This window comes from Dreissena polymorpha, chromosome 11 (assembly GCF_020536995.1).
Source record: "Dreissena polymorpha isolate Duluth1 chromosome 11, UMN_Dpol_1.0, whole genome shotgun sequence".
NCBI lineage: Eukaryota > Metazoa > Mollusca > Bivalvia > Myida > Dreissenidae > Dreissena > Dreissena polymorpha.
The window spans coordinates 26870160-26931107 of record NC_068365.1 but is presented as its reverse complement, the minus strand read 5'-3'; the positions used below and the strand labels follow the sequence as shown (position 1 = coordinate 26931107).

At 33.7% G+C, this 60948-nt stretch overlaps 1 protein-coding gene across 1 annotated transcript; it reads right to left on the bottom strand.

Moving 5' to 3' along the window:
• Window positions 1–20839: 20839 nt before the first annotated feature.
• LOC127849711 (glutamate receptor ionotropic, kainate 2-like) lies at window positions 20840–47431 on the bottom strand. The gene is made up of 17 exons (XM_052382458.1): window positions 47323–47431; window positions 44811–44847; window positions 43965–44077; window positions 42330–42488; window positions 41152–41373; window positions 36050–36228; window positions 35782–35835; window positions 33228–33392; window positions 32904–33056; window positions 31456–31557; window positions 28302–28403; window positions 27411–27620; window positions 26499–27059; window positions 24067–24292; window positions 22956–23020; window positions 22290–22484; window positions 20840–21272 (listed from the first exon to the last, which is right to left on the bottom strand). Exons 1-17 carry the CDS (start codon window positions 47429–47431, stop codon window positions 20961–20963), a joined length of 2964 nt encoding a protein of 987 aa, XP_052238418.1. The 3' UTR covers window positions 20840–20960.
• Between the last annotated feature and the right edge of the window lie 13517 nt (window positions 47432–60948).

Sequence of the window (60948 nt, the reverse complement as noted above, 5' to 3'; positions counted from 1 at the left end):
CACCTAATATTATTTTCGTAGAATTCATAATTTGCAAATATATCAAGTTAACGGCTCATGTGTTGAAGCCAAGTCTAGACGTTATTGATGAGACTTTCCGTTTTGGGGGAGATTGATGTACATGTTAAGAGCTTTAAGTATAAATAAGTCAGCACTCAATATTACTATCATGTATTTCAACATATTTTAGCAAACATAGCAACCTTATTTTCAGGAACCTGAACTTAATATATAATACAGCATCATCGTATCTTTTGCACATCTTTATGCAGCTAAATTTACATAAGCGTATTTCTCCAAAAAAACATTATTCGATTGCAAGAAGCGAAAATATATATTGATTATATGTTTCAAATATAATTACATCAAAACTGATTTGTACAGTTCTTATAAGCATTTGATTCCTGGACCAAATGGAACTTGTAACATTCACACTAAGTTAGCTTTATCAAGGCCTGAATATAAACTGGGCATACCTTAAGAAACAAACTACAGACGTGTTCCGCTGTCTTTGGTTCCACTAAATATGGAACAATTACTAGGTGTCTTAACAGGAGCCCATACGAACTCTACAACACAATTATATAAAGAAATAGACGTACAGATTACTAGTCGCAAACCATATGCCCTAATACAACGTCGTTTCAGATGAATTGCATATTTGTAGATGTTCTACAACATAAGTGTATTCCTTTTTATAAACAAAGTCATCGGCAGAAACACAAATTATATAACACGCGAATGCATTAAAAGTTAAGATGCATCAATGTGTTAAGGCGCATGTTAGTAAGCTGTAAAATGACCAAAATCGGTAATACAATCCAAGAGCATATAATTGAATTGTTCAAACGCTGAAATTAAACTAATGTTAGAAATGACAGTGAAGAGATGGCGAAATCATACGTTTTGTCGCTGATGTATACAAAGAAAGGTACCGCCTCTAGTATAGTTACCAAAGTCAGATTCGACTTGTCATTAAGACGCGTGCAAAGTGCATGTGAATAAAGGTATGTTTACCTTCTCATGACAATAGTGTAAGTTATGTTTTAATTTAATTATGGTGTCATGAAGTTAGGTTCTTGATATAAAACAGTAGACTAATAGGTTATTGTTAAGGTAGTGTAAATGAAAAAGTGTGGTGTTCATCGAAGAATTAGTATGCATAGACATAAAGCAGACGGAATAAAACAAAGAGAAGGGTTTTTGTTGCCTTAAATTCTCATAAAAAGTTATAACTCATATTATAAGTTCATATATTATGCAGTTGAGTTATTTGAAAATATTTAGTAGCAAGTGATACGAAGTCGCGGCCACAGTATCTACCTCTCGTTTCTTTCTTTATCTATTGAAACTAGCGAAACAATGTATCGTGTATTAAGCTTTAATTAAAATAATCTGCAACGACAATATGACTACAACGCATTATCATGTGACTAAATATATATATAAAGTCACTAAAGCTATCTGGTATCAAGCATTTAAGTCATACATAAGTAATATCGTTAATATTGGCTTTAGCAAAATCGTTAACAGCGAAACATGTTTTCTAAAATAAGAAGTTCTTTTCCTCGTATGTAGGTACTTCACAAAAAAGGGTAACTCCTAAATGAACGCCAAAATATGGGAAACCGAATTTCATTCATCAAGATTGTAAAGTTAAAAACATTTTACTTCATTGTTAAGTTTTTCTAGCTACGAAAACTAAACATTATTTACTCAAGTATTAGTATACTTATATTATAAAATACTAGACAATATGTTAAACAAATCATCAAATCACATATTATTATAACCTCGGTTTGTAAAAGTCTTTGAATTGTTTCGAAACAATTGATCAAACGTTTATTTAATCTTTTATACAACGACGACCCACAATTGTGGACATTCCAAGAAATATTACAGTATAAGGTACTCGCTTAAATCAGCATGCCCAAACTTTCGACATACACCAAATTATTGGTCTTCTGCATAATCTGAACATGTTTTGTATTAGTTAAGAAATATTAAGGTTATTCCAAAATAAAGGTGTTTGACTGGTTATTATACATTCAAGGTAAATAAGTGCTTTTAGGTGTTCCTTTCAAACAGTATCTCTATGACAACTGTATGTTGTAACTCAGCACCATAGGAGTAATCTTCATATTGATTAACTGTTGTTCATTTCTTTCATTAGTGAGTTGATTTTTTATGAGTTGGTTTTCTTGTTTTGTCGTACTGTTACAGTCTCTCTGATGGATTGTTTTGCTCTCGTAAATCTCAGGATAGTATATTGGTATGTTCTTCAAAATTGTTGCAGCTAAATGTACCAAGTCTTCTCAGGCATTGTATATATTTTTGTTATTCGTACGTATCTTGAGCACTTGCTAGAATTCCACACTGATGCCGAACATTCCAAACTTTGACTGACTTCGCCTTCGTACAATAGGATATCGTTTTCTTAGTTTGTTGTTGCTCTTTTTCTTAGTTAATCAGAGGTGTTAAGGTTCATGTGATTTCTGAACAGCATATTTAATGTGGCTCTAAAGGTCAGTTTTGAATTGAGAATCACACCAAGTATGTTGGTTTAAAAAACTTCGTTTATTTTTTTTTCCATTTAACTTTAGTATAATGCCTCGCATACCTTTACATTATGAACATATTCATTTTTTCTACATTAAGTTTAATACACAAGTAGTCAGTTTAAGAAAGTTGTTTTGTGATACGATTTAAATGTAGATACATAATGTCCTCTTTTGTTTGTAAGTCTATGTCGGCGATTCAAAGTTAAGCATTTTCATGCAATTTAACCATTTGGTTTAGTTATTAAATAATAAGTAAATGATCAAACAACTGACACCCGTCGTGGATGAACGTTGTTAAACCAATATAAGATTTGGTCCCTTATAACCATCGAAAATATTTTGACCATTAGTCATCGTCTGCAATGTTGCTCGAACTCCTTTTCAATATCGAACATCATGTGTTGAATCATTGCAGTTCGGATCAGATGAAAAGTATAGTACTCGGCGCAGCGTCAAATGAGTTGTTATGAAGACTAATGAAGTCACTTTGATTATCCAATAGATATTTATTAATGTAGCCGACGTAATTTTGAATTGTTTTGGTAAATTGACTTCAAAGAAACGCGTGTGTGTATGTTTTTTTTGCGGACAAAAATTGCAGAATAAAGAATAAAATAGTTCTTATATTTTACAAACGATTAAAAACACACTGTAAAATACAAATACTTTACGACTTCGTGTTGCTTATTTTGAAAATAACCAACGGTTTGTCGTTGGTTATACGTGTGGTAGTTACCGTAATTGTGTGTATAGGTGTCGCTTCTCAACTAACGGTTTGATTTTGTGCAATGCAAAGCCAAAACTTACAATATACAGGTGTATGCACTGTGAAGCGGGGCTCCTTGAAGTTTATTTAGCATACATAAATTCAATTTGTTATAAATTTACATACAAATACCAGCGCTCGAACACATCTGTATCGGAAAAACGAATACATAGACTATTCACGAATTATATTATTCTAATCGTCGTTACCAAAGCGCTCCCCACCCCCTAAACCCCCCCCCCCCCCCCAAAACAGGAATGCCTAAATAAGTATTGTATCTGAAGAATGTAGTGATGTCACATCTCTATGATTTATAAATATTCCATAATACATTAATTGTCATTCATAAAATATATTTATTTAAGGAACCTTTTCAAAGATATTGGCATGTATTGGCGTTTGTCATTAAATGCTTTATATTGATAAATGTAAGGAAAGGATCTAAAAAGCTCTAGTAAAAAAAATAACATTCACGAAAGAAAAAAGGTACACTCAACTGGGCTCGAACTACTGACCCCTGGAGTAAAAGTCTAACGCTTAGACCACTCGGTCATCCGTGCCCATAGAGAATAATGTATTTGATACTTTATATAAGCAATCCTTGTACTTCATAAAATATAACGACCACAATAGAATTCTACAAATTATTAAATCGTATCGCGTTGCAACGCTTTATAATTTTCATGTTTTTATCGTCATAAGATGCATACTGTAACAATGGAAATTTATGAGCAAGAGGTACATGTTCAGTAATACTATGTCCTCATTAATATCATAACTGCAACGAACATTTGCGAATCCGAAACATTTTTTCAATTTTCGTCAATTTTTCGAAACGTGAAAAGGTCCCTTTAACAATATTATGAAATGGCACAAACAATGAAATAACTTGTATTAATAAATGATAACACGCTTATAAATAAACTGAACTCACAAGTTTAACATGGGATTCACATTATACAAGTTAAAAACATTTGAACTCGAGATTTAATGCTGATAAATCGCATATTGAAAACATTTAGTGGATAATTATAATCATTGATCTCTGTATCAATGCATATTTTTGAAAACTCCTTGTAAAGTGAAGTGTCCAGTTAAGAAATTGTTAAGATCTCGACAGGCCAGGGTGAGTTTTAAAAGTTAAAAAAACTACCAAAACTACGTAGGTTTCGAAATTTAATTTATTTAAACATATTAATCTACAGAGGAATTAGAATTACAAAAGAAAATTGCAAGTCGGTAGCTGTTGTACTTAATGTTCTCTATGTTTTAAGCATAATTAAGAAGTCCATGTTTCATCAAGCAAAATATTATGTGTCTGGTAATTGATTGTTTTGTGTTATTTTTTTTCATCTTATAAGAAAACGGATAAAAATGGACACGACACCGTACACATCTTTGTTTTCCGTATGCTGTGTCGCGAGGCCTCTAACGTATGTGCAGCGTAACATAGCCTGCCTGCACGAGGCGACTGCCGAATACCATCTTATTTATACACACTTATTTTGCAACTGGATGTTATCGATGGTAAGGCGATGAGAACATTTAATACTTTGTTAACGTTTTGGTAATCGTTTGGTCAGATTATTATATTCTTTTCGGCACTAACTTTTGACTAAATTACCAAAAAAGGTGTTATTCCTTTGTAGCTATATTGGCTAAGCAAAATATGATTTGTGCAGTGCCAAGTAAGTATCTACATTCATGTTGAAACGCTTGATAATTAACGATTTTCTTATCATAAATACACAAGAGAAATCATTCGTCTAGTTTGACCAATATATTTTTCTGGACCATTGACATAAGTGAACAATGTATTGATTTGTAAAACACGAAATCGTATATGTGTAGAACGAGATAAACTGTTTATCTGTAAAACATATTCATAAATAACATTACAAAACGTATATTGGAACAGATAATTCAGGCATTAAAATGTCGAATTTGCACTACTAGTGTGTTCAAAAACAACTTCAGCTGATCACTTAACAATGTATGAATGCATGCGGTAGTTAACATGAAAAGGAAATAATGAACCGGCATAAGGAACTTTTACGGAATTATATTAATTAGACAAATAGCCCAATTACATCATACATGCTTGTTTTATGATGGTCTGTGTTCGCTTAGGTTGTAAATCTGTCTGTGTGTTCCAGGCGTATGTTTAACATGTTTCATACCACATAACTGCTCAACAAGTATTAGGTAAATTCAGTTTCCGAGATCAACAGAGCCAGGAATTAAATGTACCCGTATGTTGAGATATATGCATACATTCAGTACCGAAAACAATTCAGTCTTTACATGCTACGTCTTCAAAGCAACTCCATACATCGTGGTATGTCTCTGTTATTTTTTTTTGATCCCTTTACGCGTGTTTCTGCATGTATGAAATTTGAAAACAATATCACGAGGACCGTGTGCATACAAGTCAGACTCAATTATTGTGTTTTAAGGGTTTTCAAATGTAACAGTTGCCATCTTTTCATCTTTTCAAAATATCAAGCTGATAAAACAGTAACATTCCGCGAGGAGTATTTGTGTTAAGACTAAGGTGGCACAATAGTTTAGGCGTAACTTTTTGAATCGTTAGGCTCAGAAAAGATTTTTTCTATAAGCAAAGTCACGATAGAAATAAATATGAAAGGAACATTATTGGATGAAGTTCTGAGTGTTTATCAAAATGGCTGCGTGCGGTTTTGTTTGATGCTTACAAAATAGGCATCAGACCTAATACATGTTGAGTTATCAGTATTATTCGTCCATACGAAAAATATGCAAAAGAATGTAATACGTTTGTAATTTAACATACGCTATTAATAATTTGAACGTTTGATCATATCTTATGACTATGCACTCCCTCGTCACAATATAGAAGAATAATAACCTCCATATCAAAGAAGAAAAATAATGCTAAACAAAATATTTCGAGGTACTTTGAAATCTGATGTAGCATAATTTGGAAATGCTATATTTTGCATTTGCATCATTAACACTAACTGAATACCTTCAAAGCTGGGATATGAACAATGTATTTCATTAACACGCGTTGTAGCTTTCTTTTACATTTTATCAATTGAAGAAGATACACTTTGCTGTAAGATTAATAGACAAGATAACGGTTAACCACTCGTTGAATGAGTTAATATCTTAACTCATATGTAAACCCTGATTATTATCTAAAGTGCATTGTAACATTCATGCATGTTTTAAGTTTAACCACTATTGGACAAACATGCATATACATTTCAATCCAGATAACATGCTCGAATAACTTTTTAAGGAAGTTTGGTATACTCTTCAAAGCCATATCAATACAAAAAATGTACAATTTAAAAATATATGGAGTTAAATTAACACATAATATCATAAGTAAGAATCGTTTATGAGAAATGCATTTTATTGTGTATACTCATATAAAGTTTGGTGTTTAATAAATTGCAAATTAATATTACATGTACTATTACCTTATGCGTACTCAATAACCCTTATCTTATACAAAATAAATCTATATGAATTACCAATGTAAACTTGAAAATTCAGAGTATGTTATATCATTATTTGAAAAGATATATCCCACAAACATAAAATGTAAAAATAAACACCGAATGGAACCTTTGGAACTTGTTAGAATAAAGTTACGGGTGAACACACAGTAATTAAAAGAATGTTTGTAACCGAGCAATAGTTTCCTGCAAAAGACATTAGTTGCGCCGCCACCATTGTTACTTTTAGCTTTTAGGATCCGTTCGTTTTGATACATTGTTTTTCGGTGCGCAGTAAAACAAATTCATCATAAGCAATATTTATCCATTGGTACATATTATTAAAGACACTTACGTGCTTCGTCAGTTAATTAGCTACATACAATTGTAAATGAATAACAATAATTATTTTAAGTGAATGTGTTGTGTGTAAACTTCATTGTGTAAACAAAGTAATAAAATTCACTGGCAAATATACTTTTGTTTTGCAGCATACAAATATGTACACTTGTCCAAATGTCTTCAGATGTTGTAAGGCAATTTTTGCAATACCTCCATTGCTCAAATAAACACTTTTTAAACAGGACATTTTGTTAAAGCAGTCAGTAATGCATGGGCGATAGCAAACATGATGAACCGATGATACCATGGACAATAAATAATGGATTTCACAGCAAGACGTGCTTTTCAAACGTAGCATGTAAACAAGTCTTTCAGTTGAGTATGTAAACTCTTGTCTCAACATACGGTTCAGTGCCAAGCCGCAATCCTTTGGGATCTGAGAAACTGTTTTAACTTAATAGTTTGTTAGCGGGGGGGGGGCTTCCTAGTAAATAGAATGGTAATTTTCTTCTGTCTGAATTTCTTTTGACCGATTGCACAATAACTACGTAGGGAAAAAGATACTACGTGTATGCTTGTATTTAGCTCCTATGCCGTTTAATTGTTATATCAGTTAGTGATGATGTTGACCATCTCTTCAATAATGACGAATTAACTATATGGTTCGATTTTGAAATTACGTATGCGCGTGTGCATACACACAAATACAAAGAGAAAAAGAAGATCTGTTATTTATTATCAAAGTATACATATTATATCAGTTGTGTGTGGATTTAAATATTTATAAAAATGGTTTCAACCATTGTGTAAAGAGCCGTTTCGTTCTAATCTTACTAACTTAGTATGAGTGATAAGTTCTCGCAGCGTAGGAAGTCTTAGCTTGTTTGTATGTTCACATTTTCTACAAGTAATTTGCCAGTTATAGTGTAACCACGTATATAAAATTACAACAATTCTAACTTTTACGTTAAAATTTCAGCTGTAAATAGTATTATAATACTATGTAACGTTAAGATTTAGTTTAAACCAATGACGTGTAAAGAATATGCAAAATTGATAATTTACACTGCAATGTCTTTTGACATCGAAACTATAAGTGTTACCAAAAGCAGCAAAACAATTTCTGGCTAAATATTGTTGGTTTGCTATTAACATTAACTTAGATCGGCATTATGAATATTGTATGTATGTACCAATAGATGTATTAGTTATTAAGCACCTTCACATTTAGGGAGGACAACAATCTTACAAAAATCATTTTATGTGTTTTAAGGGTAAACTTTTGTTGTTGTTTTTTGTTTATACTCACACATAGAGGTGTTTATTGACAACACTCAAAATGTAGGTTTGAAAAGTAAGTCTTTGGTTTAAAGATGGTTGATATAATTATACACCGTTAAATATAACTATAATATATATTACTATGATATTGTATAGTAAAATAACTATATTCATATTATTTGAGGAAAGCGTACGCGCTAGAATGCGTGTTTTGCCAAACAAATCCCTACTGACTTCATTATACTTTTAGTAAAACTGTGATAATATTACCGACCATAGGTAAAATGCAAATTCCATCAAAATACCACTTTGAACAATTAAAGTTAAGGATTACCAATGCGTTTATTCTATCTTTGATCAGTGTTTTTGAAGTAGTGGGATAAATTATAATCCTGCATTGTGTAAGCAATTGATCATATGTCTTAAAAGGCATCGCGGATGGTTACAAGAATATGTCTTGCGATGTTTGGGCAGTTTCATAATTCATATATATTTTTTTGAAAACGTATATTGTAGGGTGGTTATTATTTCTTATTATAATATTGTATATGTGCAGCTCGTTTCTGAAACATTCATTCAAGATAATTGACCGAGGGTCACATTGACGACTAGACTGGCAAAGCACCCACAAGATAATTAGTGTCCCTGATGTCAAATTGTTTTATACCACTAAGTGCTCTTAGTACAAAACACCCATACATTTGAATAGTCCGACATATTCCAATTGTTTCGCAATGCATTATTTAACAATTCTGTAACTGTGGCTTAGGAATATATACACGTATAGTATAAAACGATTTTGTTCAGAATATAACAATTTAAGCTTTTTGGGTTTTAAGATGATAACATGTACCCGCGAACATTTTGATATTACAAACGCTGTGCACATGCAGATTTAAATCGTTAGAAAATGTGAAAAAAAATTTGATGTGTATACAACATATTTATTTCCAGATTGCACACAATTGACTTCTAAACGGCGTAAAAATTTTATCAGTTTCATGCTTACGAATGCCATGTGCATGCCTAGCTAAAGAAACTTCAGCGTACAGTTTATATAGTATTGACAGACCTGTACGCTGAAGCTAACCCCGTATCGAAAGTCAACCAGAGTCGTAACATATTTATGTCACGCTATAAATCAAAGAAAGCTCATTTTCTTGGATACATTTCTACATATATTCGTGAATGAATATAAATTACTGCATCGAGGAATATTTTAAGGTTCAAATGTTTCAAATGCATCTTACAATAGATGAAAATAACTCTTATCAGTCTGAAATTCACAATTTTGACGCCATTGTCGCTTTGCCACGTGACGAGTTTTCATTTGGATACTTTCGGATAAACCTTGACATGTTATGCTGAAATTGTAAACATTACTTTCGTTTTCTGAAATCTATTATTTGTCCTTAACAACTTTCGTCTGGTGGATTATAAGACTGATTTTATTGTGAATCAGGTAGTTTTATATAATATTTACTTTGACTTTGTATTGACACTACAATTTGTTAACAAAATAAGCCAGAATAATTAAAATACCGGGAAATGTCATTCTGAATTTGAAAACACCTGAGCACATGGTTTGTTACTAAAAATAGAAATAACGTCATATGACCGTGAAATCTGGGGAGATTCGCATTTCAAGAAAGTCTGTCAGATCGCTGTTTTTCTCGATATGTAAGAGCAGAATAGATACATTTTAAATGTTTAAGATAGTATTTTGTGAAAGAATATATCAGTTAAATGTGAAAAATGTCAATCTTTCCAATCAAGTGGTTGATTTGGGCCAACAACTCCATTTAAAAGCTGTTTTGGACCGGTCATTGTTAATTGTCAACTTTTCGGGAATTTCTGGTTGACTTTCCTAATGGGGTTGGTCCATAACTATAAAGTCGCGCCAGTCAAAAATCATAAAAAGCGACATTTAAAGTTATGGAAGCCAGAACTTGTGCATGCCATGTATCAATGTATGCACATGTTGATATAAAGAATGCATTAAACATTAAATGCAAAAATCTTATTAATGCTTAGGTTATTATTTCGCGGAATATGTATCATCTGAAGAAAGTTTACCATACACAGCGATACTTGTATTGATGCTACCAATTGGTTATCTATATCATTTTCGTCTCTTGTATGTTATCCATTGGGCAAGTAAACCAATTTTTCTAAATACTCTTGCAGCACGTGATGACAGGTCTAAAGTAGGAGCTAAGGTGGGTGGTGGTAGTGTCGACGATGATGGTGGTAGTAGAAGTAGCAGCTGGAGAAGATGCACAGCTGCAAAGCAGTAGTAGTTGTCGATTTGGTAAACATAATGAGTAGTTGTTGATATGGTATACATGGCTGTTGTTATGGTTCTTGATGTTGTCGCGGAAGAAGAAGTTGATTGTTTGTGTTGTGGTTGTTTTATTATTATTTGCTAACACGCATAATCTATTTAACAACATGTCGGAAAACATCGTCTTTAAAGCAGTTTTCTGAAAGCATATACGACAGCTTTCCAATATCCAAATGATTTCCAATATACGATATGAATTTATAGTGCCAAATAATTGATAACGTATTCTTCTCCATCGGGAAGAAAATATGATTCGCAAGTTGAATCAAGGTAGATCATTGTTAATGGTTTGGTACAAAGGCTTTCCCAATGCGATGGCTCATCCGAAAAATATGTAAAAATTTGAAAAAATAAAATAAAATTTGTATAGCAGCTGTAATTATGTATCCAATGACGAACATTACAGATATTGATAGTGAAGGTTAAAGAAGTGATAGTGTTTCTTTAGGTTTAGTTAAAGTATAATCCATCAATAACATAGCTACATAATTATGCATGCCAAACCGTTTGTAATTTAAGACAGATCATTCAATTATGTAGTAACTATATAGTAAAGTCATGATTAATATACAAAGATCAAAGATGGTAATTAAATCCATGTTTCTGTCGAAAATTTGCTGCTAAGTTTCTAGCATTTTCTCCTCGTACAAGACAATCAAATCTGCAAGGAGTCTATTTATATGTCTTGTAAGGAGATGTTTCACATTCATTTCAGCTATTCGTCCATGTTGTATTGTGCATTTCTTTACAATAGAATTATATTAGAAACTAATTTATGTATTTTATATAATGCAATTTAATATGTTTGACTGTATTACAAATACCATGGTTGTAACACATAATATGGTTTATTTTTTTTACAAAGACATATGCATCTGTCGATTCCGATTCTTATCACTAACCATACAAGAGCAGTGACAACATCTTCACTCTTTTGTTTCGTTTAAAATTGTGTCGAATGTATTGTCATGTTTTGAATTGGCGATGGGTCTAAACAGACTAGCGCATTGAACACAAAAATTATCTCATGAGTAATTTGTGTTCTTTATACATATTTAGGTTTGTAAAGTAGCTGACTAATTTATAATATTTGAGAAAACATAACTTATTTATTAAATCATTTATAATTATTTAGTAAAGTCAATGAAAATATGATTAGTCGATGAGTTTTGTTAGTGAATTAATTCAACAACTTTTGTCGTTGTAATGTTATTATATTTTTCATTTTTCTATTATTTTATGATTGATTGTGACTACACTGAATGTCTGAATGTATGTTGTATATATATATATATATATATATAGCCACCCATGTCTGTCTGCAACTCAAAATCATGAACGCATGATCCGCCTTTATATCACTAAATGTCCTTTATGCATGTTGTTTCTTGATCGACGTACAGATTTTCAACTATTCGAGGAGATATTATGTTTTTATATGGTAGAGGACATGATGATGATGATGATGATGATGATGATAGTGATGATGATGGTGATGATGATGATGATGATGATGATGATAATGATGATGATGATGATGATGATGATGATGATGATGATGATGATGATGATGATGATGATGATGATGATGATGATGGTGATGATGATGATGATGGTGATGATGATGATGATGATGATGATGATGATGATGATGATGATGATGATGATGATGATGATGATGATGATGATGATGATGATGATGATGATGATGATGATGATGATGATGATGATGATGATGATGATGATGATGATGATGATGATGATGATGGTGATGATGATGATGATGATGATGATGATGATGATGATGATGATGATGATGATGACGATGACGATGAGGATGAGGATGAGGATGAGGATGAGGATGATGATGATGATGATGATGATGATGATGATGATGATGATGATGATGATGATGATGATGATGGTGATGATGATGATGATTGCATAAAATCGACATTTTTAAGATTCAGGAAGCGACAATAGAGCATACTGTTTTACATTTGACAGTGTGATATTAAACAAGAAAAGTGTATTTAAGAAAAGATCCTCGTGACATTCATGCCGCAATAAGGAAACAAGCATAACCTAAGAGAATACCCGATTCAAATTATGTATGTCTCTGGTTTGTATTTCGGCATATCATTTATGATATACAACCTGCCCGAGCGACCGCCTGTGAATAGCGACCAGTTGTCAATAACGACCACATTGATTTCCCCCGGAACGATTTCACTATATTCTGTACCTGCGAATAACGCCCACCTGCCAACAACGACCAGCGACCGCAATTTTACATTCCCAAAGTCGAATTTGATAGCTAACAACGACCACGTCAATGACCAGCGACCACCATTTTACATTCCCAAAAGTCGAGTGACTAACAAAATCGTTTTAATTATCATAATATAACGTTTCATAACGAATAATTTAGATTTGACAAAACAGCATACACTAACTTATTAATACAATGACAATAAATTTATGAAGGATTTTCTAGTAAACTTTGTACGTTGTCATCGGTTTGCAAAAAAATAATCTTGTATTTCTTGAAAGAGGCTTACAACGACCACTTCAATCATAACAATTTTACAACTGTCAATAAAACAATGACCGCCATAATGCCATAATGCTGTGATAGTCACGTGATAAACATCTTACCAGTGCACTGGTCGGTCGCTATGGAGATATTGGCAAGTGACAGTTTACTCGATAGCTGTTTCTTTTGTTTATTTAACACACATTGCTAATTGGTAGCCACCTGCTTCTTTTATGCATTTGGCAGTTTGACGAAGGTGTAAGAAGTTGCCTTTTTTATTTTATTGACTCGCGATTATTTATATACTAATTGTCGAAAATACCAAACGTTTGGGGCTTATATCAACTTATAAAGGAAATTTACGGTTTCTTTACAATTACGATGCAAATTGTACACATACAATTTAAATTCATTCCTTTCTTAAATTTCTCCGTGATACGACGCGCATAGATGATAGATAAGTAAATTGTCAGTTAAAGTTAACCATTATGGCATCCAAGCGTTAGTTCGTTTGTTAGTTTATGTTTGGAAATTGAAATAATACATGTAAATATAAAACACAACTGTGATTTCAATCCTTTTTTACATTACACATGCTTTAGAATTCACAAATTTAAACAATAGAGCACATACATCATACGGTACCTGTTAAAAGCCTACTAGCATATTTTGCAAAGTTTCAATCGACCCTGCGAATAAAGACCACCTGTGAACAAAGACCACAACGACCAAATCCCTCGAGTGGTCGTTATTGGCAGGTTGGACTGTATTCGTTTAACACCTGCTTCTTGAACCAATGTCATCGCAGACCAAGAAGCACCATGAATCATATTATATGGTTTTGATAGCTCAACGTACCTTCATAGATATATAGAACATTTGTGTAACTTGTTATTATTATAACCGTCTGCTCTTAGCAAGCGTTTAACAAGGTGATACTATTGAATTATTGAATTAAATAAGGCACTGTTCATGTTTTTAGTGATTATTGCGAACCAGTTTAGCCTTTATGGATATTTTTTGCAGGGATGATTATAACATAATATTCAAACATGCATACATATAAGTGTCACTGCAAGATATCTAAAATACTAAGTATAATACTTTGTTCGTTTCAAAGAGTTCGATGCTTACTACAAAATAATAACTAAAATTCGGTTCCTAGTATTATAGTCGAGCGTAACGTCTTGGTAGTCATGTTTTCATGTTTTGTCTGCAAACGTGTACTCTTATTAAGATCTTTTTAGCGGCGTGTTTGGTGTGTGATCATAGATTATTACTTCGATCGTTTTTATCGAAGTTTATACTATGATGATATATTTTATGGCTTCCTTCAACGTTGAAACGTCGTAAATATTCGCCGTACCAGCTTGCTGAGTAGTGTAGCATAGCGATTTAACATCAAACAGTTGATACATGTATTATATAATAAATATTCAGTGAAAGTGTTTAAGTAGATTGCATTTAATATTTGTATAGCTATTAAAATAATCATTAACAAGATTTGAATGCATTTGAATCCAAGTGTGAACATACCAGGCAGTTGCCTGATCTAAACTATAACAATCATTTCTTTACATTGCAGGCACTCTGTGTATATGAAGCACTTGAGTTTCATATTGTTTATATTTTACAACGTTCTTAGACAAAAATAATAACGTTCCTATTTGCTTTCAGTTGTAGTCTGAGAAATACATCCAACATAATTGCATGGTCCATTCAAGACAGATTTTCAATATCTAAATTGTTTTCGTATAAAGATATAAATTTATTACTCCAAATATGTTGTTCACATACGGCTTTATCTCAGAGGGAATATTAAATTAACATTTCAATTATGTCATGCCAGAGATGAAGTAACACACGCGTTATTGCCATCAAACAAAATACTTATAATGATGTTTATAAAATAACCGTTATGTTGCTGTTTAATATAAAATAAAATTGCTTTGACGAATTTTTATTTACTAGTAAAGAAACGAGCGATTTTGAAGTTTGTGCCCTGCACGCAATCGTGTATTTGCCTAATTAAAAAATTATTTGTCTGTTTTCAGAAAGTAACCCTTTGTTTCTCGAGTTGTGAATGTATTGTTGTCGATAATTTAACATATCATAAATATGGAAGAGAACAAAACTTTATTAACTAAATCAAAAGCTATGCAAAAAAAAACTGCAAAAAGCTGTGTAAATGATAAATAATCGATGCATTAAAAAACAAAACAACAATATTTAAGAAATATTGAACCGTTTGAATTGCTTATTTTTGTAACCGTTTCTATATACCATGATTAATGGGTTTTGTACGTGTTAATACGATGGTAGTATTTATATAGTTTTATAAATGCACACGATTGAAATTGTGTTATCCATGCTGATACCCCGTACATTTTCCTTATTCGCAAGAAACCATAATTAGAGTAACTATCAATCAATATCATCTATATTAACACATATTTAAATTAAAAATGCAACAAACAGAGGACATAGTCAATCAAATAGTAAAGTACTACTTAAAATAAAAGTTTTTACACTGTTTTTCAGAGATTTGTGAATATGCCGTTTAATGCGAAATTGGGAATTTATCTTATTGAACTTTTGCAGTATGTGCTTTGGAACTGGAAAGCTGGTGTTTCACGTCCAGACGGTCCTTGGCTTCCGGAAAGCTGAAAAGTGTATTTGATCTCCCCACTCATTCCATCCCGCGAAACCATTAAGGTGTCGCAACTCTAGTATTTATATCATCTTAGCAGATAATGGGCTCATGTTATGTGACGGCTAATTGTATTTCGAGAATAAATGATGAACTATTATAGTAATAATAAATGTGTACGTCAGCTACTGTAAAATGTGTTCAGGAATGTGCTAATTGTGTCACAGTTTATTTAAAAAATAGTAACTGAATCGACCGGTTTATCAATGTGAAATTTGATTTAAAAGTTATATACTGATATTGATATTACACAACACTGCGGAAAATAATATGGGTGTTAATAAGTTGGTTAGGTTTTCAGCCCAAAACTGGTCGGTCAATCAGTCAGTCAGTAAATTGTATAAACCATCATGAAGCTGAGTTTTAAGAGAGAGAAGCTCTTCTCATGCACGACGCTTAAGGTTTTGAGTACGAGAGAAACCATCCAGAGTCTTGCAGGAGTTATGTGTTGTATTGTGTAAAAGAACGTGAATGCCATGATGTATATAATATCGCAACAATAGTGTTTCTATGCTATGTACTTTTTTCATTATAAGAAATAGTCAACACATTTGGCCAGTTTGCAGTTAATATCTTTATTGCATATAATGATTGTTTAATAATCAATGTTGTTTACAGCTTGAAATACACATAAATCGTGAATGACTTCAATACACAAAATATCGTACATGTCAAAATCGAAGACCTAAATATGTCATTAAATATAAATGGGCCATGCTCTGTGAAATGGAGGTTTAATGCATGTGCGTAAAGTATCGTCCCGTATTAGTCCACACAGGCTAATCAGGAACAACACCTTCCGCATAAGCAAGATTTGTGCTAAGAAGACACTTTCTGGAAATGAACAATATCATCAAAGCGGATATTGTGGTTCTTAATAAGCCTATGCGGACTGCACAGGCTTATTTGGGACGACACTTTACGCACATGCATTAAACCCCTTTCTCTCAGAGCGCGGCTCAAAATACAAAATTCCCAGTCACAAAATGTAACGTATTATGTACAGATGCCTTCTGCAAAGATAACCGTATGAATATCACAACCTTTCTATGGGTAACTATTTAGTTAGTCGTGGTAATAACTCTTGCGATCGAAAACTAGCTCGTGGTAACGACATAATCAACCCGATCAGAATTGTGTCAGCCATTTTTTTAGCAGTGCGTTTGAAAATACGTGTGTTCTGATTGGCTTGTAAGACCATAACCTCTGCTTACTTATCTCATACGGCTTTCCAAGTCTCTTTTACGAGTAAGAGTTCTCGTCCCCATGAGTTAGTTATCTCGACTAAGTGAGTCGTTTTAACGGCTTACTAGTTTATTCTGACGAGTAGTATGTGTCATTTCCATGGTTTATTTTTCGTAGGAACTAGTTACAAAGTCGTTTTATAGGTCTATATACAAATATGAATATGTCACATCTGTGCTACCGTAGAGATATGACGACTATACACAATCTTAAAGACTAAACGATCGAATTTCAATTGTGACCTTGAACAGTTACTCATGCTTTCTGCACATTATCTCAAGAACATTAATATTAAAACCAAGTTATAAAAAACATAATTCAAAGGAAAACAATATATAGCACGGAAAGGAACATGAAGGTGCAAATCATCACCTAAAAGTATGAACTATATCTTGGGTTGGCGTAACGGACTATGCCTTCTGCACATCGTCTATATAGCTTAAAGATTTCGATTTTTATATAAATATTGAAATTGGATTGGAACAAATGGAGTGGACCTACAAATAAGGTATGTCTGACACATGGCGGATATAGGATGTATGAAGCGGACACGACAACGGAGATTCAAACCTTTGGCTGTGTAATACAATATTGACCTTTAGCTGGTAGTACTGTATCATACCCTCTGCATAATTCTCAATTCCCGAAACAGTTGCGGCCAGTTCCATGAAAACATTTTAGGGTTTAGGAAATATGGGGCGGAAATTGCAATGGAAACTTAAACCTTAGACCTTGAAGAACGACCTTGACCTTTAGCCATCATGTCTGACTAAAACCTTCGGCATATGGTATCAATGCCTCTAACATTGAATGCAAGTTTCACGAAAATCCTTCAAAGGGTATAAGACATGTTGTGTGAGCATGATAATTAAGGCTCAAAACGTTGGCCTAAAGTGCAACCTTGACCTTGAGTCAGCATAACTGATCGATGCCTTCTGCACATCGTCTTAATGCCCTTACGATATTAAGTACGTTTCATGAACACCCGCCTTAGGGATGCGGAGTGGACACGAAAGCGTTATTTACAGAATGAATGACGAGCGTGCATTCATACCATCCCCGCCCCGAATCCCATAAGCCGGGGCATTAAATGTTTGTTGATAAAACACTCTATATAAAGACTGGGCATTACACGTAGTCACATGATTTCATATGGTGGTGTCAAGCTGTCAATGCACCCGCAATGTTCATATGGATTAGCATTTCAATTGTGATAGGAGCAACATTGTGTATTAAATCAAATTAATATCCCATGCCAAAATATGCCTATCGTATGCAAGAAACCAAACCAAACTTGTCACTGTCAGTGATGGCTTCTGAACATTGTAGTGTATCCATATTCATTAGGCATGAATCAAATCATATCAACACGTATGGATCTACGCGTATAGAAGAGTGATGCCTTATAACGTCACCAACATAATGTACTGGAAGGCGTAGTTTTCATCTAATTAGATAGTTATGTCTCAAGGTTACCGTTAATACAGTTTTTATCACGAAGCAAAGCACTTTTCAGAAACAAGTAAAAGGCGTTTACAACATTTAAACGGTAGTGATTGGAATGGAAACAAATACAACAACATCTAATCAGTAAACGAAGTAAATATCACCATGACAGTAATATAAATGAGATCAGAAAACACAAATTGCTTATTGGTAAATTTGATAATGAAAGAAAACACATATAAGTGGTTTCATGTAAGTAAGCTGCGCAAGAATTAAGTCAATCAATTAGTTTGCTTATAAAATAATTTGAAATTATGTAAAACTGAAACATATACATAATTAGGTTTTTTTCAATGACATGGTATATAATTATTTCGCAAATGCGTAACAACGCTATACGATACTCTATCATACACCTTTCATACAAAAGGAAATCATCTTTAAAGTTTCTTAAAATGTTCGAAGCAGGTTGCGAATTGCACTTTGATCGTCAAATAGGTAAGTGTCACCAGAAGAAAAGTATACAGACAAACAATGAATGTAGCGAGAACGCTAATTTCATTTACTGTTTATATGCCACAGCGATGTTGAAAGTGTGTGTTTTTTTAATACGTGATAAGGCGTTCTGATTCTAGAACTCGAGCTCAGCGCCAGACAGACCAATAGTGTCGGACATTCAAGGAATTACATGCTGCTACCACAAAAATAAAAGACGCCTGTTGGACGGCTGATTTATGCTAGATCGTCCTGGTGTTTCAGCCAATGTGAAGGGCGCGAGTACGACACTTCGTAAGAACGATACATATACGCATCGAAACGACAATAACAGTATTTTCGTTCTTCAGAGTTCGCGTTTTGACAGTTTTGAAATGTGCCAAAAACAACAATACGCCAGAGTGAAAATTATGACACTCGTCTTTTCTTCTTGTCGAATTAGTGGGGGTTAAACGGGCACATAAACACAACACTTTATGGTCGCGCTCGCATTATGCCCTTCAATATGCCAACACACAAGAATGATATGGTAGGAATCAGCCTCCAAACTGCGCTTGGCTTAAAAAGTGTTTTGACAACGTGCGCCTTAGTGTTTGAGAACACGCTAGCACAGGTGATTTACAATAATCAAATAATAAAGGATCAGGTCAATAGCAAACTAGTGCAATAACGTTAAAGTACATGCAATCTGTTAAAACGTATAAATGGATTATATAACGTAAATGTACTTTAAATCTGTTAAAACATATAAATGGATCATTTAATGTTAAGGTTTTTAAAAGATGCATTTTGTTATAATACAGAACGGCAACTGGGTCACAAATCAAACAGCTAAATACCATTGAGTGTTCATTCAAATGGCACTTAAAACCAAACTTTTATCAATTCAACCAAGCAAATATTTATCGTGTGACTATATTCTTATTTTGATCTTTACATGCTGATTGTATGTTGAGTTTCATTTCAAAAGTATAATATTAGAATCACAGAAGTTTGTGTTAATCTGATTCTAAATTTTATGGTTTTATAAAGACAACATTGTGAAAAAATTAAACACGTATTTTGTAATGTTTTCTCTTCACACTGTTATGAAATTACTTCCATTATCAAAAATAAACCAAAGTATTTAATCATGAATAAAGGATTATATACATTTAGTCCTTATTCAAATTATGATACTTGCATCATTAACCATCATTCATGTAAAATATTGTGAAATGTGGTTTGAAAACAAAACGTAAACCTAAGTGGCATGGATTAAGTGTAAAATAAATATATTAATAAATTAATAAACATTAATTATACCGAATCACAATAAATCACGAATGTTTAACGTATATACATATACAAATCGGTAACTTGATTTTTAATGACGACATGCACATGGTTTAACCCAATAAATACAATAAAATTAATGTATTGGGTATATACAGGTACAAGTACATTAATGCAATTGTACACATTTTTGATAAATAAAAAAGTAACAACACGAAAAACAAACATATAGTTTAATTATTTCAAAAGTGGAATAACATAAATGATGAACACAAGAAGCAAACAAAGTTAAATAACTGAATTCGTAATGGAGATGAAATATGATAAAGTAGACTTTTTGTGTTGCGGTTAGAAACAGAAGAATATACACGAATCTAGTAATTAAAGTATGGAATAAATTTTAAGTAAACATTAAATGAATAAATGGACAGAATGAAACAAAAAACTTGATATAAACTTTGCAATGTATCACATTTAGCTCTCCGTGTCGCTGTATTCGACGTGCAGGTACCCGCCCGCACCAAAATCGCACTTGTCATGCAAATAGTCCAGCTCAAAGTCCCCGGATGTGCGCTGCACATAGTCACGTGGCGGCTTGATCTCATTCGTGTGGATACCGCCATTGGCTGATGATTCGGGGCGCATGCGTGACAATGGACAATCTTTCTTGTGCTTGACAGATTTGCATTTGGAGCACATGCGTTGTCGAACTTTAGGCCGTTTCGAGGGGCCGTGACACTTGACGGCGAATCGTAATTCTTCCGCCATCTCTGAACAGAGTGATTGCTACAAGGGACACACTTGTAATTGGTAACACTGAAGATCTTATTTCCACATTTAGAAAATATTTAACGTACCACTGATGCAAATAACAACCGAAACGACAATTGAAAAGGCTTGTTACAGGATGTGACATATTCCTCAAACCATGATGATATTTCTGCCAGAGCGAAAGCAAAAGTTCATAGACTTTAACTGTACATGTTGACCTTTACCTTTTATCGAGGGGCCTCACCACATAGTTGTTTTATTGGAGATTATACCCAAGTGATACTTAACTCTCATGGGTCTACAATCACAGAGCGGCGGCACAATCTGGTAAGACAACCCTATAAACCCACCACTCCAAGCACATATAAATACTTTATAAACCGTCGAATGGTCCGACAACTTTATGCACCGCTCTCCGGCGGAACATATCATGAAGAGCATAGGAACAAACCAGTTTATTACATGTCACTATATATAAATGTTTCTACGCTACATTGCTAAAGAAACACACAACTGGATTGGTCGTTGAGTTACTAGCCTAGCAATACAATCGAATGGTATTTCCTTCATAACTTGTTCTGAGGATAGACAACACGATGTTAAATAGACACATGTAATCATGTTGCATAACAATTATGTTTTCAATTCATCATTTGGAAAGAAAATGAAATTAAAAATGGATTTAAAATCATAAGTTGTCAGATAAATACATTTTAAATTGTATTTATCTATACTTATTTTTCTCTGACGGTCAACATTCAAATTAAATCGGTAATTGTTTACCGTATAATTTCTATAAACGCGATAGCTAACGATGTCTGTGGAGTAAATCAAGTCAGTGAGCTACATTCGTACCAAGCAAACGATATAGTATGCATTTTATTCGCACTAAGCGATTTCGATTGAACACAGTTTTTTATGTAAACGTGATAGTTTTCGGCGTATAAAAAGTCATTTTTGTTTATAAGAACTGATGCCACTTTAGCAAGCATTTTATCATTTTTGGTGTTAATACACTTTAACCAAACGTACCCTATCTTCCCTGGCGTTGGTCTTGGAGTTCCATACGAACTCGATGAAAGCTACGACGACAGCAAGCGCAAGGCCGCCAATGAGAAAGACAAAGATTCCGCCGACGTTTTCCACCCCCAGAGCGCTCGCTTTAGAATCTTTCTTGTCGTCGCGTACGCATGCGCCGGAACTCTTCCACCACTTGTTGTAAAGCATCTATAGGTCAGAAAACAGTATCTCAAAATTCGAAAAGAGTTTTTTTTAATCTAATAATTTGATAAACACACTGCTCATACCGCGGTATTACTCACTTTTTTCACTGACCATTTCCAAGCATCTTGCCGTCTTCGCCAAATACCTTCCTTTGTCCCTGCCTCATTTCCTATTATGTATTGGTGCTAAACTGTGTCTTGCCATCCTTTTTAATACTTAATACTGCACTACCCCAACTTTTCCGACATTAAAGTATTATATTTCTTTTAAAATTCCATCGTTCCGACTTCACGAACTATATGTTTTGTATACAGCCGCGGTATTGCCGATGATTTACTGGCATACAACGTAGGCATTGTTATCCTTTACAGCTTTATAAGATATAACCGAATATTATCGACTATTTACTGTATATTACCTTACACATTTCTAGAATATTACCGAGTAATTTCAGACCATTGGAGGAATTCTTACCTGTATCTTTCCATCCTCTTGTAGGCTTAGTATTGCCATTGAGAGCTTTTCTTTTAGTGGCGAATCTGTAAATAAATCATAATTATAAACATTTTACTTTTACATATCATGTTAATTATATATTGATATACATACGCAGTAAACAACTATTAATGTATTAGCACAGACATTCTGATGTCTTTTAATATTGGCAAATACATCGAATATATTACTACTACTAGACTGTAAATTATATTTCTTACCTAAGCATTGATATTCCGAATTACACAGTTTTCATATAAAATAGTTCAATATTGCAAACGTATGTTTAAGTATGCGAACAAGTTCTAATAATAATTAATAATCAACGCATATAGTAACAAACTATATGTTTACATGGTACCTACACACTGTAACCATGGAATTTAAAAAACGTTGTCTATAATGTATAAGACAGGGTCCATTCTGACTTAATGTGGGAAATAAATTGTCATTTTTTACAGCATTTGTTGTATTTATTAACAACACAAAATTAATTGGAATTGTCTTAACAAAATATAGCAGTAAATGCGTTGTGACAAACGTTTGTCTGGAACGGAAATCGAACCCGAGATGAATGAGCATATGCTTTACCTGTCATGATGCTTTTAAACTTCATTGATGTTTATAAGAACATGTATCTTTTATTTTATTTTATGTGACTACCTTGGACGGCTCGGGGTGATGGAAACGTGTGCAATAAAGCGATATTACGCAACGTACATAATTTAAATCCTTAATTAACCATAATTAACCATCAGATTTTAAATGAATTCGTGGAAAACGGAATGCTTTCTACACTTCTGATACGAAAACGATACCTTTATGAACCCATTAAATCTTAATGTCTTACCCTTTGCCACTGCTTCGTTTTAAACCGTGAATAGTTAATTAATTACTAACCAATGACGACCCATTGTCAAAAGCCTCGTTTAATTATGTCACTTCGTACCGATTGGCGTAGCACAAACCTGGTATCATGACGTAACGACTCAACCTTGTGCGTAGAATTGTCTTAAACCTTATTTAGTGACGTCATGACTAAGAAAATGCGAACATTATCGTAAAGCTTGTTTATGACGTAACGACTTACCCTTGGGAGTAGCAATGCCGTACCCCTTGGAGTCCAGGAGACCGCCCACCTGCATGAGATTGCAATTGCGCTGCGTGATGTACTCGATGGAGGTGGACTCCATGAGGAAGGCGTAGTCGCCGGCGGCCACGCGCTCGATGCCCTCCTGGTAGCTCTTCGTGAACGGGCTCGGGTCCTTGCTCTCCATGAAGTTCCACATCCGCTGATATGTCTCGATGTTCGAGTCCTGAGAAACGGTAAGCGATGCAATTATGTCTATGTTTCCCGTAATGGAGACAAAACGTATTTATATAATGTACTAAATGTGAAGTTACAACTGGACTAAATTTGTTCATGCCGAAAGGAGCGCTTATTAGGGTCATGTTCATTTTTGTAAACAATATATATAATTCTATTAATTTGTGTCATTAGTTCCTGCGCATTAGAGCAATTCCACGAAACGGGTGCACGGATGTCTGGTAGTGTAGATATACTTGGCAGGATATTGCGAGCCTTTAACCAATAAGATCCAAAGTCGTATGAAATTAATAGTTTGTCTAGTGATCAATTTAGGTGGTGAAATATATTGTATCTACAAATACATGTATTAAGTCATTTCGCCAATAAATGATTTTGATTTTGTTTGTGCGGTAAACTTAGTATAAAGTCATCAACACAATCCGATTAATTTTCAGAAATACTGGAACAGACCGGCCGTTTGAGGGCATATTTAACTAAATCCAATTTTCATAGGTTCTTTTAATTAAACGGCCTACCGTGTTTCTTTTTTTTCACAGCCGAATGTTTCATTTCTTAACGAATAAACCATTTAAATTAACACATCTTGCATATGATGATAAACATTTAAAAATGTCTGTACATTATACACAATTTAGCAATGTGGCATTTCACCCGGTATTTCATACAATCTGCATCGACATTTTGATAATCGAACCACCAGTTTTACGGATACTGTCGACAATTTATAACAATTATACTATGCCAGTTGAAAAAGTAAGTAGAAAGGGGGGAAATAAAATAGACATCATTGACATGGATATAATCGAAATTAATTGTTCTTTGTTAGGTTTAATTTATTTCAGATTGTGGAAAGCATGGTATCCATTTGCAATTGAATTGAGTCTCTTGCGAAAATTACTATGAAAATGCATGTCATTACCGTTTAGAAAATGCATTTCTTTAGAATGCAGCCAATGGTTTCAGCAGTGATTTTTTGGAATAAAGCCTTCTACCATATTAAACGAACCCACACACTTTATCTTTAAACCAGGCCTCTATTTAAAAAAACAAACATAATTCTTCTAAGAATATTTCCCATTGGTTTGCGATTATTAAAGAAAATGGACGCGCGACTGCAATTTACCAGTAGCCATATACTTGTAGCCGCGACAGTTGCCGCTGTCACGTTTGATATTTGTCCGCAGTCGTGAACAATAAACCAGCCCTGGACTGTAAGGAAGCCTTGCAGAGATCTAAAGCATCACATTATGCTCGATGTGACAACAAAAGCAATCACTGAAGCCAAAAACGATGTCACAGTATGATCTAAATAATATACAGTAACTGTTTGTCAAATACATTCTGTAAAGAAAAAGGCGCGCAAAGTTCTAATCATTCTTTGATTGAACGGTCTTACAAAAAATACTGTGGTCCAAAGAATCCCGATGATAGAACTGAAAAATGGATATGATAACATTCCCAAGTTTTGAATTAACTTTTGCATGCAGTTGCTTTATTCTTTCATTCCTAAATTTAAACGGATGTTCCGAATCTACGTCGAAATTATGAACGTGTTGAGTGATGATTTGGAATCGACAATCCAGATCAGTTGTAATTATAAATTGACTGATCCCGTCGAAAGCAGAAACCTCTCCGATCCTTTTCATGAGATTCTTACGTGCCTTAATCGGCATTTACATTTTGTAAACAATTGTTCCTGAATGACATTTGAATTGACACGAGGGACAGAATGAGCTTAACGTTATCACAATAGTTCAAGAAGTACGATAATTATTAAATTGGATTGGACCTTGTGGCCTGGTTTTTTACTTCAGGGTATCCTGTTTTAAACTTAGCATAGATATGGTCAAGAAAAACACTCAGATAAAACATATTTTGTTTTCTCTACGTTTTTTGATAAGATTAAACCATATGACCTATGTTTTAATTACCGTTGATCCCGATAAAAACATAATATTGTCAAGGTAAACAACATCTTTACCGCCTCTCATCAAGATTGAGCAATTTGTGTGAATTATGGTACATTAAGACAAAATGTCATGAAGATTGGAAAATAAATGTGGCCTCTTGAGTAGAAACAGCTCAAATTTTGACGATTAACGACAATTGACGCTACGATATAGATTAATGACGAAACACAAACTTACTTAAAGTAGACAAAATGAATAAAGGTACATCAGGCATCAACTTACTCTGAAGAAAGACATGGTAGATCCACCGGCTAGCGTCCCATATGATATGTCCGTCTGGTCGGCGAGGTCCTCGGCGCTCTCGATCGGCGACACCATGCGTTCCACTGTGAGGAATGCCGCCAGATTCGCCGTGTACGACGATATGATGATGAGTGTAAACAGCCACCACGTGCTTCCGACGATCCGCGTGGAGACCGCGCGCGGGTTGATGTCCGAGCCCTGCTGCATCAGGGTTCCCACACAGAACCAGAAACTGTTCGAGAGGCTGAATATGTTCTCTACTGTATCAGTTTCCGGATTGCAAGGGTGCGGGTTGTACCACTCGTAGGGACTGAACCGCGCGATGATAAAGATTGTCAGGCTTACCACAAAGTATGCCGCGAAAATATACACCCATATCTCTAGCGCGAGAGGGTTCATGAAGCTGAAAAGTCCCGGCTTTTCACGTAAAGGCATTTTAAATAGAATACTGATACCCAGATTAAGGAATGGTTTTGTAAAGTCAACGAATTGTTCCCTTTCGTAACTAATGGTCAATGCGGCTACCGCCATATCAACTTTCTGGAATTAAAACAGAAAAAAATATTTGTTCATTACCATGTCATTAATACAAAAAATCGCAGATATTTGTACACAACCGCACGCAAACAAACGAGTGTTATCTACACTTTCATCGATGTAATGTTCACGTGTATGTAATATTTATCTAATTGAAAGCCCCGACTAATAGGACATAACTCGTTATAATGATTTATACAAACATTTGAATTTGCATTAGAAGAAAATACGTGCGAGATCGGAAGCACCCATTAAACTGCTAGCGATACCGTCTAACAATGGAAGGACATAACCATCATATAAACAATATTATAATTAAAGTCGGATTACTCAAAAAGCCGAAGCACCACATACCCTGTCGATAAGCTCCCTGACGATGCCGTCCCACTTGCCGTCCTGCAGCACCCCGTAGCGGGCGTCGGGCACGGGCACGATCTTGTATTCGAAGCCCACAATGCGCGCCATCTCGCTGAGCAGGTCGATACAGAACCCCTCGTAGCGCGCGTTCCCCTCCAGCGGCTTGCTCTTTAGCATGTCCGTCCGCAGCATCGCGTACGGAGGTTCCTGTGGATGATGAAAGAGTAAAATGTTTCAAAAAATACCAGTGCTATTTTGTGCTGAATAGAATTAACGTACAAATGACGTAATAAATTGTAAATAATTGTAAAAAATGTATGTGTATATTTTATAACAGTTCTCATTGTATAATTTTCCATTAGGAAATAAGAGATCACAATCATGCTTTATTATGCAATTAAGTTGCTTTTACATCCCTTAACATTTTGCAAATTCATTATGACCAGAACATAAAAACACCATATTGAACCTTTGAACAAAAGAATGCGTAACACAATCTTAGAATAATGAAGTTTGAATTAAGGAAATGTTTGATAAGTCGCCTTTAATAATTATGACGTTTTCTTTTACAATGACAATTCCTTTCATATGCATGCGGCCTGATTTTGTAGTGATAACAACCGTAACATTTTTAAAACCTGCTTAAATTATATCAAATACATGCTACAGTTAAGGCGCAACTAAACCATTCATATTAACACTACATAACTATTTAAATTTTGCATTATATTTCAAATTGTCATATATGTAACACGTTCTTATGTAATCAATCAATCGCCAGATTAATACAGGGGAATTCATAAGCATTTAGCATAAATTAATACAGTATTTGTCGACGCCTTGAACATGTACATTAATATTCAGTGGGCAACAAGTAAATCCCAATACCAGCATCGTGGACACCAGTAATGTTTTGTTGCCGAAAATTCCTTGGCCCAAGAACCTGTTCATTGTGATATTTGCTCCATACCCAGGCGCCCATGTGCCCGTCTGAAAAGACATCACGTGATATTTAAAATCCGGTCGTGGAACGCATGCGCGACGAAACCTGTTGGCATACAGCAATAGTCATAACAAAACAAGAAATATCGTTTACAAGATTGCGCGACATTAATGTGATCGGCGTTAGTGAGTTTCAAAGATAAAGAGTTATGTCAATGAGATCAAAGATTGCGAAGGCATTTTTTTGCGCAGTTCTTAGAGGCATCAAACGCAAATCGATTACAGGGTTTTGCGACATATTTTTTGGCTCAATTTGCATTTTTAGATATAATTATTGATCTTATAATTTGATTACATTATTAATTGTTTTAGGAATCATGCATTAAGTATACATCAAGGATGTACTATTGATATACCATAATTAGATCGCCGACTATCTTCATCTAAAAAAAATCTGGTAAAAATAAAATTCAAGTTCAACTAGTTAATGCGAAAGCGTTTATATAACAATCTTGTACTGGCTTGATTTATATTACTGGCTGGTTTTAAACTTAATACGTTTATATGTGTAATGGTAAATCTCGAAAACAATTTAAAATATTTTGATCAAAACGGATTTTAGAATAGGGAAAAACAATACACATATGATATAAAATATACTAGTACACAGGGCGAAATATGGTAGTTATTACTAAATATGAGAAAATAGCCTTTAAGTACAATCTTCTTAATATAAAGGGAACATACACACTGTATTGATGTCGAGAGTTGAGTGTTAAACTCGATCCATCAATCCTTTTCATTAGAGATGTTTTATGCTGAACACGCAGTTAACATCGTTGCAAAGCGAACAGTGTTATCCCTTTTCATAGCATACTTCAAACAATAGAAATTCAATTGAATAAACTATTAATGTAAATTTGATAATTATTTGTAGCTTCCACGTTTTCAATTTTAAAATGTTTCTGGTCTACGGGCGGAACATTTTAATCAAATTTCATTTGCCGCTTACGAAGATCAGTTTATGTAAAAAGCTATGTTAAACAGCTACGCTAAAAAAATCCATACCTAGGTGCAAACGTTCACTTCTAAGATTATATATAATGCATTTAGCATGTTTAGTAAGCGTTCGACATATTGCTTTACACATGCGCACATTTGAGTAATATCACTTTATTTTGCTTCCAAATATGTGCAATTAGATAAAAACAAAAGAAGCTTATACTCCCACACGCGTGTCTGCGCATTTTAAAGGGACTTTTTCGCAGATAATCGTAGTGGCCATTATCCAACGTTTCGTCACATAAAAAAATACCACTGTAAACCAGACATCGAAATAATACTAATGGCGAAGAATCAAAATGAGAATGTAATGTCGAATATTCGTCAGAAATTGATCACAATATAAAGCGTAACAAACCCTAAGCGATGAAATAATTTGATGGAGTCAATTGTGTTTGTCGTTTTTTTTCTGTAGCATGCGTATATGAAGTATAAAAATGTTACACATACTAAGCTGGGACGATGGGCTTCAGCTTTTAAATCATAACCTCATTAGTTGGACCCAAGGTAGGCAGATGTTCATATGTCCGTATTTTTTTACTTGAGCTCTCAAGTTCCGATATATTTGACCGTGTCAATCTAACACATTTAATGACAATCTTCAAACATTTCAAACAAACTGTTAATTTTCCATACAGGAAATTGCATCTGCAAGCTTAATGTTTTTTTCTGCACATTCACGCAACCTACATGTACATATACTAGACTGCATTTTGAGGACTGTATTGATCCGTGGGCATCTGCGCTTTGTTCTCACCACTTGGGAGTCATCATCATGTCAACGTATATCTTTATCATCAAAAAAATGGCACACGCTAACATGAATTATTGACAACTGTATGCCATTATGTCATATTATTTTAAAAGTATAGTATGTTATTCCATGCACTGTTAGGGTATTGCACTCGTTGTTATTGAAGAACAAATCCTTGGCATAATTGCACTCGCAATTTTATGTTCCTAGCATGTCGGAAGCAAATCATATTAAAAAATATTTAGGTATTCTCTTGGAGAATAGAGAATTTCATCTTAAATAGCGTTTCCATGTGGTAAATAAAGTTTCGTCGTTTACTTTTCAGTAAATATGCCGTGCTCTGTTACAAAAGGGGTTTATTGCACGTGCGTTAAGTGTCGTCTCAGATTAGCCTGTGCAGTCCGCCTTAACTGGACATTTGTTAAGAAGAGATTTCTGTTAACGAAAAATACCATAAAAGAGGTAAGTGTCGTCCCTTTTTAGCCTGTAAGGACTGCACAGGCTAATCTGGGACGACACTTTACGCATATGCATAAAACACATATATTTTTCATAGAGCACAGCCCATTTAGATTGCACATACACATTATAAGCAGCTGTTATACTTTCAAAGGTAAGAATGCGGATAGCTCTTGTTCAAATAAGAGTTTACAATAAGTGGGCAATTAAGCCAACAAACTTAACCACTTAGTTGTGCATCTTACTGTAAACATACTTTTAAAGAAGCAGGTGAAAATAGCATTACATATGTAAGAAACGCTGTAGATGGACACCAAACACTTAGCAGTATTACACTGAAGAAGTATGTGATTATCATCATATAATTGTACAATCGTTGCGGTTTTCTTTAAAAATAAATTGTTGATGATGTCTTACAGGACAGATTCATTAACAGTAAAGGAATTCTTGTAAATGCCCACTTGTCATTTCTAGGTGAGTTACCCATTGCCGATATGATACAGGGCTGTACATATAAAACGACATTAAACTTAAACAAATTATTTAAGCTGGGACCAGCACCTTATAATGAAGGGACAACCTGGCTTGATGCATGTGCGTAAAGTATCGTTCTACAATTCCGCCTAGACTGATTTTACTTTAACTAACATTTCCATAACTAAAATTTCCGTGTGTCGAAACTGAAATTTCTATCCGAACAAGCTAATCTTGGATAAAATTTAACGCACCTGTTTAAGCCAAGTTTTACCAGAACAATGCTCGTGTTCAAGTGATTAAAAAAAAAACCAACGACATCAACGTTAAAATGTTCGCTGCATCTCCTACCCTTTGAAGGCCTTTCTCGCCCAGTTCCATAATATCGAGCTGGAAGTTGAGCCTTTTGCCGTTATAAAGGTAGATGGGACCCGTCAGGCCGACCACCCGCATCTTGGCCATGGAATGGATAAAATAGTGGGATAGAATGATAATTAACCCATTTATGCCTAGCGTCTAGAAAAAAAGCCTTGGCAAACAGCGTAGACCCTGATAAGACGCCGCATAATGCGGCGTCTTATCGGGGTCTGCGCTGTTTGCTTAAAGGAATTTCTGTAAGAAAAATTCTAAATAAAGAAATAAATATACTAGACATCCCTAATTTTGGATATAAATTGATCCAATGTAGAAGGATGGGAGAGTCCACTAGGCATAAATGGGTGAAATCAAACGCGTTCCAGCTTCATTAGCAGTAGGAAAATCTCACTGATAACATAAGAAATAAAATTATACAGGTCATGTATTATATTCGAGTTGCAAAAGACCGAATAATAATAATTGAAGTATTGCTATTTCGCCACTAGTATGCAGAAAAACAAATGACAAACACCTAAATATATAAAGCAGAAATATATATTTATTACATGCTATACCCTGTTTTCCATGTAATACAACCATTACATATTTTTGTATATTACACATGTGTAATACAACATTTTTAAGCGTTTTCATTGGCTTAGTTTTCGTTTATTGACCAATATATATATATATATATATATATATATATATATATATATATATATATATATATATAAAATTAGAAAATTGTGTATTCGGATAGTTGTTGAGAGCCCTTACTTGCTTGGGGATGAGAATCTTAAATTTTGTTCAAAACGGACATCGTATTTTACTGCACAATCGCAATTTACTATAAAATTGTAACCTTGTGTGAAGAAACAGATGCGATTAAAAGAAGTGCGATGGCAACTTAGTTTTCGACATTTTTTTTTAGGTATCGACATGCGTATTAGCCCATGTATAATTAAACATGTCATTATAACATTGACAATAATGTTTTTCATATATTCAAATATCTTTGCAACACTGTGGATACATATAATAATGATTTCAATTTTACGCGTATAATTTTAAATCTATTCGCTCTTTTGTACTTTCATATCAAAATCGAATTCTGCTTTTTTTCGCAATTTTTAACGAATGTCACCTACATCCAAACATTTTAATGCCATTAAAATCCGTTATTCCTATTATTTCCGATTATGTTTTGGAGAGCTTAATGAAACATGTCAACTAGGTCCCTCAAAGCTTTCATTACATTCCCAAAAGACACAAACAAACCAACTACACGTCATTACAGATCATTGTCATTATGTTATACGTAATTATAGCTGCCATTTTGCGACGTATACAGTCAACTTTAATCACGAACAAAACAACAACATAATTCTGAGCTTATATATGAATGCGAATAACCTACGACAGGCGTTTTAAATACTGACATTGTTTATGAAGTTATATAAATTGCGGCCGTCTCTCCAAATGTTTAGTTCGTCACAGCTCGTGTTCGGTAGTGTCAAGAAGCCGGCACGTTTCATCTCCATGAGCGCATGCGACAACAAGTAGACGGCGTCAAAAGTGAGTGCTCCCTGATGCTGAAATGAAGCTAAATTTGAGCCGTTCTCTGGAAAAACAGGGCTAAATGCATTTGCGTTAAATGTCGTTCCAGATTGATATGTTCAGACGAAACAAGACAATCAGCTACAGCACTTCCCGCATAGACTACATGTTTGTTAGAGGAGATTAGAAGAAATGCGGGAACATACCGATAAAGTCGAGCCGTTCAATATGGGCAGTTGTGTGTTCTCTTGAAAAAGTTCCATGTCAAACAGCGTGTTTTTGGTAAAGTCGCTGAGCATGTTGACGATGCGGAATCCAGTCATATTGACGTAGTTGTGTCGGTAGTCCTCCAATTCCAATATCTCTATGTCCTACGGGGTTTGGGAAAAGCAAAGGTGTATAATTACTAGTGCACAATAGAACGATATCATTGGTTGCTCATTTGTCATTTAAAGAAAAATAACCATAAATATGTTCAGGATGAATTACTGATTCCATATATCATCTGATGCGGAAACGATTTTTATAACAACATAGCGAGCAATCCAACGATCTTCTTTGAAGAAAGTTCTGTTTTTATTATGGCTACCGTAACGTTACACAATAATGACTACGTATGAGGGACGTTTTGATGTGCAGTACCTAGAGAGATGTAAATAGTAAATACGGAGACGGACTAGATGAAATCAACCTCGATAGACACTTTCGTTTTTATAGAAGATACTCATAATGTTATATACAATGTACCACGACAGTTTTGCAGCTATTCGATACGTCAATTTCTGATAACTTACTCATATTGTCGTGGCTGATACAATAATTCCAGTCTTTAAGGTTTAATTGAATTTATTTACACATGTCCAAATATGCATTCGCTCGATATTCATCACAATAGCCAAGTAATTCAGCTTATAGCTTACAAGTATTCATGAAGATACATCGCACACAAATAAAACCCTTAATATCTCAAAACAACTCCCCGCTGACAGATTGACAGATAACTCTTGACAAAACATTAAATTAACATAGGTAGGGTCTTAAGTCGCTAAAATACAACGGACGCTGGCTTTGAGTGACAGGATCAATCATCAAGTGAAATGCATTTCCATTGATCTCTCTGATCAAATGCACGTCACATATTAACAAAGAGTGAACAGACGAGACTGCGCCATTACTTCTTGTGTTAAAACTTAATGTTTCGCGATTATTCATTATCCAAAATCTAAATCAAGCAACAGTTCAATGTAAAAAAAAGTTACACCGTTGTATACTTTCAAAGAAATCAATTAATTAAATGATTCATGTATTTATTCCACTGTGATGTCCCATTGTATAAAGTAACAGATTGAATTTACATATTCAAGTATGGTAAGGTACCGTAGGGTACACTTGATTAATTATTATATTTCAAGATTAAAATAATAAATCCGTTTCCTTAATTATAGGCATTCATCCTCACCATGTTTTAAGCGGATGGTGTCATACCAAACAAGTCTATTAGTAAAAAAAGTACAAAATTGTTTTAGTCTTAGAATTTAGATTAAGACAATAAACTGTAACACTCATATGTCAATCGTGAACACATACAATTGGTATTCTGCATAAATGCTGAAATTCACGTGAAGCGCAAAGCATCAAACTGTACATGATAGTGTTTATTCAGATTTGGTCGCGTTGTTATTATTAGTATGTGTTTTTGTCGAACTGGTATTGTTTCTACAACTACCGTCGTTTTCGTCAACACTATATCGTTGTAAACCCTGTTTACATTTAAATGGAGTCTAATACTATACTAAAAATGAATATTTAAACAAAGTTGATTATATTTTAAAATAACTTACAAGTGTATAGTTTGTTCTGGGCGAAATAATGTAATTCACAAGCACTACTTGTGCTGACATAAATGTATTCGGAAATACAATTTTATTTAATTAATTTATATAATTAATTTACTCATAATTAACCAATTTATTGGATAAGCAATGAAAAGTCGTTTCCTTTTTTTCTTAAAGTAAACAAAACTATTCCTAGTTTGTTTTGTATGAAGATTACTCGAAGATTACACGATTTATCAAAATGTCGCCTTATATTATCGCAAGAGACAAAGCGCACTAATGCCACGAACTTCATCTATAGCCGACTAGATCTCAACGAAAGTACACAAGATAATGAAGTCTTAACTAAAATCCGTAGCGAGGTGTTTACATATGACGCTTAGCGATTGTAAATAATTAAAGTTAAGATTCGTCACTCAGCAAAGTGCATGTTTTGCTATGTTACGCACGCCCGTTGTATAAAAACACATTTAGTAGAGCTTTTTAAGATGACTTGTTAAATATTTAACCAAAAGTTTGACATGTTTCTCAGTAATGTTCTTTTGGCTTACACTTCATAATGTACAGTAGGAAAATTATTTGTCGACAAGTTAATATTATCCTATAACATCGACTAACCGTATTTTAAGGACATACGGGTACGCTAATAATGTTTAATAATACATTCATTGAATAATAATACAATTTATGACAAATCTAACATAACTTAAAATGTGCTAATTATAGATGTATTAACCGTTATGATAAGCTATCAAAATGTAAAACCGACATGAACCAACATTTGACAAGTAATACATTGCACTTACATAGTCATATTGCTTGTTTTCACGCCTATCAGAATATACTATATTTATTTCAAAAGAACATATTAACACTTTCATTATACATCAGAATTGTACACAATACATAATGCAAAGTTACTTACAAGGTTATTTATGATATAATGGTGATACGAGTCTATCATCCCCTCTTGCAATGCCTAAAAATACAGCATTTAAAATACTTGACAGATCATTTCAACATTGCATCTTTGTTTAAACGGTTTCTTTCCATGTACATAAAAGGAACGATACACTACACAGAATTTACGTTTAAGGTTTTTTCTAGAATAAATTATTTCTAGATGTACACTTTTGAAATTGAATCTTAGCTGTACGTTTGCTAAGTTAGCAGATAGGCTTATTACATCATACCATTTTCAGGAATAAAGCTGTCTCGGAAAGGTTGAGCTCCACAACAATATGCCTCCACCCCTTTTTCTTCGCCTCTTTGAGTATACCCCGCATGTTGTAGGCGTCCGCCTGTCGTACCACCACTCCCATATTGACTGTCTCGTTACTGGCTCGAATCAATGATTGGACTTTCAATAGACCTGTATAAGTTTGTTAATGTTTTACCAGACATGTGTGAGAATCTTGTCGTTTTAAGTACGACAATGTAGAGGTAGAACGAACGATATGAGATGAGTTTAACTTAACAACGACAATGTTTGAATGTGTTTAAAGATAGGGCCGTTGCCGTTTTTGCTTTCAATATAAGTTAATTGCCAATAAAATCTCGCCTTATAAAATGTATTTCCGTTTCAAATGTATACATTGGGAAAATAAAAGTTAAAGTTATACGCCACATCTGCACTACTGGAAATCTTATCTGATCTTAAAAAATCTGCACCAATTAGGCATTAATGTTGTTGCTGTTTTTTTTTCATTAAAAAGTCAAAATTAGATACTATTTGTTGTTGTGAACATATTTTAACTGATTCAACTTGGTTTGTACCCTCAGTTAAGTAGGTTCTACAAAATAAAGATTTTGACAGTAACACCATTTAAAGTCGTTACTTTTAGCTATGCGTCTAGGGTTGTCTCTATAACGAAATACTTTCGAGATATGTTTATCCTATGACATTGTAACATATTAAAAAATAACATGTTTATGCAAAAGTTATAATAATAATAATAATAATAATAATAATAATAATAATAATATTATTATTATTATTAATAATATTAATAATATTAATTATGTAAACCAAATTAGGCCAATCGACGATTTTTTTTATCATATACAACAAGTTTAAAATTGCATTGTTTACTGAAACGCATATGTATTAAGAAGACATAGTGACATACACATATAAATAAAAGAGCATGCGTACATGAACACAAATGTTTTCTTGAAAGCATTTGTAAAAAGCTATAGCGTTTTTCTGAACGTGTAATTTGTTCAATAATGCACATGCCTTTATTCAAGAAATACATACATAGACGGCATAACTTTTAACTTAACAATATACTTCCCTCATGAACTGGCCAATACTTTCCAGTGGATGGGAGAAAATTATGGCAAACGGTTCGCTTGAAGCGATATACAATAACACCGAGACATACATTACGAAGGTAATAACGTCAGCCACAAGGGATCTCGAAGCTGTCAACATACACATCTGTGCCTCATAGGATATACAAGAATACTCATTTCCTCTTGACATTATTGCAAAATGGATGGTTTTAAAGATCTATGCGGCTTGTCTCGGGGGTATGTACAAATAGGTTTAAATCCATCTGAACATCATTATTTTCTACAGACAACAAGTTGGTGAAGAAAATGAGACGGAACTTCCTCATGAAGAAACTGGTAAGTTTCGAGTTTCAATGGTTATTCGAAATTGAATCCATGAATTAGGACATCCTAGTATTTATATCAGATTAAAATAACTCGATTTATTTTAATCTCCTTATTTTGATGAGTTTTGTTCCGGCATCCTTTTTTATATTCAAGACACTATCCATATTGGTACGAATGGTACGACAATAACTCCGTTGGCAGTACTTTAGTTTGTAAAGAAACAACAACAACATTGAATTGTGCCGTTAACACAATTGATGTCTGTTATATCCGTAATGAAAAACTTCATGTTTGCTGCCACAATTCTTGCGTTACCGTCGCCCGTTGGAGAACGATAACGTCATTGTTTTATTTGGTAAGATAAGGATCAATCAATACAAACAGATTAATGAGATAAGACGCGTTGTGCAATCTCTCCGAATGATTAAATTTCCCTTTTGCAAATCATGATTTTGTGGGAACGAACTGATCATTCTTGGGTAATACACATTTCTTTGAACACCACGTCACACAATTTCATGCAATCACAGCACAATATTTCGTCCTTCAAATACACTGGTTATATTTTCTTAAAAGCACTATACTACATGAAGATAAAAAGTTATAGTTCTTTCTTATTGGCGAAATATGAATACTTAAAAATGGTTGATATTGTTTTAAACAATGGTTATTTAGTTTCTCTTTTACACAAGTATTAAGCAGGACAAAGCAAAATATAATTTTACTTTGACAAAAAATGTCAAACTGGTAGATACAAAAACATTTAAAGAAATGAGAAAAAACACTGGATCCCTTTACTATTTTATATCTTGAAATGAAAATAGAAAAAATAGTAATACATAAATTAAGTAAAGGACTGGAAAGATTATATAAGATAAACAACGGAGAAAGATACTGCATTTCCTTTTATCAACATATATATTAATAAATTAAAATATATAAATAAATACATCAATACATAAGTTCATTACAATATATATATATATATATATATATATATATATATATATATATATATATATATATATATATATATATATATATATATATATCATGCGCAGTATATTGTCTGTTCATATATTATTGTATAATATAGCTTGTTGTTCATGATGAATATTAACAGTTACGTTCGGGAATCTCGGGGGAATTCGTAAAACCTGAGACGCAGAAACTTACGCATGTTTATCTCTGAATTGTGGGCACTCTGTTAATTAAAGAATTAGCTGATAATGTCAACGTTCACCAAGGAATAGCAATTGTAACACATATGTTTCCCATGATGTTGATTAATGTTTAAAAATGGCGTTCCGCTTGGAAATGACTTAAACCATTCATGTATGAACAATTGTATAGTTATAACTAGTATTCATTAGGGCAATATATAAATATGTGAAATAAATTACTCAAGTGTTCATACTAGTCTCAAATAATTTTTCCATAACAATCATCAATTAATAAATAATGTTTTATTAGAACAAGAGTGTTGAGGAAGCATAATCTTAGTCGCTACCTACAAACGATTAAGGCTTTATATACTGACAGCATATTGTAAACGAACAAATAACCCATTTATGTCTAGCGTTTAGAAAAAAGGCCTTGGAAAAGAGCGCAGACCAAGATATGCGGCGTCTCATCAGGGTATGCGCTATTTGCTTAAAGGAATTTCTATAAAAAATATTCTAAATATAGAAATAAATATACTAGACATCCCTATTTTGGAGATAAATTGTTCCAATTTAGAAGTATGGTAGAGTCCACTCGGCTTAAATGGGTTAATAATACGCGTGTTCACCAAATTATCAATGCCATCATATTAATCAATCTAGGCACTATTATTCAAATGCACACAATTGAGAAATGTCCATACACTGATCTTTTTAACTTTTTTGTTAACTTTAATCAGTGGTTTTAGTTTCCTAGTTTGAACAAAATGTGTATTTTTTGTATATATTTTTTTAATAATCGTTTATCCAAACTGATAAAGTAGCTTTAAAACAAGTGAACATCATTATTTCCCTGATAAGTCAGGTAAATTGCACAAATTAAACTTTATGCCCTCTTGCCTTAACTGGCGACAACTATTAAACACATCTGAACAAGATACAATCAGATTGAGAATAATTATTTTTGTCGCTTAGTATTTTTTTTATGTTTGTCCCGCAACATGGTTAACCTGGTACCACGACTCAGATAGTATTCTTGTATTTTTGCAGATAATGGTCAATTTGTTTATTTGCTAAACACTTGCGTTCACGATTAGTGACTTTGCACACTTAAATATGTAAAGTGACATTAATGTTTTATTCCATTACTTTGTGTTTATTTCCGCATTTTTTAAAACTGTTTTTACTTTAAACATAATAATATTTAATAAAATATTGTTAATCATGTACACGTACAATAATTGTTATATGATGAAATGTTTGTCAGCAACACTAAATAAATTTAAATTAAAGCACCAATGCGTATGGTTCGAACCAGTATCATACGTTTGTAAAAAAACTTGTTTGACAAAATAAATGTAAACAAAAACACAAACAAAACGTATGGTAACTTCTTGGGCATAGTAGCAGCAAATTGTTCATTTAGTAAATTATATTTGCAAGTCTTCCAATCGATGCGGTCTTATCGTCACATAATTTGATAATAAAACTAGTTCAGCATGATGAATTATTACAGTAGTTGTATTATAAACTCAGCGGAAAATCGCATATCAAGAATAATTCTTTTGGTAAGAAAACCTGTAACATTTACCATTTTGGAGTTGAGGGTCAATGCGTAGTAAGTGAATGCACTCTAATTAAATTAACGCGCTTACCGCGCATACTTGTATTTGTGTATTAATTAAATGTCCCAATGGTAATCCAACTAGGACTTTGCCATTCTTTAAATATTGGCAACGAAATACGGGCTCTTAGCATCGCGTTATAAAATACGCGCCTTTAAAACGACTTTAGATAACACGTCTTCAAATTGCAGAAGAAATTACATTCAAAACATTTTATGTCCTTTCTTATATTTTATTTGTGTTTTGCCAACTTAAAAAAAATATTTGCATTGAGCTTTCAGTAGACAAAGCGCATTTTTTCAGGCCGCTTTAATGCATTAATTGATTCCATATGACTGACAGCATTATTTATTGACCTGTTTACATACGTCATGCATTTCATCAAAACACATTTAGTGAAAAGAGTTAGAAAAGATGTGTTAAAATGCGTTTGCGACAAAAATCGAAGTTTTTTGGCATCATATCCTACTTTTTTTAAATACCCATCATTGTTATGCCACCAATTAATATAGATCTAATGTTTTGCTTACACATATGACAAACCGCTGTAGCTACTAGTGTTCCGTTTGCGTGTCATGGTAATAGCCGCCCTACGTGTGTATGTAGATACTAATGTGTTTGGACAGTATCGGCAATTATTACTTGGGCGGGACAAGCATTGCATACCTCATATGAATTGGTTCGTTTTAGTAATATTTTGCAAAAGAAATATACTAAATGTTTAATTATACTAGAACGCTAGTATGATACCACGTATCAGTCTAGTTCTCATGTCAAAACGTATTGCAGTCCAACATTAACACCTCGTGAAACATGTACATCAAACACGACAACAATAAGTTCTCAGAACATCGAACTGGTCCAAGATTATACACGTATTACCTATATGATTATTGTAGACGATAAGCATCTCTGACCAGCCGACGGCTCGAATTACGTCAAGGACGGCGTGTGATAGCAATTCCGGATCTGGATGAAGGTTGATGGAATAGGAGGCGGGGAAAGGAGCAGCATAGGCGTCCACGCGAGTCTCGATGTGGGGGATGTTCAGGTTCGCGCACGCGGAACTAGTAAAAGCGGCTACATCCGGGTTCGCTGGACCGACTGTGCAGACAATGTTGCGGGATAGTTGTTCACAGACTGTAATGTTATGTTTTACTGTTTTATGAAGCTATAATTCATGTTGTATAAAATATATTAGCATAAATTTTATATTGTTCTTTTTTTATTTTATATCGACGATCTGAGTACGAAAAATGAACGCAAAACAAATTAATTAAATGAAAGAGAGTATTTGTAAATTAATATAGAGAAAGCCAACAAATTACTTTTATGTTTGCAGATAAATGGGGCATAAAAGATGAGCTAGAAATATTTATGAATTGGAAGAACGTCTGTAGTGGCCAGCGATTGATTGATCCATTATATTGACAGTAGCGCTTTACAGGCATTCGTAAAATGTTTGGCCGCCATCGATTGAAGATGCTAATCATCCATTTGTTTCTGTTTATGATACCAGGTTGTCAGAATTGTCAATGTTTGTGTGCAATATATTTGTCTTGAAACTATGTTTTAACATGATGTATTATACAGCGAACGTCTGACCCGCACCCCCATGGTTTCCTGTCCGATTGTGAAATACCGGTCAATGGCGCTAGATAAATAACTTTAGTGAGATTAATGATAAAAGCCGACCACGTATTCCTAAAGGCCATGAATTGTTTCTGAACCAGTAATTGAAGCTATTTGAGGAGTTTGTACGCTATCGAAAAAAATTAATTGACCACTAACAATTTGGCCTAGAAACGATAACGTCTGAAATAAATGAAAATAATTCGTCCCAAAAACAGTCGAAACCATTAAATTAGTACATTCGTCGACGTTTGTTTTTATTTTTTACAAAAGCAATCGCAATCGTACTTACTGGCATTCGCAAACATTAATTATCCCATGCAATTAAATTAAATTTATTTCCACTATTATGAATACATGTACATTGTTTCTGTTTATTCAGAGTGATTCAAACAAATCTTTACATTGACTGCATATGAATTTCAGACCTTTTTTCGAGGCTTCAAATTGGTTGAAGACAGGTAAACGTTGAACGTCATATGCAAGAGTGACGTCGCGTAGAAAGTTGCGTTCATGGCTGACCCGATAGATGGCGTATTTGAAGGCGTTCACAATAGTAGGAGGCTCGTCATCGCCAAAAAGACCACCTGCGACGACAATAATATTAGTTGTTTAAGGTACATATTTAATGCAAATTGAGAAAGAGATAGAATAAACGGACACCACACAGTGTAAAATATGGTTGTAATCCGGAACATTAGACAATGCCATCTTATCAGTACCGATACATTTACCGATGACTCATTTAACGTACGAATATTAGTTTTATTGCAAAAGTTATTGTTGATTCCTAATGTGATTTTGGAATGATCATCTAAGGTCTTCTATTATTGTACCTTCAGAACAGTGATTTGCTATTTTTAAAATATTCTGCTTTCAATAATTGTATTATTAAAATGTTAATTACAATATGAAATATATATCACTTTCTAAAACTGTCGTATTAAATATGTCAGGTCTATTCAAAACGGGAGTTTTCACCAGATCGATGCTGAAGAAACCGCATATTTTAATAATACTGATTAAAGTGTTTTGCTTATATAATAACATAAAAATACATAAACGTGAAATATGATATTACACATGCATACTAAATATGATAAAAAGTGTGTATTATATTAAATGCAATGATTTTATTGAGAACGTTTATTTACCAGACATTTTGCTTGTATTTCTTTTATTATCATTTTTTCTGTTTTCAAGTTACTGGTACCTTATATTCATAAACTGTCTCAACTACTCAACAATCTTAGTTCACCATTTGCGCACTCACACATTGTCGCCATTATCTTATTCGCTATCCACTTTCCATCTCTTAAAACGCATAGGACAACACGATGACTGCAGTCTTTTTATATTACATTATGAGACTCTTATCGTATTAATGCCTTCTAAAAGCATTCATGAATATATTTGTATGCTGAATTCTGTACTTCGAAAGGTCGCGTGGCTAGTAATAATTTAGTACATTTCTGTCAGAGATATATGTACTCGTTTATATTTCCATTTCAAAATAACCACTATCACCATGATCGAAGGCGTTTGCGTCGGGAACCAGTCACGTCTTTTCATTGCTCTCACCAATTTAAATAATTTGAACAATTTTTCACATTTCTACCCATCATTTCATGAATTCTTTGGTGTTGGCGGTAAGATTCTATTGGATACTAATGATACTAACCAGAAACTACTATCTGAAGAATCTACTTTTGTAACAAGAAGCCGAACATTTATCTTACCGGTTACTTCCATTCACTTCCGGTTATCCGAGTACTATATCACTATGTATCTCAGTTTGTATACGTTCTGTTTTTGGACTGTTTTTCTTATCTCATTAGACAAATACAATAAAATAAACAATACTAAGACCCATCCGGATACATATATTAACAGATGTCACGTTATGTCGTCCTCAATCCTGTGCAAGTCTTTCATACTTGGTGTTTTGTTTACATTGACATCAACCAGGAGAACAACTAAGAAACCTGCTAGCTGTAAAATGTCATGCCTGTATTTATACAGTTTATTGGAAGATAATTATATCCGCAGACATCGAACCCAACCTAGGTCATGCTGGTGGTATTCCCCAGTACCCTTGTGGTAAGTGTAACGCCAATGTGGCATGGACGGATAAAGGTATTGCGTGCGACACATGTGAACAATGGTATCACACTTCCTGTCAACATATTGGAGATAAAACCTATGATAGGTTGTCAGATTCCCAGTTCAGCTGGCATTGTATAATATGCAACAGTATGAATTATTCTCTAACCCTAGCTACTTCCCTAGACTCCCTTAGTGATATAAATATTTTCAATAACCTAGTATCTTACCCTTAACCTGTCTCACGTACCCAAAAAGTAAGCAGCCCCTTAGTAAGTGACTTTCCCTTTACTCCTAAACAGTTAAAATCTCCCCAGGCCACTTTTACACCGGTTTCATCGAATGATCGGAAGCAATCCAAACCTAGAAATGTAAGTCAGAGAATTTCAGTTCTCAATATTAACTGTAGATCAATTAAAAATAAGATCCCTGACCTACACCAGGTACTTAATCAAACTAAACCTGACGTACTATGTTGCACTGAGACATGACACAAACCGGAGATTCACACTTCCGAGATATTTCCTGACTTCCTTAATTACGATGTATACAGAGATGACCGAACACACTCCCAGGGAGGTGGGGTCCTTATAGCCATTACCAAATCCCTAGTTAACCAAGAGGAGCCAGATGTTAAAACCAAAATGCAACTTATGCAGGGCAAAGATAGCCATCCCCAGAGTAAGATCCATATACATAGGATCATATTTCCATCCCCATGAGAATGGCAAAGAATCCCTAGATAAACTTTGGTCATAATTAAAACTCATCCCCAAGGATAGCATAAGGAGGAGACTTTAACTTACCTGATATTGACTGGACAGACGAATCCCTTAAGCCTACCTGCAAACACAAGGAATTGTATGAAGACTTCCTAGAAAACATGGTCAACCATAACCTACAAAATGTAGTTAAAATCCCCACTAGAAACTTGAACATACTTGACCTTTGTCTAACCAATCTGCCATCAGCGATCTCTACCGTAAAAACTCAACCCAGTCTTGCCACTTCCGACCATGACATAGTTTTTCATGAAATACAAATCAACAAGGGTCGTAAATTTCAACCTAAAAGAAAAATCCCACTTCACAAACGTGCTAATTGGACACAGCTAAAACAAGATTTTGACAGATTTCGCATGGAGTTCATTGGTACCAAGTATACAAACCCCTACACTGCCTGGACGGACTTCAAAGATAAACTTAACTATTTATGTGAAACCCATATCCCGACAAAAATGACAAAGACCAGACAAGACTTGCCATGGATCATCCGATCAATCATTATATTCATCAGACGTAGACATAGGTTATACCAAAAAATCACAAATAAAAAGACTGCAGACCAAAAGTTAACATCCCAGTTCAAAACTATAAAGTCCTCCATCCAAAACCAAATAAGCAAGCCCTATTGGCACTGTCTAGAAACAGTTATCTTTGAGGGTGACTCACAACCAGGTAGGAGCAAAAAATCTATAGCTTTGTCAAACACAATAAGTCTGAAAACTTTGGAGTGTCACCTCTCAAGTCAGAAGGTATCACCTACACAAAACCTATTGACAAGGCCAACATCCTAAATAGGCAGTTCGAATCTTTTTTCTCTCGGCCTCAACCCCTCAGCCTGAAGCAGGTCTGCAGTACCCTAATAAACAAGGTTCAGTTTCAAATGCCTTCGATAAGTTTCACTGAAAATGGTGTAGATAAACTCTTTAGTGGTCTCTACCCCAGTAAAGCATCCGGCCCAGACCAGATTTCCCCACGGATCCTTAAAGAACTTCACAAAGAGATTTCCCCCATTATCTGTAAGATATTTTAATTATCCCTTAGCTCAGGTATCGTTCCATCAGACTGGAAGGAAGCAACCATAGCTCCTGTGGTTAAGAATGGATCAAGGTCAATTCCCATATCACTTACATGTATTGCCACTAAACTGAAGGATCACATAATTGTCTCAAACTTAATGTCCCGCTTTGATATGCACCCGCTCCTTTCTCCTTTCCAACATGGATTTAGGTCAAAACATAGCTGCGAGACACAGCTCATTAGCTTCTCCCAAGAACTATTTGACTCACTGGAAAATGGTCAACAAACTGATGTAATTGTGATGGATTTCTCAAAAGCGTTTGATAAGGTCGATCACCACAAGCTTATCCACAAATTATACAAGCTGGGATGAACTTAGAGGTCACGTCCTGGATTAGATCCTTCCTCAGTAACCGCACCCAGAGAGTTGCGGTTGAGGGTTATATCTCGGATGAACTCCAAGTTATGTCTGGAGTCCCTCAAGGTTTAGTCATAGGTCCCTGCCTCTTCATGACATATATCAACGACCTCCCTGACAGCATAAAAAGTAAGGCTAGGTTATTTGCTGACGACATTGTATTCACTTGACAATCAAGTCCCAGTCTGATTCAGAACAACTCCAAAATGACCTCTACCAACTAGAACAATGGGAAAGAGATTGGGCAATGAAATTTAATCCTGACAAGTGTGAGGTCTTACGAATTACTAGAAAAAGTAACCCCATTATATTCCTCTACACCCTCCATAATACTGAATTAAATCAACCGTTAATGCCAAATATATTGGGGTAACCTTAACTAAGGATTGAAATTGGTCAAACCATATTAATAATATAACCCTTAAAGCCAAAAACTCCCTCCATTTCATAAAGAGAAACGTTAGGACCAAGAACATTAAGGTCAAAGAAGCTGCCTATACCACATACGTACGCCCACAACTTGAATATTGTTCAGTTGTGTGGCATCCCTGGCAAAACACCTAGCTGATAAATTAGAAGGGGTCCAACGAGCAGCAGCCCGGTATGTCATAAATGACTATGCATACACCAGTAACGTCACCCATATGTTACACACCCTTCAATGGAATACCCATGCCCACCGCCGCATGACCAACTCCCTCATAATGCTGTACAAAACTCACCACCAGCTAGTCAACGTGAACCACTGTCATCTTACCCCTACAAAAAAACTTAATATTCCAAATCCCCCAAACACGCACCCAGTATCACATGAATTCCTTCTTTCTTCGCACTACAAGGTATTGGAACGGTCTCCCATACCTGGTCAAATCAAGGCCCGATCTCGATTCCTTCAAAGCGAGATTCGGGGAGGTTAAATTCTAAGTTGTAGCCCCTGTTTTAATTTTTTACCTAACTCTGCACTTCTAAATATTTCTACTTTTCTGTATATATCTTTAATACTTTATCTTTTAGATGCACTTTTTAACTGACTAACACTGGTTTTCCCTGACAACGCGCCTCCCAATTGTAATCGTTATTGATTGTTCGGGAGTATACCGTAGATGTACATGTAGATGAAGTATATGATGTTTGCTTCGCTTTCTGTGTATGTCATCTTTCTGACCTCATCTGATACTATAAGTTGCTCCGTGCCCTCTATTTTCATTTTTGTTTAACTGAATGTGTTCATGTATTTAAACAATTTTTTATATTGAGTCACATCTTAATGAGTCCTGATATATGGATATCATCAAAAGTATAGTTTAAGATTACCTCATGAACTATATAAACTACAGCAATTAATCTTCTATAATTTATTTCTAAAACAAGGGTAGGACGATGCTGTTTTTATTGTTTACCAATATACGTGTGTAGACATTCACAATTCGTATTTTAAAAATGAAAATATCCAGAAAGGCATATTTTATTTCAATACATAGCCTGTATATGAATGTAAGTAAGTTATTAATACATATATAACGGTATTAAATTGCAAACTGAAAACTACGTACTTTAAACAAATTGCATTTCAATATGTGAACACATCATAATGCATATTTATATTATCGGCATTGGATCGAATCTGATTAATAAAAACATATAAACTTATCCGTATGAGACAATAAACTGGTATATGTAGCCCATTGTATTTCCATAATTGCATATGTATTATGAAATGAAAGAAAAACATGTCACGAAAAGCGTCATATATAAAAATACTTTAGTATACAAAGCGTAAAAGCGTAACAGCTTTATTACATGAATACTGAAATAAATAAAAAGATTACACCAAGTATTATGTTAATATTTAACACATAAGGATGGGTGAACTAATTAGTGCATTTTGTCTCAAAACATTGCTTATTGTTTCTAGAATTTTAAAATGGGTTTAATGTGTGTCTTGAGAGTATTTAAACCTTGCTAGTAAAGGTCCAAGGATTGAGACACATTAGTTCATTTTCATTAATGCTACATGTATGGTGATCGACCGACCACATTATCCTTTTAATGAACATTATATAACACACGCTTCGGATACATGTTAACATGTATACATGATACATGCTAACATATGCACATGTTCTTACGTAAACAAGTTATACGGTGCTTACCTTAAAGATCTATTATTATGCAGCAACTGTTTAGTTATGTCATTAAACTTGTGTAACAAAACAAATCTTTATTTAAATATAGTTGACAAATGTATCATCCAACAGAATTCCAAACAAAAAACACTCATATGAGTAATCTTTAAGCATATCTGATGGCATTTCTTTGCATAAGTATCATTATATTCCTTGTAAGTCGTTATACCGAAAAACCTGATTTAAGCAGTAAGTTTAACATGTGCATTTCAGACCGTTATATCAATTACTCTACTAACTTCAAAAACCTTGACTTAGATTTGAAAATTCCCATTCAGCGCCTTTGATTTTTGAAAACAAAATGAATTTAATATTTGGGAAATAAGCACTTGAACCGAAAGTTTGACATTTAAGTATATGTTTGATTAATTAGAAGTATACAAAACAATCTACGCGAAATAGTGTCAGAAAGAACAATTAACAGACAAGCTACGTTTCGACTTTCAGAGCACAACACAAACTTAAAAAATCGTCTAGCACTTTAAATACGTGAACGAGTGCCCTTATGTCTTTTCAAACATGAAATATATGTCAATAAAACTCAATTAATTTGTTAGAGTATTTACTGCATTTAGATATAAAGTTCAACGAACCAGGACAAATCTGGAGCCATCATATGCAAGGCTTACACAATTACTCTCGAAAATCAATGTTATCGAAAATTGCAGAAGGATTACTTGTGTCTTGTATTTCTCCGATTGATTGTTCAAAAGTCTTTATTGGTAAAACATTTTGTTAGAAATACTATGTAAGTTGATCGATTGTAAAATAAGTATGTTAGCAGTGGGAAAACATTTACAGCTCAGATAATAGGTTGATATTATAGCATGAGAATAGTCTACGATAATGTTCTATGTTGAGTTATACGTTCTGTTACCAACTTTTGTATGTTCGTATATGGCTTTTGCTATCGAGTTGTAATTTCACAAACACAACATTTAAACATATAATGTTATACAGTAATAGTGAATGAAATACTAACTGATTAACGACGATGGATGGCTAAAATCGTATCGGGATTAATTTTTTTTATCAATTAAATTATAAAAAGGTGACCTATGTGCTTCTAGTGCTTCCAATGATTAGTTTGATTTGAATATCAATATAAGTCTTAACAAACATGCAAATCAAACTATCGGATATAGATATAAAATGTATATGTTTATGTGATCATTAATTGTATTAAAGAAATTTATGATTGCTACCGTCGGTTTGACTGTTTACAGATTATATACACGCGTTTTGCGTATTACACGTATCAAACATATACACATACGTACGACTGATCGACCGGAACGAATATTTACTCAAAAGCCGAGTTCAAACTGTATTAAAACAACTTTTACCTGGATGAAGATGCACGCAAACCTTGTTTAATAGTAATATCATAAAAAGCAATCCATAAAAATTAATGCTAATTTCTTTCGTTAGTCAAAACAGTCCTATAGATTTTGCGCACATCCATGTGTTCCTTGTAGTGAATAAATATCCAGTAAATTAACCGAATATCGTGCTATTTTTTAATGGCAGATTTGTTTTCTTAAACAAAAAATGTTTATATGTTGTTAAACAAAGTACAGACACGCGATGCATTTCCTTCCGGGAAAGAATCTAAACCAACCTATTGTGTAATGTCATAAACATAAATTAGAAATTCATTCTACACAAAGTACAGGAAACAATTTACGGCAATAAACTTTATGAAAATAAGGATGGATGTGAACGTGTATTTAACCTCTCCTAATGAGGTTGAAATTGCGTGTCAGCGTACATTTGTGTGTGACCATTACATGAGAGGTTTGTATTTTCGCATTATGATATTGAACTATTTAGAATAGAATTTATACAATTGCCAGCTACGATGTTTTACATATGTTTGCAACAGTATCAATCATATGTAAATTTATCAATAATTGAATTCAAAACTTGAATTGAAACTAAAGATGTACCCTAATAACGAAAAAAAAAACAATTATTAATCGTGCACCTTATACGCACCTTATATCTGTGTTGATGCTGAAGATTAACATATTTGTCATGGACTCTGCGTATTTCCTTGTTTTAAAATGTTTTAACAGTTGTTTTAAGAATAAAATTTCGATTTACAATGTATTACAGTATATTATATAAAACTATATTATAAACAGACGACTATTCACTGTTTTTTTAGTATTTTGAGAGGAGAGGTTATTTTCTGCAGCTCAAAATCTTTCTGAACCCGTCTGTTACACTTTCCAGTAGTGTCATTTTTGTTTTCGACTTTTTCAACCCCATTGGCCGATAAGGACTTACGCTTTCAATGCAGTATCTTATTATATTTAGTTAAACTTGTGTTGATACACCTTAACAATAACAGGCTTTCAAGTCAGTACAAATGATGTATTTGATGTCAATGTCAAACCCGTGACTGGTATAATTATGATTAACGGTTATGCGGTTTAATAGCGGTTTAATAAATTATTTCCTAATGTGTTTGTGTTAAAGTCGCATTGTAATAGAAAGATTGATTAATGTCCCGTCTATTACGATTATATATATTGAAATGAACAGAAACATGTGTTTTTGCCCTTAATCGCGTCATTATCCAGCATATGTTTATAAAACTTGGTTGTGTGATGATCATATGTTTCTATATAAACATGTGTGCATTTTTTGAAAGACTTTATTTTTTACCAAATGTGTACTATCCGTTTTTTTTGGCGTTTTGCTAGTGTATGTCATGAATGTTTTTTTTATCTTGCGTTTCTATTATTTTATTATGTGGACACTGCTTGCAGTATTTGTCTGAAATAGGCGCATTATTGCTTTCTGGCGTTGCTTGCAGCAACCCACACATGTAATGTCGATCTGGCAAGTGGGTAAAACCTCTGGAAATCGATGTTAATATAGTTTGACTATATGTTTATCTTTGTCAGAAGCGTTTATGATCATTGATTATTGCTAACTTTGCGGAAACTGTCACATTTAGACTGTATTAGGATAGTCGTGTAACACTTTTTGCCAATGATTCTAGTGGTTTGATGCTCAACAGTTGTCTTATAGCAACTTAAACCCATATAGGTCTGTGACATCTATTGGAACATTGCAATCGTAAACTCCGTATATATTTCTATATTCGTCTGGTATAGAACAGTCCTTTGCAAACGCACTTGCATGTACACATTTAAATTAAAGTTTACATATATAATTAATTAATTCAAACCTCCTTGGAAAAAATCAAACAATTAAACACAGATGGACTTTATTGACAAACTTCATCAAAACATGTAACTTACCGGGAAATGTAGACATTGGCAACATGTAGCACCTTAATTTGATTTATTATTGTTTTATCATAATCGTCATGTGAGTATGGAAAGTTTCCTAGACCTAAGTCCATACTTAAATACTAAATTTTTCTAAGTAAATAGAACTATTTTCTTGATAAGAACCGATCATGCTATGTTACTCCTGCAAACATTACTTGACCAACATTTGGGTATATTACTACTATACACCTTCATTAGGTAATTATGTCGTTAGGAAGTTCAAAAACATTTAACAACAATGAGGAATACGTTCACTAGGGATATGTATGCAACGTCATGTCATCTGCTTCTAATAAAGTGTTAAATGCAGATTTGCATTACCTATTTTGTAGAAGTCCGGTTCTCTGTTCGTGTGTGTTAAAAAAACTTCCGACGAATGACCAGACAAACGCGTGGTTAACACTGTTCTTTTGCGAAACAAAAATGTTTGAAACACTCATGTTGTGATTGGTAACATATCGGTTACTGACTGTAAACCTTAACAAACGCTGTTTTTACAAATATGCATTTGAAAAAACAGATCTATGATATCATGGCTTAAGATTGCCATTAGCGACTAATAGGTATTTTCTGATGACAACTTTCTTTTAAAAGGAGGGTATAAGACAAACGTAATCCTTGAATCAGGCCAGTGAACTTTAAATGTCGTTTTCGCAGATTCAAATGACCTAGTTGATTATGAATTATAAGGCTGCATGGTAATTAACATTGATCCATTTTGGTTTAGATAATCATTACTGATACGGATAGCCGTTCATATATATCCGCACAACGTCAGAATGTCTGGATGCAGACAGTCATATATAATATGCAAAATACTCACGGAGTGCGTGAAGGCATTATACACGATGTAGTAAATAAAAATGATATATAAATTATGCACTCGAATAATAGGTGCCTGTTCACATATCGGCACTGATATATTTGATTGCTATAAACAATAAAATGTTCACATGTATTTATGCTTATTGAATGTATAAATAAGTATGAGCGAATCGGAGAGTTAAGAAAAAGAGGGATGTATACACAACATCAGTCTGATTTTGAAAATAACACAACAACTTCTGTTCAGATGAATATGCATTTGTGTTAAAATAATGCTTCACTATTAAATGCAACAAAAACAAAACAATACCAAACGCTAGTTGTAAGCATTTGTCTTGCGTTCGTTTGCCCTTCAATTCGATGCAAAATTAAAACCTCACATAATAAAAGTACTACAGCGCGTCAATTTAATGTATTTATTTGCAAACTAAAATAAATATAACTATCTACGAAATTATAAACAAATTTGCATGCGTAAAATAGTTATGATATATTAATAGCTAAACTATACATATATTCTGGAACTTTTTGATTGAGATTAGACGTAATTGCCCAATGTTTATATTACGGATGTTAAATCTACGATTTAAAGTGCTCTTTTGACACATTAAAAAGTTGAAAGAAACTGTGAAGGTTAAATTATGTGTTTGTGTATTATCTTGATCGATCCTTTTCAATAAGATGGTATCAGCAATCCGTATTAATTGTATAGATACACATTTGCAACCATTTATTATTTCAAATCCAAGTTGTTTCTCTGGTAAGATGAATTGACTAATTCATGGACGCGCGTTGATCAAGCGATATTTCTGATATACATAAAGTAAATGATTTTAGTCGGAGATATCTGAGGTCAATTGTCAAAACATTAAGAATGTTCTACGTTTCATTCAGCGTTTGCTTAAATCGACATACGAACATACAGTAAACAAATATAAATTCGCAACAAGTTTTGCGTGAAGTCGGAAATAGTTAAACAGTAAATCCAGCACAAATGTAAACCTACTTTAGACGGTTTCATGTAAGAATCATAAAGTAATCTTCATGGAAAAGGTCGTATTTTCAGAATTCACGAAAAAGTTTTTTTCATATCAGCTACAAGGCATGGTTGTTCATACTGTTCAGCATTTAGATTCGAACCTGTTTATGCAACAAATCGAAAATATAAAACCATTATTTAGTTATAAAGCGCAGAAAAGGAGACGGATCTTATAGACAAACACTACGTCCCGTTGGTTTGTCAGCCTGTTCCCATGGCCGAAACAATTGCGTGTTTTTTTCGATATCTCTAAATACTTTTGACGTGTTTTCATAAACCTGGCTCGAAGGTTATGCGGTTTAAGACGATGTGCAGAAGATATCAGTAAGTAATTTCAGCTGTGAAGGTCGGACAACGTTGACGAATGTTTGAGCTTCCATTGTAATGTTTTCTCCGTATGTCTAACTCCCTTTAAAGTATAGGTCCATCAGAATAAACAAAGTTAATTTTGAGGATATGATAGAAAATGTTGATTAAAAATCTGTTGCATATAGATAATAAATATAAAGAATAACTTAATGTTAAATTGTAACCGTTTAAATTGATAATAAATACATTATTAATAATAATCAACGAAAAAATCGTGTGTCAATTTACAGCATGAATCACCAGAACGGTAAAAGTTTTACTCAAAGACATATGTTGTTTATATGTAATCAAACAGGAGTGGTGAAGCAGCTATGAGCGTTCAGCACTTTTAAGGATTAGAAAAAAGAAAGAAAAAAAAACATGCATACATACAGATCGATAAATATTACCATCCAGTTTTCAAGATATAGTACATAATATTACAGAAAACGAAAATGCTATCAAACCAGGTTATGAGACTTATCTTCATGTATCTTAATATTTGGTTCTTGATGCAAAAGGGAATTATTGACGGCCATTTGAAAGCTTTAAACAATTTGTTGTGGAAATCAGTACAGTCAGACATTAAGATGTGATGTGCAAGCAATTTCCGGCAAAGCGTTGAACGCGCAAATGCTTCATTATTCGTTTTAACACTTAATTCATAAAATACGCATTACACTGACACATTTTACATAATCGTCCGAGGATTTTGAGGTATTAAAAAAACTGCAACATACACACAGCATATAATGTTGAATGCGATGTCTAAAATTTAAAAATAAAGTACTATATCAAGAACAGCGTGTTACTCAACACATATCGCTGCATATGAAGCAGGTACACAATCAACAAAAAATAATATTTTCGCAACCGTTCTTCTTTTTAATGTTTATTTAAAATATGTGTCATGTACGACCTTACACACAAAACTCGAATAATGCTATTTAGTTGTTATAAATGTACTATTGCTTGTATAATACAATATTTTATTCAAATCCCTGTTAAGTTTTTAAAACAATTAATGTTACAGAACAGGCAAAAGATGATCAAAAATGAATGTTTATAAGGACCATGATGACTGATTCCTTAATACTAAGCAATAAATCATTGCAATAAACGACTAAATCTTCATCTCACAAACATACTCATGCGTTGATGCAATTATTCGAACGATGAATCGAACGATATGCATTGATCATATAAATAGAGCGTGCAAACTTGTTTGAACAGTGATCGCTTTAGCAAATATTGCATATGTTTCAGGAAATAAAACCGTGGAAATAAATGTCGATTTCATTCTGCAGCATTAAAGGGATCTTTTCACGCTTTAGTAAATTGACAAAATTGAAAAAAGTTGTTTCAGATTCGCAAATTTTCGTTTTAGTTATGATATTTGTGAGGAAACAGTAATACTGAACATTTACCATGGTCTAATATAGCCATTATATGCATCTTTTGACGATTTTAAAACATAGAAATTATAAAGCGTTGCAACGCGAAACGATTGAATAATTTGGAGAGTTCTGTTTTTGTCGTTAAATTTTGTGAAACTACGAAGATTGCTTATATAAGGTATAAAATACGTCAAGTATGTGTACTCGGCGGAATAGCTCAGTAGGCTAAAGCGTTTTTACTTCAGGACTCCAGGGGTCACTGGTTCGAAACCTGCTCCGGGCAATGTTCTTTTCCTTTTTTTAAATTTCATTCTTGATTTGTTACTGGAGCTTTTACGATCCAATGTTTACAATTATCAATATAAAGCATTTAATGAATAAGTTAAAAAATGCCAAAATCTGTGAAAAGGCCCCTTTAACTAATGCCATACGCGTTGGATTTATATTTGTATATGTTTCCTAGCATAAGACAACATTCTCTTTGATCATATTTTAAAATGTTGGAAAGTTATGTTTATTTTATGTAGCTTAACGTCCACAAATTAATGCAACTGCATGCGTTTTTCAAAGCGTTGTTCAAATATAGACATATTATTACTTCAGTTTCACCAGCAGAAGCGAAACATTATTTGACAAAGCGGACCTATGAGTCGCGTTCTGAGAAAACTCGGCATAATGCATATGCGTAAATAGTGTCGTATCAGGTTAGCCTGTGCAGTCCGCACAGGCTAATCAGGGTCGACACTTTTCTCTTTTATGACAATTTTCGTTTAAATGAAGTCACTTTTAGCACAAATCAAATTAAGGCGGAGATTGTCGTCCCTGATTAGCCTGTGCGAACTGCACAGGCTAATCTGGGACGACACTTAACGCACATGCATTATTCCCAGTTTTCTTAGAACGCTACTCTTTTATTTATTACAGGGGACTCAGAGCCAAACAACGAGGCACACAACAAACAGACAAGACACATAGGTACACAACACACACACCTCCACAAACACACACAACAAACGAATGTAACAAGGGTCCCTGTAACATGGCACACTTCTTAAGACAATAAAAAGCGATTTTTGGAACTTTTCACGTATAAGCGGCGTATGAATTATTTCGAGAGACAATTCGTGTTCTGTTTTTATGTTATTGTTCCTGGTGCTGCTTAATCAAACCGCTGCCTTATTGAGCACTTAAGGTATTTAAACTGGTATTCTAGAATCATTATGAAATAGTTTAACATTTGCACAGCGCTTTTGAAAATATAACATGTTTTAGACACAAAATAAACACGTATAATATTTTTATTATCAGAAAAAAAAACAACATCCTGTAAAAAATCGGCGAAAGCATGCTATTAATTTATTGAGCTGTGATGTTGTATATTGTAGCACAAGATAACGTAAAGATCGCAGCATATTAAATATTGATGAAGACATTAAACTTTGGCAATGATGAAACTGTATTGTAGTTTATTACAGAACTGATAATTGCATTCATCGTTTCAGACGCAACATAATTACATCGCCTCTATGTCACTGTGGACTTCACGAAACTACGTCACACTACTTCCTTGAATCCAATCTGTATATACACATTCCTGGCGAACTCGTTTTCACAATATCAATTAATTCTGTTCCATGCATCAATACTATTCTATATGAAGACGTATCACATGACTACTTAACCAATGATAAAAGAGATGATGCAGCTCACACATTTATTATAAATAGTAAACGATTTGATACGTAACTTTGCTACAGAACGAATCACATACTTCTTTTTCTTTCTCGCTTGAACTCACCAAGTCTTCACAAACATGTTTCTTCTTTTCTTTCCTATTCTTACTCTTTATTTCGTTCATTTCAACATATACATTTTATTAGGCAAATATAATTCTATAAATGGAGTTTGTTTGCATCAACAAATTGTTTATTTTGCCTTACGTATTATGTCCGTAAACATGTAACTTTTCATATAGCAATTGCCCATAAAGAAGAACCATATAAGACTGTGTCTTTCGTTCAAATCCTTTTCGAACATGAATGTATGAGAATTGTTGTATGTTATTCTAAGCATAAAAACTGTCAACTTGTTTGAAATAAATATGTTGAAACTAAGTATAAACGCGGCATTACGCATTCATCATTTGCTGAATTACTTTACAGTCTGATTGCCACTTTTTGTAATAAAACATATTCGCAAATACATCATATTTTCATGATTTAAATGTAAATAAAAATAAAAACATATCAACAAAATAATAAAAAAAATAAAATAAATAAATAATATTTATAAATAATATTATATACATAGAGAGGGAGGGAGGATGGGAGGGAGAAGGGATTTGGAAGAGATGATAGGAGGTAGAGAGAGTGAGGGAGTGTGGGAGGGTGGTAAGTAGAGTGGGAGAGAGGAAGGGAGGGTGGGAGGGAGGCAGGGAGACAGAAAAAAATACAGACAGACAGGCAGACAGACAGACAGGCAGGCAGGCAGGCAGGCGGACAGACAGACAGACAGACAGACAGACAGACAGACAGACAGACAGACAGACAGACAGACAGACAGACAGACAGACAGACAGACAGACAGACAGACAGACAGACAGACAGACAGACAGACAGACAGACAGACAGACAGGCAGGCACGCACGCACGCAGGCAGGCAGGCAGGCAGGCAGGAAGACAGACAGACAGACAGACAGACAGACAGACAGACAGACAGACAGACAGACAGACAGACAGACAGACAGACAGACAAACAGACAGACAGACAGACAGACAGACAGACAGACAGACAGACAGACAGACAGACAGACAGACAGACAGACATACAGACATACAGACAGAAAGACAGCCAGACAGAGAAAATGAAAACTACACAATATTCTATTCAAAGATACTGCTAATAAAACATCTCATGTCGATTTTTTTTTCACTGTTGCATTATGCATCTTAATTATAGTGAACACAATTGTTATAACATGATTGTGTTTTTGGAATATCATGAAGGAACAAATATAATTGTGGAATTAGTTTGATTTATCAAATAAAGCTCAGCGGGAAAAAACAAGTGACTAATTTGGTTCCTATTGAGGCACACACGGAACATTATAATTCTAATCAACATTTTGCACGCGATTACATCATAACTTTCTCTATAACATTTGATTACATACGACCTCAATGTGGGCTCACGCTAATTCTTAAACAAAACATAACAATAACATCGTGTATGCGATATTAAACTGCTTATAATCAAACATGGAAAAAAGATCAGTCATATAATTTCCACAGTTAGGCATTTCTCATCTGGGTGTTTAATGTTATCAATATATCGTAACATGAGCTTTAAAAAGAAAGGCAATCGTTATGAAAAAAAGTATCGATGCAGACTAAAGCTCGCGTTTTTCTTGCGATTTTCTGGATTATTGTCCGAAAATTATAACTAATTATTTTTAATACTTGCTTTCCAATGTTTATTATACAAAATTGGTATTGCAAATTCGAATATGACGAACACATTCGTACAATTTGTACCTCAATCCAAAGTCTCCCTAAACAGTTAAACCGACCGATATGAAAACAAAAAATAACGATTGACGCTTGAGAAAACAAAAATCAGAATACATTTGAATAATCCACAACACGCTTTGATTTTTTGTACAACGTTGATTACATATTACAGATGTATAACTAATACTATAGTACCATCAAGTATTGCGATTCACTTTTAAGTGAAACTCAAACTGCCAGTTGCAGGAAGGAGAAAACAACTATAAGCAACATGAGGTAATCGGAATACACTAAGTCTGAAAAAGATCTTGCACGTTATTTTAATAATGCGTTCATGTAGCCAGTTTCTGAAATTGATGCAGTGATGTTTTCGATTTGCATAGGAAAATAACTGTTTATCTTCAAATGGAACCACTCTTAATTAATATATATATATATATATATATATATATATATATATATATATATATATATATATATATATATATATATATATATATATATATAATGACATAACATGGCAGAATGAATGCAAAAACAAACAAGTGGTTGAGTAATTGGTAAATTATATGCGTAACACAGAATTTACAGAAGCTGTTAAAACCTCTTGTACATTGTGGGGGAAATATATATCGCACCAATTAAACATTTCGTACATTAAGCACTTAAGGAATTCATATCACCTTGCAAATATGTTCTTTCAATTAGTTACAATACATCATAGGAAACATAAATAGCATACTAAATCGGCAAACAAGTGAAGTTTCATAATTATGAAGTTTCAAGGTAAATCAAAACAACCCGAAAATTTGGAAGATTATTACATATGTCAAGTGTTAAATTAATGCATATTAACAAAAACATGTGTGTCCGATATTGACTGCACGTAAGTATGCTCGAAATCGAAGTTGAAGTGTTAATGGATGAACATAATGGTGTTTTATATATTTCATGAAATAATAAGACACCCTATAGACTTTGTCGCGAAGAGCATACCAGTTTTCTATATGAAACTTATACTCTTATACATTCCGTATTTTATGAGTGTACCTCAATAAAGAAGTATTTAGGGGAGAGCAGACATGTAAATCATAGAGACAGAATCTTTACGAATATAGCGCTTTTAACGTTTGAATAGGATAGTGAGGTAAAGGTTTCTTCCCCCGTTATGTAATAATCCAATACGCAAAGCAACTGTAAAATTATATGGCGGTGCTCAACATACTTTTGTTCGCGTTCTCTACTGCATTTACTGAAGAACTGTACAGTAAAAATAGAGTTTGGAGAAGTAGGAAATATATATTACATCGCTTAAACTTATATTCACGTTCAGACAGACATCAAGGTAATGGACATTTTTTTAATCAACTTCCGAATGTAACATATACGAATCATAGTGGGAAAATGCTCTAACAAATACACAAATTCAATAGAACAGACATGCAATACGATAATTTTGAATTTAAATTATATTACCACAATATAATATTAGATTTCGGTCAATGCAAGCTTAAGAGAAAATTCAAAAAAATCACTGTAAGTGTTCCGACAATTGGGTGAATTTACAATTGCTTAAAAAATCAATAAAAATAAAAATAGACATATATAGCAATATAAAAACTAGTAAGCTCCAATAGTACTTTTTTCTTATAAAAGAAAAGTTTAGATATTAATGTAGCAGAGAAACTAATTGAAAATATGAACATATAGCTTTTGAAAATGCAATTCGTCTAGTTTATAATAGCGTTTACGTGTGTACATAACTACAGAAAATACCTGTTACGTTCTGCATAACTGATGTTCAGCCTTAATATTTCTTAGCACACTAAATGGTTGTTACTTTGTTAGTGGTGTCAATGAATGGACTAATTTACATTTATTTAAACATACACAACTTCTAACTTTTATCTGATTTGTTAAGCCGTGAATCAATTTTCAAATGAATACCTATAACATGTATATACCAGCGGAAACAAACTAATGGTAAACACATTAGAAGCTTTTTCGTCAATAAGATGTCATAAATACTTTGCGACTGTCTGTCTGCATGCCTCTTATACGCTATTATCCAGCAATTATTGGAGACTAGAACATGTAATTTTTATTTGAAAC

Excerpts from the sequence above, each read along its gene's own strand:
- LOC127849711 (XM_052382458.1), bottom strand. The coding sequence starts at position 47,431 with ATGAAAATAGAGGGCACGGAGCAACTTATAGTATCAGATGAGGTCAGA. Across the intron at positions 42,489-43,964 it reads ATACCACCAGCATGACCTAG|GTGGTCTTTTTGGCGATGAC; the intron begins GTTGGGTTCGAT and ends TTGTCGTCGCAG. Across the intron at positions 24,293-26,498 it reads CTACCATGTCTTTCTTCAGA|GACTCGAACATCGAGACATA; the intron begins GTAAGTTGATGC and ends ACCGTTTCTCAG.